This window comes from Lytechinus variegatus, chromosome 19 (assembly GCF_018143015.1).
Source record: "Lytechinus variegatus isolate NC3 chromosome 19, Lvar_3.0, whole genome shotgun sequence".
Lineage (NCBI taxonomy): Eukaryota > Metazoa > Echinodermata > Echinoidea > Temnopleuroida > Toxopneustidae > Lytechinus > Lytechinus variegatus.
The window spans coordinates 1,889,330-1,954,665 of record NC_054758.1 but is presented as its reverse complement, the minus strand read 5'-3'; the positions used below and the strand labels follow the sequence as shown (position 1 = coordinate 1,954,665).

The window sequence follows — 65,336 nt, the reverse complement described above, 5'->3', positions numbered from 1 at the left end:
TCAACTGCTATTTTTCACAAATTGTGAATATAGGGCAATAAGCCAGTTCGTAGTTCCTTTCTGCGCATGATCAAAAGATTCTACGCATGATCAGAAGAAGGTCATTTGTACTAAAGTGACATGGTGCTTTAAAATCTAATGAGATAAGCACCAACTTTGATGTCTTGATTATTCATATATTCTTTTGAATTGTCGTTTTCACTTACATCCACAAAAACAACAATGCTTCCACGAACGACTGGTATTTCACAGTTTGTCAAGTACATTGTGCAACATGCTAACATGGCTAAAATATGCATTCAAAGTAGGAATGCAACAAATACCTTCATTAAGTGTTCATTGGTGCGCTATTCTAGTCACCTGGTCTATTCAATTTCTTCATCCTGCTATGTAAGGCAAGCTTACATAATATCTTGCTTTGAATTCTGCGTATCATGATGAAAGAAATGAAAGGTCATTTGACCAAAATTGCCCATGAAGTAATTACGAACTGGTCTATTAAAAAATAAAAAATAAAAACTCGTAAATCTAAAAAAAAAGATTACGAATGGAAGTAAAAAGATGCAAGTGGATCTGGGGGACAAAGCGGCAGTCCCCGCCCCCCATGTGGATTATAAGTAGGGTTGATTTTAGACACCATAGAGACGGTCTCTCTTTTTTTCTTTTCTTTCCTTTTTTTTTACAAACAATACCCTGAAAATTAATGATATTTATCGATTACGTCAGGATATAAACCATTAATTATCCTCCGTTTTTAGCAATGTTATATTTCTAGCAAACTCACTGTCCATTTCCAAATCAAACAAACTATCCGAGCCAGCAGTGCCAATGACTCGTACACCTGCAGCGGCACTTTTACAGAACAGGGGCCGCAGAACGTTCTTCAAAGAGGGGGGGGGGGGGGGCTGACCATGCAAAAAAAATCACAATCCTATGGTCATTTTCACGTTTTTGTACATGGCTTTGGAAAAAAGTGGGGGGAGGGCTGAAGCCCCCCTCCCCGCTTCCGCGGCCCTGCGGAACACCGACTTTCATATTCACTGCCCAAATGAATTTTTGAATTCCTTAGATTATAAGAGAGAGCTTAAGTACATTTAAACTTAAAATAAAACAAGATTTTTTTGCCTATATACTACTCCCAACAAACCTCGAATATTTTAAAAATCACACAGATCCCACCCAGGGGCCACAGAACCGAGGGGGCTGCGGGGCTTCATTCTCCGCACATTTTCCCCCCACCCTTTTTGAATTCCTTAGATTATAAGAGAGAGCTTTTAAACTTTTAATACATTTAAAACAAGAAACAATGTACAAAAACGTGAAAATTGACCATCTGATTGTGATTTTTTGCATGGTCTGCCACGTACCCCCCCCCCCTCACTTTAAAAAACCGTTTTACATTCCTTTAATATATGCATTCTGCTCAAGAGCTCAGCCTGAGCGTCATCAGTCTCCCAATATCAGAGTATCTTTTTTTTCTCGATCATATACAGCCTATTGTCCTTCCGTCAACAAAGGAAAAGGGGCCCTGGCCTTATTTATCAATAGGCCTATTTTTGAGGTTTTTTTTATACATCTGACTTGTGAAAATTTCGAGTTGATCATGATATTTTTGTTTGCGTGTATTATAGAGAGCCTAGCGATGAAACAAACAGCCTGAAATCAATGAAACAAATCTCAACTATGATAAGTCTGTAAGATTAAATGAAACAAAAATCATGAGAGTCAAGATGAAAAGTGTCGGATGGCGCGTGTGGAACTACCAAGGATCGAACCCCGGCATTGATGAGTCCAACCATCTGCATCCAGACGGAATGTGATTTATGTCATTTAAACGAAGTATCCACAATACATAGCCGACGCTATTTGCGTGCTCAATACACTCATGAAGGGAAGGCACGTATTGCGCAAGGTCAGATCTCATCTAGTCTTTGCCTAAAGACCCTATACACTAAAAATGTAGGTAGGTCATATTGTGTGCTTATTATTTACGTCGAGACCGACAAAGTTCGCATGCGGACCCTTGCTTGACCGGGGATCATGGGACAAATGAGGAGAAATTTAAAATATTTCATATTTCATCAATTCCCTCATTTGCATATGCATATATAACTGTTTTGTGAAATTATAAAGAGAAACTTTAAAATGTCCTATAACTTTCTTATTTCACATCCGATTTTGATGAAATTTTCAGTGAACTGTGTTTCTTTGATTTGTCTATTTTCATTAAAATCAAATTATTGTTGGGATGGGCTTATCATTTTAAGTAAAGTTGTTTAACGCATGCTCAGAGGCGATCTTGGGTTTTTGGTCTTGATTTTGTTCACTGGTAGTAGGCATGGTAGGTGTGTATAATCTTATAAAAAAGCAACTAATTCCGTTCATTCATTTTACTTCACTAAATAGCGTTCTCTGAGAAAAGTATAGTTTTTATCAATTTCTCTCTCTATATGTCATGTCATACCGAGGTTTTACCTGACTGATAAGAAAGCACGAATGCCTGTGAGCAAGCAACCAGGGGACCGACGGCTTAAGGTCCTCTTCGAGGGACCTGGTAATGAGGATAAATGCCTTACCAAAGGGCACCAGCTCACCACTTGGGAATCGAACCCGGGTCACCGGAATCCGAAACCCCGCTCTACATGTATACGACTGAGCTATCGCGCCTCTATATATAAATTGAATATGTCTTCTGAATACGAGTCCTCAGTCTTCTGTCTTCGTTTTGTGAACACCCTTATAATGTATTTACATGGACCCTACTCACCTGCCCACATAGCGAAATTGTGATTTCATTTACACCTTTTATCTATGCGATATATATTATACTGAAATATTAATCTCGACTTCTTGCAAACTGGACGCACATAATATGACACATCTCTAAGAATACAATGCAACACAGGAATATGTCAAAAGTTAGAAGTGGATTTATTATGCGCTTTGATCCTCGGTGAAACAATTTCCGACAGAACATATTCATAATGTATCAACGATAATTGTTGAGCGATATTTTTGATTGATTTAAATAGTAGTAGAAATTAATTGGTGATATAATTAGACAAAGTACATATTAATCTATTCAATAGTATATTCAGCTGCGATGTATTGGGATATACTTCATTTCGCATATTTTCAACATAAGCATACATACACAATTTTCAAAATATAGAAGGCAATAAAGGAGTTTTACATAGATATCGTTAAATATTTTGACCTTTATAGCAGTCATGTGCTGGAGTGATTGTGTATTTTTTGCTTAAGTTAAAATAATGCAAACATAATCGATAATCTATATTCTATATGTTTATCTTTTCATTGCCTCAATTTCTTCCAAAGATTATACATAATTGTTAGTGCTGCACCAAAACTCTGGAATAGTCTCCATTCCTCAACAAGAAATGCATCATGTGTTACCTTGGTCAAGACTAAAGTAAAAACATAATTCTTTAAAGAAAGTATCAATAGAGTCCTAAATAAGTCACTTTTTGTCATATAATTTGACGAGACAGTAGGCTTCCCTCTTCCTCGTATAACTTAATCGTACATTTGGGTTACTTATCTTATTTCAATTTCACCTTTTAAGAATTGTAATGCGCATTTATACATATATAAATCGCGCAATGTGTATAATTATTTTTGTTTTTATTATCATTATTACTATTATTTCAAATGAAAAAAGACAATGAAACAGTAGCATTGTGATCTAGCCATAAAGGCAATGTCTGGATATTAATATTCTTGATGTTTGGCTAAAACTTTACGTCATGAATATTAATTTCCTGTGTTCATAGTCACGCATGATGTATTCTACGTCAAATAACATACTTGAAAGAATGGGAAAATGTCATAATTTTGACTACTGGTACTAGTCTACGCTTTACATGCTATATACATTAACCATTTCATATACTTCACTGACATTTGAAATGATATCAATATAATGACTAACCACCATCAGTTACATCACAGAAGACACAGCAAAAACCGTGGTGTTAACCGGTGTACATAGAGGACCACACCAGTTATTTTACACCGGTGTTAAATTGGTGGTGTTAGTTTTACACCTATAGGTGTTATCACAACACCTTTTGTTGTTACATTTACACTCGTTGGTGTTATGTTTAATCTCTATGGTGTAATTTCAAACGTCAGGGTGTGGTCCTCTATTAACACCAATTGGTGTCATTTCTAACACCGCAGTTTGTACAGTGTAGGCATATCATGCATTGAACTATACAAATTTCGATATCTACATATTTATATTTCCACAGTACCATATACTCATACCTGTATATACATACACCTTTCAATCTGGATGAATTTCAATCCCTGAAATTTCTTGGATATAACTGCAATATTCACAATTTAGAAAGCTAGTGGGCTTGAAAGAGTTTTTGCTTTCGTTGCAATCTCCGCACTGTCGCACACAATCTCATACAAAATGAAAAACAAATATGATACTCGTCAATATATGATTTTTTTTATAAAGGCCTACATAAGCCCAAACCATATATGCTAGGGTTCCGTAGTTTGGTTCTTTATATCTTAACAACCAATGAAAAGACAGAGAACTATACTCTATATGCAATAAGGTAAATGCCACTGTTTGGACATCAATATTCAGTTCAAATCTATCTCTGTTCTGGCATGTATTCGTTCTCATTAGAGTTTCACATGGTATATATACAATGTAACTTCCTGAAACTTTTGTTAATAAATTTCAACTACTTACAACCTAAGCATGAACGTCATACATTTCTGAGTATTATTGCAATCGTCCTTATTGGTGACACGTAACATCTTACTTGGTCACGCATAAGGTACTAAAATACATGCATGTATTTTAAAATTGAATCCATAACCTTATCAATGTACAGTAATCATGATGAAAAATGAATTATGTATAACTGCCTCAGCTTTGATACATCAATCATTAATTACTGATACAAACTTGACATCATTTTTAACTAAAGGCACTTCATATGGTTAACTTACACACATAATACCTTCGCTAAAATCGCGATTTGGTCAAGCATTGAGGTAATAAAATACATGCATGTATTTTATTAAATTTAATTCGTAATTTTACCATTACATTGAAATTTAATGGTATTTACAATGTACAGTAATCATGATGAAAAATGAATTATGTATAACTGCCTCATCAGCTTTGATACATCAATCATTAATTACTGAGACAAACTTGACATTATATTTAACTAAAGGCACTTCATATGCTTAACTTACACACATTTACACACATAATATCTTCGTTAAAATCGCGATATGGTCATGCATGAGGTACTAAAATACATGCATGTATTTTTATATTGAATTCGTAATTTTACCATTACATTGAAATTCAATGGTATTTACAATGTACAGTAATCATGATGAAAAAATGAATGATTTATAACTGCCTCAGCTTTGATACATCAATCATTAATTACTGAGACAAACTCGACATTATCATGGAGAGTTGTGGCCCAGTGGAGTAGTCTCCGGATCTGAAACAGAGGGTCGTGGGTTCAAATCTCAACCATGGCGTAATTTCCTTCAGCAAGAAATTGATCCATAATGTGCTGCACTCAACCCAGGTGAGGTAAATGGGTACCTGGCAGGAATTTATTCCTTGAAACGCAGCGCGCGTAACAGCTGCACTGCTTAAGCCAGGGTAATTATGCTGCATATACTGTAGAACGCTTAGAGACTTCTGACAAAGTAACAAGCGCTCTATAAGCATGATAAGCAAGTATAATAATAATTATTATATTATTATTAACTAAAGGCACTTCATATGGTTAACTTACACACATTAACACACATAACATCTTTGTTAAAATTGCGATATGGTTATGTATGAGGTACTAAAATACATGCATTTTTTTAAAAATTTAACTGTATCATTACATTGAAATTTAATGGTATTTACAATGTACAGTAATCATGATGAAAAAATGAATTATGTATAACTGCCTCAGCTTTGATACATCAATCATTAATTACTGAGACAAACTTGACATCATTTTTAACTAAAGGCACTTCATATGGTTAACTTACACACATAATATCTTCGTTAAAATCGCGATATGGTCATGCATTGAGGTACTAAAATACATGCATGTATTTTTACATTGAATTCGCAATTTTACCATTACATTGAAATTCAATGGTATTTACAATGTACAGTAATCATGATGAAAAAATGAATTATGTATAACTGCCTCAGCTTTATACACTGACACAAACCTGACATTATTTTTACCTAAAGGCACTTCATATGGTTTACTTACACGCATAATATCTTCGTTAAAATCGCGATATGGTCATGCATTGAGGTACTAAAATACATGCATGTATTTTTAAATTGAATTCGCAATTTTACCATTACATTGAAATTTAATGGTATTTACAATGTACAGTAATCATGATGAAAAAATGAATTATGTATAACTGCCTCAGCTTTGATACACTGACACAAACCTGACATTATTTTTACCTAAAGGCACTTCATATGGTTTACTTACACGCATATTATCTTCGTTAAAATCGCGATATGGCCATGCATTGAGGTACTAAAATACATGCATGTTTTTTAAAATTGAATTCGCAATTTTACCATTACATTGAAATTTAATGGTATTTACAATGTACAGTAATCATGATGAAAAATGAATTATGTATAACTGCCTCATCAGCTTTGATACATCAATCATTAATTACTGAGACAAACTTGACATTTTAACTAAAGGCACTTCATATGCTTAACTTACACACATTTACACACATAATATCTTCGTTAAAATCGCGATATGGTCATGCATTGAGGTACTAAAATACATGCATGTATTTTTAAATTGAATTCGTAATTTTACCATTACATTGAAATTCAATGGTATTTACAATGTACAGTAATCATGATGAAAAATGAATTATGTATAACTGCCTCATCAGCTTTGATACATCAATAATTAATTACTGAGACAAACTTGACATATTTAACTATAGGCACTTTATTATGGTTAACTTTCATTTACACAAATGATATCTTCGTAAAAATCGTGATATGAAAAAATGCATAAAAGCTGATTGTAGGATAATAGCATTGAAAAAGTGCAGACACATATATTAAGATTACATATCACGTTTTAATGATTTGAATGTAGAATAAGAGCATAATGATGTGCCATGGCTAGGGATTGAACCTCGGACTTCTATGTGTCTAGTCAGGGTCCTTAGACCACTCGGCCACAGCACCTCCATAAGAACCTCCCTCTCAATATACTGTGAGATATATATGATCTTACACCATATGATGTACATTATATATCAATAAGTAACATTCACAATGGAGAAAGTCATTCTGTTGGATTCTTGGCATAGAAACAAACGTAGTAACATTGCAAAATAAAAAAAAACATAAAGTAAATATTGTAGATACTCCCAAATTTGCACTTACAGCTGAGTGCAGAAGTTAGTAATCCCGGGCCCACTATGAGATGCACTCCTTCGTGCTGAATGTAGACAACAACATTACAATGTATGGCGAGCCACGAGAAACAAACTTTATTGAATGTAATACTCATCATCTGACTTAACAATACATATAAATCATGGCAGAACTTGAACACTTTGAATACGTTGATTTTATTGGAGAGTTTCACTAACTTTTGAGCACCACTGTATATCTATACGATATCTATACGATATATACAATATACATAGTGAAATTTCATTTCATTTACAACTGTATCTGTACGATATCATATTTATACAGAAATTTCGACATCTTGCAACCTAAGCAAATAAAACACACTTCTCCGAGTATAAAATGCAACTCAGGAATATATGTCCATGGTTGGACGGTGGACCTATTGTGCTCTAAAACCTTTAAAAATTAAAGACAGAAAATATTCAGGATCTTGTATAATTGAGCGATATATAATGTACATATATCTAATAGTCCATTTGAATATTAGATTCAGGCTAACTACATTATTAATGGTGACATACATTTACGTACATTATATCAAATACAATAGCAGGTTGAGTTGCGATGTATTGGAAAATACTTTTATTTCGTACACACTTATTTGCATCATAAACACACGCAATTTTCTGAATATGAAATACGAGAAAGCAGTTTCACATAGATTGTTGTAAGTATTTGACATTAATAGCAATCATGTAGTTGAATGATTGTGTACGTGATCTTTGAATAAATGTAAACAGGATATATTAACACTGTCGTGTTATCGATAATCTATATTTTATAACCATATTATGCTTTCTCTTGATCATTGCCTCAATTTCTTCAAAATGAAAGAGACATGAAATGTTTGCATTTTGATCTAGCCACGAAGTAAATGTTTGGACATAAACATTCTTGATATTTGGTTAAAATGTTATATCATGAATAACATAATAGACATTAGGGAAACAAAATGTTTGGACATCAACATCTGGTTTAAATATATCTCTGTTATTAGTATACTCATTCGTTCTCATTCACGTCAGGTAATCTCACATGGTATAATACATCGCGAAAAAAAAAATGTTGATAAATATTAACCACTTGCTTAATTAGCAGAAAGTTCTTTTCTTACATTTCTGATGTGTGTGTGTTTGAATTTTGTCAGACGTGTGTCAATCAGAAATGATTATTTACGTCTGGGACCGACTTTAACGTCACCATCCGAAAGAGTGACCAGGGCTCGAACCTCGAACCTCTACATCAATTTGTAACTTTCCCACAGCTTGGATTACAGGCGCACGCCACAGCGCCCAGTTACATTTCTGAAAATAAATTGCAGTTGTTCTTATTGACAAGTAATATATTTCTTGCATGAGTTACAAAATATATGTATTTTTATAATAAATTATAATCATGATGAAAATAGAATTATGTATATCTTCTTCATCTATGATACATTAAGCGTTTAAAAAAGAATAAAAACATGGCATAATATTTCAACATTATCTCGTTTGTTATTTACACAAAAAAATTCCGTTATAAAATACTATATAAATTGCAGTTGTTCTTATTGACAAGTAATATATTTCTTGCATGAGTTACAAAATATATATATTTTTTCCATAATACATTATAATCATGATGAAAATAGAATTATGTATATCTCCCTCATCTGATTGATTGATTTTATTTGTCAGGCAAGAGCTTGTTAGCCAAACGAATGTACTTGATGCTAACAAGAGCTTGTCTCATCAGTGTTTGTTCTTCTGCTTCTATTGTTCTTTTCCTCCAATCCCGAAGCATCTGTAGCGTGCCCATATAAGATGCATTCCTGTTATTCTCAAAGTATGATTCTATTTCTGACGGAAGAAATCCCAGTTTACAGCCAAGATCATCAATATCCTGTCTTTTGCTAACCTGCTTAGCAATTTTCCTCAGAATGTCGTCGAAATCCTCAGACTCTTCCACTAGTGATCTACAGAAAACATAAAATGAACCTTTGAAAAATATGAAGATGATAATTGATGGCGATGATGTTCAACGATGGTAATTATGACTACAATGACCATTATCCTCTGATTATTTGTCTTATTAAAAAAAATTGTACAAAAATACAAATATGTATATATACAGATATAATAGCACGGCCACATATTGATATGTAAATAAAGATAATTAAGAATTAAAATGATATAAATTGGTAGTCATTTTACCTAGATATTTTGCTGGCTGGTGTATATATTCTGTTCCGTGTGTTTATTAAGCTTTGATAAAGGATCAAAAATACATTCCAGTATCATCTTATGTGGGAAATCTTATCTAGCCGTTTTTTCTAAACAATTCAAATATGCAAATGCTAGAAATCTAGCACTCCATCTCTAGACAATGCTCCCCCCCCCCCCAACCCCCGTAACGTGCCGGTCCCACTATAGCTGTCCTACGGACGCAAACGTATGCATTTGCGAAAACAGAACGGATGAAAGGGGCGGAGGTGGGTTAGCGGGGATCTTCTGAAAAAAATAATGGCTAAATTCATGCAAAGAGAAGAAAAAGTCCGTCAAATCTGTCTTGGCTGCATCTGCACATGTAAATATTTTATTCCAGTATAATTTATCAGAATGTCAGCATACCCGTAAAGTAAGGTACTTTTTTTGCTGGAAATGATAATTTGGTTTAGTTTTATTTTGTCAATACAATATACTGCCCGATTTTCACCTTGTTTCAGAAGTAGAACCAGAATCACCGTAATCTGCAGGATGAATATCAGCCGATAGTGTTGCAATCGGTATCGTTGATGGTAAGCTAGCTCCTCCCTCTGATATCCCGGTTGCTGTGTCTGATTCAAAGAATGACGTATCAATTCCTTTAATCATGTTAATTAGTGCACTTGCGTATATATCTTATTGGTCACATATTAGCATAAATGTTTCTCGTACTTAGCCTGCACAAATAAACTTTTTTTTATTTCCAAGAAAAACTAAATTGATTTGATTCGATTGATTTTCCTTTCACAGTTGTACAAAATAGACATGAATAACGTAGGTAAAAAAGGAAACAATACCATGCATGATATTATAACTATAGTTAACAATTAAGGTACACAATTCAAAAATAGGATTTACCTCGGATGATTTTGGTATTCAAGAGTGAAGCTTGCCGATAAAACATGATATAAAAGGCAAGCCCCTAAACTTATAGTTTTAATATATGATTTAGACGAAAGGTCAATGTCATAATATGTCAGTAACTGAAGAGATATGAATGGTAAATATTATATGCAATGCATAATATCATAACTAACACAGAAAGAGTGGATATAGACAGGCCTTGGTGTGGAGAAGAATGAGAGAAAGATTGCGCGCTAAATAGTTGAAAAACAAGTTTTATCGCCAATGTTTATCACCTCTAAGAAGCATTTTAACAAGAATTTCCTTTGTTGTACGTTGCTTCAAGATGAATTGTAATATGACACTACTTCCTGTGATGTTCCGTGTATCCACTTTGAACATAACTTTCTGCTTTGTCAAATAACGTAACTCTCTCTCCTCTAGAATCTGATAGAATAATAAAGGAAAATACAATTAATTGCATTAATTAATCGAGACAATCAGTCAGATTTGGAATTCAGGGAGAAATCTCCCCACAGCGCTTTGCTAATCGTGTTAAAAATGACTCTTTTATAAGAAATATGATATACACACCAAGAAAAAGAAATGTAATAAAAAGTACACAATCATAATATGAATCCTTAACTGGTGAGGAATCCCAAAATTTTAGTGCTTGAAATTGATATATATATAACCCCAAGTTTGGATTTGAACCTAAATAAATCGTTTATGACGGAAAGGATATTCTTATTTGAAAGAAACGTATTTTTAAAATTATTTATCAATTCGTGCAATGTCGACTAATAAGGATAGGAATCGCCTGGTCGCTAAATTTCTTTATTTTGTTTTAGCGTTGTTTTCTTGAATTTAATAATATCAAAAGTGAATATTACCTTGGCATGATCTTTCTCAGTGCTTTCTAGACAAGCAATCTTCAATCCACCTGAACGCCATCTTAATAAGAATTGTTCTCCTTTCATTGGGGAAATGTAACCTTCCAGGCTCTTGAAACATTCAATTTGAGAACAGAAAATGATTGTTCACATTATATGATTAATACAGAATCGGCTTTATTTATAGTACTCGTGCCCAAAAATGTACTAAATACGATTAAAGTAATGTCTTCCGGGAAAGCATTACGTGAAGAACATGAAAACATTGCAAGATAAAATGAAAATAATCAATTGGTGGGGGAAAAGTATTGAGAACACGGGTAAAAAAAAATAAATAAACAAATAAAAGGAGAAATAAACGAAAAGGGTACACACCTCTCCTTCAATGTTTTCATGTCGTACTTCGACAAGAACCACGTGTTCTTCATTCTTCAGAGTTAACGCAGGTATATGTGGTGTACAAATAACACGTTTTCCAATGAATACCCATTTAATGGCAGCCACAATCCAAAATTCTGAGAAGTGGTCTAAGTAGATATCGAGATCACGTTCCCTCATGACACACCTTGGGTTACTAGTACTGGTCGATGGTATAGCAGTAAAGCTTGAAGAATCTATTGGTGGAAGTAATAACAGTTGCATAGAGTAATAGGCGTCCTACCAAAGTATTTTATAGCACGCAATGTGTTGTCCCTTTTTATAGGATACGAACACGCAAAATTAATTTTACCTTTTTAAAATTTCATTTGTGAACATATTTTATCATATTAGCATAATTATGGCATTCATCTTAATACTGGTCTGGATAATCTCACAAAGCACTTATCTATTTCCCACCCTTTTTTTTACTTCTTTGCTGAAATTTGTATTTTCCCTCTAAAAAGTTATATTTTGTTTCAAAGTTGAAAACAATGTGGTTGGGATGAGGGTTATGTCATGGGTCATCAATACATTACACCCCCACAATGTCTGACTCATTCATTATTGGCATGGGGGTGGTGGCACTACTTGCCCTTATGCTCAACTTACCCCGCCTTCCTCTATTATTATTATTATTATATCATACCCTAATATTAGTTATGGTATTTTGGCATGGGGTTGTGCAATCCAAACACAATTATATTGTTCCTGCAGAAGAAGGCCCTTAGAATAAATTTCAAATTCAGATCACACACAGATATCTTATTTTTAAAAAATAATATTCTGAAAGTGAATGATTTATATCTTTTCCAACTCGCGCAATTTATGTATAAACTAAGTAAATATGATCTCCCCACAATGTTTTGTCCCTTTTGTTCTGTAAAAACTCCTCCATACATGATTGCCCAACGAGACAAAGTAATTGTTATCCCCTACCCCCATCCCGTACTAGAGTGCGTATATAAAAAAAGTTTACACATTGAAAAAGTCCTGGGAATGAAGAATATTTGTCACGTATTTTCTTCGTTTTGGGGTATGATCTATCAAATAAAGTTAAAACAATTACAGAATTTTACACTTGAGTGAGCACAGTACAAATTTGTAAAGCAGAAATAGGTTTGCACAGAAATGCTCATTTTCACGATTTGTGGAGGTAAAAACGCAAAAACAAGCTGACCGTTTTGAATATTTCTCATAGATTTCTTCTATATGTTTAGCCAATCGAAATAAAACATACATTAAAACATTTTGTAACAACTTTGCCACAGAATTTAACATTTTAACCCAGGTAAGCACAAGCTTTTCCTTTTTTTACCAGCTGGATCTGAGGACATAACTGAGTGTAAACAATTTTTTCCCGACATCTCAAGCATTCTTTCACTCAGGTTTTATCATTTAAAATATGTTCACATTTTATATTTCATGTAATACTTGTTTGTCTACACTTTTCCGAAACTTCACAATGATTAACAAAACGAAAATCAAGCCGAAGCCATTTCATTTGAATCATAGCTCCGTGTAAAGCAGATACCATCACGATGGCCTCAGTGTGTGGAGGGGGTGGAAAAATGGTACTTTATGAGGCTTATGCCGAAATGGTGGGTGATGTCGCGTTAGGGTGTGTTGACATTAAGGCGAAGATTCGTCCAAAGCCCCCTCCCCCTCCGGCCTGGCCGAAAGGGTGCTCTTGGAGCGTTACGTCACGTCGCGTTCACTGGAACGCATCCATTCGTCCAAAGCCCCCCCCCCCGGAAGTGCCGAAAGGGTGCGTTTTATTTTGTTTTAAATAATAATAATAATACTAACAATGATAATAATGATTATTACAATAATAATGATAATAATAATAATAATAATGGTAATATTAATAATAATTATAATAATAATTACATTAACAATATTAAAGAAGAAAAGAAGAAGAAGAAGAAGGAGGAGGAGAAGGAGAATAAGATAATAATGATGAAGAACAACAAAAATAACAAGAAAAATAATATCACCAACAACAATGATTAATAATGATAGTAAAAAAAATTATAATATGAAGGAGACGAAGAGGGAAGAAGAAAAAGAAGAAGAAGTAGTAGTTGTAGTAGTAGTAGAAGAAGAAAATGCTGTAGAAGAAAAAGAAGGAGTAAACGATAATGATGAAGAACAACAATAACAAAAAAAAAATATCACAGACAACGATAATTATAAAAAAATACAAATTTAGTAATAATTATGATAGTAATTATAATAATATGAAGGAGAGGAAGAGGGATGCAGAGGAAGAAGAAAAATAAAAAGAAGAAGAAGAAAAACCGAAGGAATTATTTTAATTACAATAATAATAATTAATCCAAATAATGGCATGCTACTACTCCTATGGATCATAATTATAATAATAAAAAAATAATAATGATAATGATAATTATGATAAAAATGATGAAAATAATACTTAATGATAATAATAATAATGAGGATAATTATAATAATGATAATGATAATAACAATAATAATAATAATAAAAATGATACTAATAATAATATGAAGGAGAGGAAGAGGGATGCAGAGGAAGAAGCAGAAGAAGAAGAGGAGGAGGAGGAGGAGGAAAAATTAGAAGCGGAAGAATATGAAAAATAATAAGAGGAAGAAGAAGAAGAATAAGAAGAAAAAGATGAAAAAGTTCGAGAAAGAAGAAAGAGGAGGAGGAGGAAGAAGAAGAAGAAAATAAAAAACGAAGGAATTATTTTAATTACAATAATAATAATAATCTAAGCAATAGCATGCTCCTTCTCCTATGGATCATAACAATAAAAATAAAAATGATAATAATTATAATGATAATTATAATAATAATGATAAAAATGTTTAATGATAATAATGATGATAATAATAATAATAATAATAATGATAATAATAATAATAATAAGAAGAGGAGGAATAAGAAGAGGAAGAAGAAGAAGAAGAAAAGAATACAACGAAGGAATTATTTTAATTTCAATAATTATAACTAGCAGCAATTACCCGTGGCATCACAGGGGGTAGGAGTCATTTTTCTTTATCAAAGTGTATGGGGGAGAGGGGGTGACATTCTTGTATGTACAGCTAGACTGCCTATTCACACTGAAAGCCAAGCAGTTTATTGATGAAATATATTTAGACAACCATTTCATAGCAGACTTCTCTTTCAATATAGATAGGAGGTTCAATTAAGTTAAGCATCTTGAGTTGAACTGGAGGAAGAACTTCAATAATCATTACAAAGTGAAATCCAAACCTAACTATAAAATGGAAAAATGTATTAGAACACGGTGTATTCAGTAAGCAGTCAAGTGGCAATTATTGTGATATAGAAATGTTATGATTACATGTATTGGGTCAAAAATAAATATATAAGTACATTGCACAATGCTTACAATGTACATTAGACTGCGGTTGTTTGTACTTTTTAAATTAAAGGTTGCTCAATCATATATAAGTATGGCAGGATGTCGAAAAGAAGTGAGAGTGAGAGAAAGGGGGGGGGGGTGATAAAATGAGTGAGACAGAAACAGTGGTGGAAAAATGAGTCAGACAGACAGTGAGGAAAATGAGACAGAGAATGGGAAAATGAGATACAGAGGGGAAAATAAATGACAGAGAGACAGAGGGAAAATGAAAGAGACCCACACGGGGAAATGAATGAGAGAGAGATAGACAGACAGTGGGAAAAATGAATGAGAGAGACAGAGAGTGGGGAAAATGAGAGAGACAGTTGGGAAAATGAATGTGAGAGACAGTGGGAAAATCAGAGAGAGATGAAGAGAGAGAGAAATTAAAGAATACAAAAGAGCGAGATAGAGAGAGAGAGAAAAGGTTTTAGATGTGAAGGAGCTAAAATATCTGCACACAATATAAGCTCATTTGTGTAGTGTTACCACTTGTATTTCGCTGACCCGAGAGAGGTAAAAGGGACTGGGAACTTCGAAGCTATACTCAGGGCTGCGAAAAGGAATGCCAAAAAGTTACGAATTGTAAAAAAAACTTTAAATAATGCGACCAAAATACCACAAACAACCCCCCTTATGACAATCTGTGAACAATTTAACCATGTTTAGAAAAAATTCCAGCTCTATTGAGTGGAAAACCACGGAGAAAAGCTGCTTCAAACAAACGGAAGGACACACAAGATTAGCCAAATTATAATCCAAATACTAATATACTATATAATGATAATGATAAAAATGATACTAAATGATGATGATGATAATAATAATAACAATAATGATAAGAATGATAATGATAATAATAATATTAATAGTAATAATAATAATAGTAATAATACTGATAGTGATAATAACAACAATAATAATAATAAAGATAAGAACGATGATAATAATGATCATTATAATAATAAAATATCACAGATGATTATCATCATCATAATCTTCATCATCAACATAATATCAAAAAATTACAATAATAATAATAATAATGAATTATAATAATAAATACAAATAAAAAAAACAAAATCATCGATCGAAGTGAGAGGGTTCGAACCTGCAATCACCGGTTTCGAGGCGCCGCTCTCAACCAATTGAGCTATTCGTGCAGCCATATCGCTGTCTTTTCTTCTCTAAGTATATATCCCCTGGTATTGCGCAATGCCCGAACGCACGCCGCGCTACATTGTCTCTGGTGACGATAATGTCGAAACGGTGATACGACGAAATTGAGTTCCTTTTCCGCAGAATCATGCATTTTTCAAGAAAGAGTGATGCAAGTACTTGCTTGAAAATATTCTTAAGACATTTCAACGATTCATTTTGATTCTAGGTAAGTTAAGCTTCTTTAAACTCGGATCATTTCTGTCGCCACTGTTCAGATATGCTTCTGCAGCGATGAGCGGATCGTGCCATCGCCCTGCCGCCCTGGCTAGCCGTCCGGCCGTACGCCTTCACAATTAGCCGCTGAGTGTACTGAACGCGAAGGTTCGGGAAAAGCCCCCCCCCCCGGTTGTGCCATTTGGGGGCGTTGTCGACACTGACGCGCCCTAACGCTCCCAACATACCCTTTCGGCCAAACCGGGGGCTTTGGACGAATCTTCGCGTTAGTGTCAACACCCCCTAACGCGACAGCACCCACCATTTCGGCAAAAGCCCTTTATGAAGTGTTTTGGGGGCAAGGAAACAAGTTAAAAATATAAAAGATATCTTCAAATCTATCTCCCGAGCAAAAGTACATGTGTTCTTCAATGATAAACCTTTACTTTCAACCAAATAACTATTTACAAGTTCTACGCAAATCAATTTTTACACTTAAGTAAGCGGTGCTAACTCAAGCGATTTTTTTTCGACAGTTACATCAGCATTTGCCTAAAAAGATCTGCACCATTGTTTTTTTATTGTAATCAAGGGTTGCGTGACATAACACTAAATACTATAATTATTCATCCCTGTTTTCAAGGAAGCGTAACCAAGAGAGAGAAAGTTTAATGCTGCTCTAATAGCCAATAATGTTAGAAAGAAACCCCCTCTCTATATATATTTTTCTTTTTATATGTATTGGTTTTCTTTTTCAAATTTAAAATCTTATTTTTACATTTTAATTTTGATATCATTTTTAGAGATGGCTGCATTTCGAACATTGCATGCACATCTAACTCTGCTTCGGTAATGCAGTGCATGCAGTGGGTCCGTGCAAGAGAGCAACGTGCGACCGACCGAGAAAAAAATAGGTTTTATGTACAATAGAATTTGCATTTTACAGGTATTGACGGCATGATAAGATAGATTTTGTAACATCAAAATGGCCATTTTGGTAATATTGGATAGATTCTTGTAAAAATCTTCTTTGAAAAAGCGGTAGTTCTAGGAAATTACAAGTAAAATCGGTAAGCGGTCAAAATGTGTAAAACGCGTTAGACTATACTGCCAAAAGCGGTAGAGTTGGCAACTATGCCGTGTGGTATCCATCACAATGTCTAGAATAGTCTTAAAATATCCACCAATCCCAAAAGATTAGGAATGATTTCAATGTAGAATGAGTTTTGACCTTTTAGACATGTAAATGTAATTTTCCAGCTCTTCCCCAAAATAGGTTTCTATTTTTGTCCATGTTAACTCAATAGACATATATTAATTATTATTGCAGCATTTCAATTATTTCATTTAGTCAACCACCACATGAGACTTAAATCAACAATTAAAAACTTAGATGGGAGACTGAGTGACTTAGAAAACCGGAAACCTTACCACTTTGTCGATAATAGATGTAGACTTCTGCTTCCTTTGGTTTTGTGAACACACCACAATGGGGCATTGTTACTCTCACAGGCCTGTCAAAGATTGCATCAGAAGGCGACATCTTCAATCCAACCGATATGATGGCTTCTGTCTCCTTCAGCTCCAGCTCAGGTGGGACGTCTTCAATCACTTCCACAGTGATGTCCTTTGCGCTGTAAATTTCATATTTGGAAATCCTGACCGTAATACCATGCTTCTCAAGTTGAATCAAGTCTTCCTCTCCATCATCTGCATAGTCCTCTCTATCAGTAGTTTTGGTTTGAGATTCATGCTGCCCTGCACTCTGCTCCTGTTCAAGTTTTGGATCATCTTGGGGCGTAGTGAAGTCCTCTGACATTGCTTCAGTAGACTCTGTTTTTCTGGTTTCCTCGTGACGTTCTGTCTTTGCGCTTCCTGTGCATGTGTGTTGATGAAGAGGAAATAAAACGATCATGCACAATGAACCTTCAGCGAGTGACACACTACAATTACCTTTAGCTCGAGTTAAAGCCGGGTAATCATAACAAACGCTTTGTATCCTGAAGAAAAAAGCGCTATATAAATCCAGCTATTACTAGGTGATCTGTCAATCGACAGATCAACTTTTAATTTCGTACGAATTTTCTTCTTTATTTCTTTATTTCTTTATATATTTATTATTTATTTTTATTTTCCCCCTTTCTTGTTAGCACACAATCTCCAAATCTACATCATTAATTATCTTCAAAATATCATCAGATATGGGACTTATCATGTAATGTGTATAAAACAAGTTCAAGGTCAAAAAGTCATCATGACGTCATCTAGACGCCATTTTGTAAAATCACATTATCAATCATATCTTCATTATAAATTATCAAAAATTAACAATATTTACATTACGTCAACTTCACGTCAAGGGTCAATTGTCCATGTCATCAAAGGTCATGTAAAGGTCACAACGTGCGCGTATGCGCGCGTCAAAATTTGTAAATGCTCAAAATCACTTTTTGACCAAAGTAGAGTACGAATCAGGTCATTTTAAGAATTTCAAAAATTTGCGCGCATGCACGGTAACGCGTGCGTTCTTGCGCATAACGGCACTATCCAACATAGGATCGTCATGTTTCACAAATCAATGCATCCGTAATATAATTCTGAACAATTTGATACCTTGATTAACCTTATACAACAAGTGATAACGGAATTAACCTCCATCAAACTTTACAGCACGCGCGCACTAACCATATGCAATATATGTGCAAAAACATGCCTTTACAAAATTCATTATAACTCTTCAGGTAGTCGGTTGACCCCCATTTTTTCTTCATATTCGAATAGAGTATGGATGGGAGATATGATTTCATGTCACATTTGACCCGAAATTTTATCATGACGTCATCAAAATGGCGTCGGAACTCATTTTGCTACTTATGACGTCATAATAATTATGCAAATTTGACACTAACCTTGTAAATATTGGTCAATTTTCGCTCAGTTTTGCAATATGTTGTAGCTGAGGACATACTCTTTCTATTTTGATTGCTTTATTCACTTTTAAAGAATGGATCATCGTGAAAAAGGGTAAGTTATAGAGGCATGTCATATTTGCTCATTTTGTGTGCAATCTCTATGGGAAACGACTTTTTCTCAAAACTAGATTTTACATTCCTCTATTTCGCGAGCCAGATCTCCATTTCTATTTGTTGGTTTTCTCTGAGCTTGGAGTATGTTGTAGCTGAGATTGTACGCTATTGCAAATTAGTCTGTATTTTCCGATCAGATGCCGGAATCATGCCCGTATTCTACTTGCAAAATTGGATTTGAGATCCTCTTTTTGCTAACGTGTAAAGTCTATGGAATGTGTGTAGCTCAATTGGTAAGGCATCAGACTTGCGTCCTTATATCATTTCTTAAAGTCTTGGATCGACCCCAAGGCTTCCCTACTAATGAGGTGGGAGCCCTTTACTACTAAGTCACCATTTCCATGCATCTTACCTTGATAATAATGGACCTCTTCAGGAGATTTCATTCTGAAAATGAATAAAAAGTTAATTTGATAATAGCCAATAATTTTACATGGTATGGAGACATAACATTGACAATGATGGTTTATGATCAATTGACATTTTATTCTGTTTCGGAAATTGTTTATTAAAAATGGAGGAAAAGCAAAAAAAAAACAATGGAAAAATCAACGAACTGATAATCTTGTAATATCAGCAATCACAAACTATTTAATCTGTTAAGAAGAATATTTTCTTCTTGTTGTTTGATCGTTACTCTGAGCATTTATCAAAACAAAACATATTACTGAGTGTTTAACATTATAAAAATAATTTTTCATTCACTTTAAATTCTTTTAAAAATAAATTACACAATGGATGGATTAGCGTGCATATTTGGTCAATTTAGGCTGATATGCTTACTCGTGAAACGTAAAAAAAAAAATCACCTCGATAAGATAGTCTGCTCGACCACCTCATCCTTGGCATCGTACATTGGTAGTTTGCCTGACCTATCTTCCACGTGTATCTTAGATCCAATTACAATGGGACTCTTCTTGCGTGATTCCCATGAAATCTAAAAAAAATGAAAAAAGAGTTTACCAGTAAATACGGGGTCTGACCACTTGACCGAAGGCCCACGAGGCGATTTTTTTTTTGCCGAGTGGTTTAAGGCGACTCGTTGCAGCGGCGAAGTCTAGAATTAGTGACATAGCTGGGATTTCAGTTTAGGGGCGGGAGTGAGCACGGGAAGCGCGCTTCCGGGGTGAAAGGGTGCAGGGATCGGAGTGGAAGTGAATCATTCCTTGTCTGCTCCTGCTCATCTTATTAAAGTACACACCCGAAGAATCAAAAATATTTTACAATGACTTTTTGTGGTCATCATTGTTAAGGGGATGTATTATTAATCAGATATATAACTTTACTTTTTTTAAATAATGATTAGAGTTTGCAGAAATCAGCTCTCAAAAATGACTTATTTCAATGCGTATTTCTGCCTTCGTCCGTCCTCTGGCGAGCTTCAGCTGAGTGACGTCACACTAAGAGCAGTGAGCAGCTGAGCTGACAGCAGCCCATTGAAGACGATCTTCCTAATCAGCGTTTTTTTGTTCTTAGTATTGTTTATTCCTCTCAAGATTGGTCTTATTACATATATAAAAGTTTGAATTTTCTTAACAGTAAAATGAAATGCACATTTCACATATTTTGGTAACCGATATTTAGCTTAGAAAAATTGTCTTCAAGAAATATACGTGAATAGACAAAGCATATTTTCACTTAGAAATCACGCTTGCACCACATTGATATTATTATTAATATAAAACATAGACATTCTTCACGACTGAACAAATATTATTAAGATTAATAACGTAGCAAGTTCAGGAACCACAAAAAGCAGGGCGATATCCATCGTGAAATGATTGGAATTAATTGCAGTTGGATTGCTGAAGCATTGCGAGGCAATAGCAGCGAACGCACTTTGTTTGATATTATACAATGAACCCGGAAGGAGAAGACACATTGTCTGTGGACAAATCTGCAAGCACGTTCTTTTTTATGAGTGCAGGGATCCTGGTTCGAACTTCTGATTTTTTTTTTTTTGGGGGGGGGTTCCGTTCGGGATTTTGTTTTTATTGTATTCCTTCCCCGTTCCTACCAGCTCTTTTTTCTCTTGGTCTTTACATTTCACAATTCAATAAAACGGGGAAAGGTACACAGTTCTGATTCACTTTTGGTCTGAAGTTGTCGAAAACAGAAATGTAATATTACATTACATGAAGAAAACGGCAAATTCGGAAAATATTGAACGGGTCAGTATTTAAGGTGATTCAGTGCATGATGCACATATAGATGATGAGCTCGTCAATTGTGTGACGTCATTATTCTCGACTGTTTTCGGCTGCGTGATTGGTCTGGGGGGCTGAGAAGGGCATTGGCGGCGGAAGCAAACAATTTTAGGAGGGGACAACCCAAGAAAAAAAATTGACAAGCAAAAAAAAAAGGGTTCTCAACCTAAAAATTTTAGGGGAGACGCGTAGAAAAATAAATTGACAAGCAAAAAAAAATCAAAAAAATAAAAAAAGGTCATCAACAACAAATTTAAGGGGGGGACCGTCCCCCCCTCCTCAAATTTAGGGGGGACACGTCCCCCCCCCACTTCCGCCGCCTATGGAGAAGGGTGTCTAATAATTTCATTTCTTGCATTTCCTCGACATCTATAAGACTTTTTAGTGATATATATTTGTGTATAAAAAGAAAATATCATTTGATCCATATATAATTTGTCTATAATTATCACTTTCGTGAATTTTCTTCGTGTGTACGTGCACTTTAAAGGGATCATTTAACTTTGTGAGCAGCTGATTTAAAAAATTCTCAAACTGAGACGAAACATGTGTATGAGTGCCTGTATTTGTCCTCAAAAACCCTGAAACAGACCACAATATAGGATGAAAAACTTTAATTTAGATACAAGTAGCAATTTATTTACTTGATTTTGAAACCGTCTAGTAGATGGGTTCCAGCTTATGACCAGTTTTCTCCAATTCAAAAAGTCCGTTGGCTATGTTGACTGCCTTCTGCTGTGTGTATCTCCTATATACACGATATTATTAGCTGCACTGTACATTCAGTGTATACCTTGTCCACACTGTATATAGGTCATGCTGTGTTCTAGAGTTAATGTGTTGTGTTGCACAGATTCGCTCTATACTGTACACATAGTCATTGAAACCAACTCCAAACTTTGGTTTACATCTCCAAGGTTTTAAAATTGATCCTGTAGATATAATACTTTGAAACTTCTGGGATGATATATTTTTACACTATAAGCCTAATGTTTTTTTTGAAAATTTTTCAAATCAAAACAAAGTGAAATGATCACTTTAAGGTTTGGTCACACCACCCGAGCGTTGTTGGAGCGGTCGTGGAGCGGTAGGGAGAGAGGGTCGAATTTCAACAATGCCTGCCACCGCTCACAAAATTGAGGAAAAAATCGAAAACATGGGCGCTGCCTTAGCGGCGCACCGTTGAAGCTAGCGTAGCTTTAGCGTTGGTTTAACGGTGGCGAGCGGTCGCAAGCGTTGGTTTAGCGGTGACTCGAGCGTTGATAGAGCTGAGTTCTGTGCATGCGGGCGTCGCACAGTCACAGTGGGCCAGGAGAGAGCAAAAGTGCGCCAAAACTGTTTTTTGGTCATGAAACAAATTTTATTTTTTTCATATTCTAAGCAAAGATAAGAACCTCTTGGATGTCTCCATACAATATTTCTCCATGAAATTGATTATTAGTTGCCTATTTTATTCAATATTACCGGAAAATGACCCTTTACGGCTACCGCATGTAAAAATGACACGTTTTAGATATTCCACTGTTTTAGCAAAAATTATTGCTGAATTTATTTCTAATTCACGGTACTCTTTGATGAATGATTGTTTTAAGTGATCAAAAACTTTCAAGATAAAATAATAATCCCTTCAGAGGTAATTCTGGACGAAACCATTTGACAATGGGGGGTTTTAGGATTTTTTTTCATGAGCATTTCTTTTACAAATTTCTGCAGACTGCTGCGCTGTAAATACCATGACGGTCTTTGTTATATTTCATGCTTTACAATGATACCAAATCTAGCTGCGTATACGTGCATTTTTTTGAGATATAATCAATTTTTCAACCACATGTTCGCCGTATTTATCACAAAATCGTTCCAAGTTAGTGTCCGATTAAGCGCATGCTGAACGTTGCCGCTCCCTTCGGTACCGTATAAGTTTTTTATTTTATTTTATTTATCTATTTAAAAATCTTTATACAGGATAAGCATGTTCAGATAATATATACACTGTTTTTCAACATGGTCCTGTAGACATAGTAAATATCTAACAATGTACAGAAAAGGTGCATTAAACAATTCAAATTCAGGCAGAGTAAATTATAGTAAAACAAAATTGAGTAACATAGGTATTAACAAACATAGATATATAAAAATAACAAAAGATATCATACATGTGCACTGGGTAATGAATACCAAACTGAAAGTTGAAAACACAAACCGACAGAATTACATAAACGTATCGGAGCATATCCATAGACACAGTTATACATAATACATGCAAGGAAATAATTTCGTCTTTTTTCTAAAACCTGCCATTTCAATCTCTTAATAATGTCAATACCATTATGAGTATAATCAAAATTCTTTTCAACTATTCTTGCTGCTCTTTTTTGTAATCTAAACAAAATTTTCCTATTACTGACAGAACAGTTCCCCCATACCGAACAAGAGTAATCCAGTATGGGTTGAATTGTACAATTATAAATACTATTTAGAACATTCGTATTAGTGAAAATACTGACCTTTTTCAAAGAAAATAACTTAAAAGCTAAGGATTTACTTGGGTTCTTTACATGAAAATTCCACGAAAGATTCTCATCAATGTCGATTACTAGATACCTAATATGTTTTCCTTGTTTTATAATATTATCCAGATTCCGTCCCTGTCGCTCACCGTGGTGTGGAGAGAGAGAGAGGGGGGGGGGTGTCTGGCTCAAGTGTCTGGTTCTTTTGACTGGTATCTTCCTAAAATATTTTCGTTAAACATACGTAAAGACAAGCTTTCATTTCCACTTCCACTAACTATATAATAATACATGTAAAACAACTTCATTTTGATGTCAAACTGTTCCATCCCGTGTTGCATATCTGATATGCTGTCATTCTGAGAAGATTAATTCTTAAGGTAAGATTCCCGGGTAAGATTATTAATTTGTTTTGTTGTTCATAAACCAAGTAGGGGCTACTGTATATCGCTATAACACACATGACTAGGGATGTGATTGGTCTCACTCAGTTTTCTGCCAAAATATGAAAATGTGTAAAGGACAGATACGTGGGATCTACAGTATACATGTATAAGTTGCATTATCATTATTAGTATTTATCCCACCCCCCCCAAAAAAAAATGAAGGGTTTGTAACTTCACATACACGTATGAATTCGTTTATCTCTTGGCTCATTCTAAATTTGCTATAAATTATTGTTAAAATCAATCAAGAAGGAAGTGCATATTATCATTTCAAGGATTGTTTGGTTTATGACTCTTATTGACTTTATATGTATTCCACAGACTAATGGTAACAAGTGACATTGTGATTAGTAGCAAATTTTTAAGAGTACAACAAGCACAGCCTCTTTCCCCTAATGTTTAAAGTATGCTAAAAAGATCCTCTCACCAAAGACATAATGGTTGGTGAGATAGCAGAGAGACTCTCTTTTGGAATAACTTTGTATACGCCGTTCTTTGTGAATAAGAAGGCCTTATAGGGCCTTGTACCGATTAACCTGCAGAGGACCCGGCCTCTATTATTTATCATTGGAATAATTATTTTAAAGATTTCACTGTCCACTTCTGGTATCAATCCATTTTAATTCATGTAGGTGTGGTTAATCATTGTACCCAGGGAATGAAAATACTCCTTTGCATTTTTTTAGAATTTCACTTTGAATTTTACAATTCCGGATTCATGGTAGGGCGCACAGACCTTTTTTTTGTTTGCCTGGGGCCCGTTTCTCAACACCCGGACAAGTTAGTCATATCTTTATCCACAAACCACGGAGTTAGTTCCAATCTTACTAAACCTGTTTCACGAAAGGCTTCCTAACTAAAATACCTTGATATCGATACTATCGGTAAAGAGAGCAGACGAGACGTAGCCTTAGTCACAAAATAGCATAATTTTCAAAAAGAAAAATTATGACAAAATTGCAAATATTGTGATGAATTGGGGATTACATCTTTTAAAAATAATAGCACAGGTAAATTATGCATCATACATACTTAGACCATGAAGACTGGGGCATTCAATTGCTGAAAAATTGAATTATGAATAATTTATTTCACGACTAAAAAAATCACATGTGGACGTTGAAATGGGTACCCCCGGATATCCAATTTTAATAGTTTAAGAATTTCGTTATGGTTTACTTTCAAAGTAAACCATAACGGTTTTATTTGTAAAATTATGATAATTATACAATGTTTTACGATTCCAAACATCATCGAAATATAGTTTAACATTTTTTTTATAAATCTTTGATACCGATCTTACGATTTGACAAATTCTATGCATAAATTAGAGATTAGAATTTATCCAAATGTCAATAGGGTCTGAAAACGACAAATACAAGTCCAGTTATGGATGGCATGACGTGGTAGAATTTGTATCGATTAAATTATTTTACTATTTCAAAATGAATGGTTTTGTGGCGTTGTACCAACAGTTTTCATAGTTACTTTGTATTACAATGATCATTGAATGCATTATCCCACTTGTTTTGGGATTTAATTTCAACCTCTATGGTTGATTACGTAAGATTATAATTTTAAAATTTCTCGGCACTTTTGCATGTCATAGTCTACCCATGTGATGCCATACGTCATTAAGAAAGAAGTTATGACACGTTCGGAGGTGTCATAAATATTTAGTAAGGTTGTTGTACCCGATCTTGGTGAAGAGGGCTTCGTGAAACGGTTAGCGGACAAGTAGCTCACCATCTCCGATTTAGTCAAGAAGTTAGACTTATGACTGTGTTGAGAAACGGGCCCTGTTTGCTAATATGCTTCCTTATATTGCTGAAATTTCTCTAAAACTAGTTTCTGAAAATTTGAAATTTATTGTAGAATTAGAAACATGTAATTTATTCTCAAATGTTAACAGCCAATCGGAAAACAGTATTTTAACGACGTCATCAATATTTGAAAATACTTTTATTGAATTCTACGGGTGAAATTACCCCTGACAACCAAATTTAATCGTACAAATATGTGAATAAAGGGTTTTGGCGCACTTTGGGTTCATTTTGGCCCACTGTGCGTCGGCTCGGCGGGTTTAACACTATGATCATGATGACAAAGAGAGTGTACTATTTATGCAGCTATATACTCTTCGTACTCGCCACGATTACTCTGGTAGACAAAAGTACATCCCTTCATTGCTATTATGAATGGATGGATGAATGCATCGTTCCAGCAATCCCGTGTCCGCTCGGAAAACGCTTACAACGCTTACAACGCTCCACCAAAGTTTGTGAACCATTTAATCACCTGCCCGACAATGCTGGCGGAGCAGTGGTTGTCCAGCGTTCAGGATTTCTGCCTTGGCCTAGCGGACCCAAGCGTTCACGATCTTTCGTCTTGCGGAGCCAAACTTTGACTGGGCGTTGTTAGAGCGGTAGTCAACTTTGCTGGAGCGGAAAAATTGCCCGCTCCTCACCGCTCGCAATATTTTGAGCAGTTCAAAACTTTTGGAACGGTAGGAGGAACCATCAGCGGTGGCCGAGCGTATTCGGCGTTGCATTAACGGAGGCCAACTAAACGATGATGAACGGTAGCGAGCGGTGATGTTTTTCTCTCTCCGCTCCACGACCGCTCCAACAACGCTCAGACGGTGTGACCAGGCCTTTACGTCCTCCGCCTGTTATTGGGGGGGGGGGGGGGGGGATAATTCCAGGTAACTAAATTTAGAATCAGTTTCGTTGCAAGGATTTCATTTAACCCTATCGAGGCAGTGGCGTAGCTACGGAGGAAGGGGGGGGGGACTGGGGGCACGTGCCCCTCTGAGATTTGTTGTGCCTCCCCCCAGGTGCCCCCCCCTGAGAAATATCAATTGGCAGGGCAACAAAACAAAAACGGGAAAAAGAAGAAAAGAAAAAAAAAGAAATGAAAAAGAAAGACAGAAGAAAAAAAAGAGGAAAATAAGAGGAGGAAAACGAGTGAATGAAATAATATGAGGGGAAGACTTGCACAAAAAAAAATCTTTCATGTTACTATATAAAATTTTTGCTTGCGCTTCGCGCCAGAATTGCCTGTTCGATTAAATTCATATTTTGCTCAATAGGCTGATATGGAGCAAGTTGCGAATTCAATATACAAAACATATTTTAGCCCGGACATCGAGCTTTTTTTTCATTTACAAATTTAATTGCTCTGTAAAATGTCAGTTTCACGGTCTACATATCAGAATCGCTCACGCTGCGTGGTCACATTGCTAGATTTGCCAAGTTCCTATTGTCTATGTGTATTCCATAATGCACAAATGTATTCAGAGTGCACAGATTCTAGGACCAAATTTACACTCTAAAAAATGAAGTGCTAATTCAGCTCTTCAAGTGCGTGTATAGTGACTGCACTTCGGAGTGCTGATTTTTCTCGTTCAAATTTGAACTAGACAAATCAGCACTCCGAAGTGCAGTCACTATACACGCTCTTTAAGAGCGGAATTAGCACTTCATTTTTTGAGTGTAAAATTAACCGCATACATTCGTAATTCCGAAGCTTCGTAATTCCGAAGGTTCGGTTATTCCGAAGGTTCGTATTTCTGAAGGTTCGTAATTCCGAAGGTTCGTATTTCTGAAGGTTCGTAATTCCGAAGGTTCGTCAATCCGAAGGTTCGTAATTCCGAAGGTTCGTCAATCCGAAAACGAAATAAGGTTCGTAATTCCGAAGGCTTGTTAATCCGAAAACGAAATAAGGTTCGTAATTCCGAAGGTTCGTTAATCCGAAAACGAAATAAGGTTCGTAATTCCGAAGGTTCGTTAATCCGAAAACAAAATGAGGTTCGTAATTCCGAAGGTTCGTCAATCCGAAAACGAAATAAGGTTCGTTAATCCGAAAACGAAATAAGGTTCGTTAATCCGAAAACGAAATAAGGTTCGTTAATCCGAAAATTAAATAAGGTTCGTATTTCCGAAAATGAAAAATTATTCATTTTGGTAACAAAAACGGTGTTGTCATTACAAGATTACACGATATTATGCAATGACGATCGATGATACATGCATGTGTTGTGGCCAAAAGCATGTATTTCATTAAGAATAGGCGCCCTGATCAAGCATAGGCTAATTTCGATTTTATCTGAGCAATTGCTGCCTAAGTAAATGGTTTAAAGATGCAGGGAATCAAGTGTTGGTCGCGTGCGAGTAACCTCTAGATAATAGGATTTGTATTGGAGGGGATGTCATTTTTAATAACAGCTTCTGCTGGTAATAAAAATAAAAAATAATACTATAATAATGATCCTTGTGAGATGTTGAAAGCGCGAATCGCAAGCTCAAACTAGTAGACATTTCATGTAACAAGACGTGAACTTAAACATTCTGAGCAGTTTTTTTAATCGTGAGAAAGATGTGTATCTTTCTAAAAAATTAACTCGAGGGCGAGCTGTAATTTGTTTATATACTGACCTGTAATCTTTTAAGGACTGCATTTAGTGACTCATGAATAGAATATATATCTCACGAACTAAATAATGAGAGCGCGAACCGCAAGCTTAAAATTTGTGATATTCCACCTGAAAACTGGACATTGTATATTTTTTTGTAACCAGGAATAGAATGAGTTCCTCAATAAACAATACTTGATGCGAGCGAGAAACGTGAGCCAAAATTTTCCGATTTTCCAACCTGAAAACTGGACATTCTTGTAAAAATAATAATAGCTGGGAGAACAGTTTTCAAAACTGAAGTGGCTTCCCTGGGTAAATAATATCTATATTCTAGGCCTACATCAAATTTCCAAAAATTTGAGCACGTGATTCGCTCGCAACATCTCACAAGGATGCCCTTTTAACAGTAATTGACCAAAAAGGCAAATTTTACATCTTCAGATTTGATTTCTTTCCCCCAAAACCGCTTGCTTGCTACGCTCGCAGAAATGAAACGTAAATATATAATTTATCAATCAGTGATCACTTATTTTTTGCTCAATTCAATTACTACAAAACACAAACCTCTTTACACAGATGATAATCTCATGGTGAAAATTTACGTTCGCACCAAAGTGCCCCTATTGGCCCCTTTTTGGCTTTGCCCCCCCCCAGGAAAATATATTCCGCCGCCACTGGTTGAAACACGTATCGTCTTCATGGCTAACTGCAAAAAGTTCTTTAAATGTCCCCTTTAGATCAGGTCAGAGCTTATATATTTAAAATTTCTGTTTGCGATCTTGCTCGCAGTTATTATCTATCTATCTATCTATCTATATATATATATATATATATATATATATATATATATATATATATAAACCTCGCGCTCGCATTATTTAAAAAGGGTTTATCATGTTATTACATATTTACTTTATTTTATAAGTATAAAGCTAATTATTGACTGTTAGGACTACCCTTTCAAAGAAACAAACAAAAATCAACTTTAAGCTGCCGATCGAGGAAAATGTGGCTGAAAAAAATATTGACGAAAGTTGGATCCGCCGGGAGGGAGGCAGGGGGCACTTGCACCCAAAAAATGAAATAAAAAATAGGGAAATTAATATTTTCCAAAATGGGAAAGTTCCTTTTTCAAAAATAAATATGCCGTTTTTCGTGTTTTTTCGAAATAAAATACACTTTTTAAAGTATACAAGTTAAGTTTTCAGGCTGGAATATTGCAAATTTTCAGCTTGCGCTTCGCACTCTCATTCGATTGGACATGCATCCTAAAGAGGTCACTAAATGCTTTCTTTAACAGGTTCCTTTTCTGGTCAGTATGTTTAAGCTGCGTTTTGCGCTCGTGTTAATTTTTTAGTTAGATGCACATCTTTTTAATGACAGCAGAAATCTGCTCGGATTTTTAAAAACTTGTTTTCTTTTTTCATTGAAATACCCTGAAGTTTTGGCTTGTGATTCTAGCTCGCAACAACTCGCAATTATGCCATTTTAAGAATAATTGACCCCCCAAAACGTTTTACAACTTCACCTTTGAATTTGTTTTACCAAGCCGCTCGCTCATTACACTCTCTCCCGAAAAATAAAGCCTAAACATACGTTTTGCCATAATAAGAAATCACTTCAAAAAAGGTTTTTCTCTACTTAATCACTATCAAACACATAATGACTTCAAGCAAATGATAATCTTAAGGGGAAAATATCACCAAAGTTACCATTTTGATGTATGAGTTTCATTTTTTGGCTTAACCCCTCAAACGAAAATTCGTTCGGCCGCCCTTGCCTTCCCATTCTCATAACAATTGAACGGCAACAGTGTCCCCCGCCCCCCCCCCCCTCCCCTTGCCTCTGCTTTCCCGGTTTTCATTTTTCGGATTAACGAACCTTATTTTGTTTTCGGATTAACGAACCTTATTTCGTTTTCGGATTAACGAACCTTCGGAAAAACGAACCTTATTTCGTTTTCGGATTAACGAACCTTATTACGTTTTCGGATTAACGAACCTTCGGACAAACGAACCTTATTTCGTTTTCGGATTAACGAACCTTATTACGTTTTCGGATAAACGAACCTTCGGAAAAACGAACCTTATTTCGTTTTCGGATTAACGAACCTTATTACGTTTTTGGATTAACGAACCTTCGGACAAACAAACCTTATTTCGTTTTCGGATTAACGAACCTTATTACGTTTTCGGATAAACGAACCTTCGGAAAAACGAACCTTATTTCGTTTTCGGATTAACGAACCTTCGGAATAACGAACCTTATTTCGTTTTCGGATTAACGAACCTTCGGAACAACGAACCTTATTTCGTTTTCGGATTAACGAACCTTCGGACAAACGAACCTTATTTCGTTTTCGGATTAACGAACCTTATTACGTTTTCGGATAAACGAACCTTCGGAAAAACGAACCTTATTTCGTTTTCGGATTAACGAACCTTATTACGTTTTTGGATTAACGAACCTTCGGACAAACAAACCTTATTTCGTTTTCGGATTAACGAACCTTATTACGTTTTCGGATTAACGAACCTTCGGAAAAACGAACCTTATTTCGTTTTCGGATTAACGAACCTTCGGAACAACGAACCTTATTTCGTTTTCGGATTAACGAACCTTCGGAACAACGAACCTTATTTCGTTTTCGGATTAACGAACCTTCGGAACAACGAACCTTATTTCGTTTTCGGATTATCGAACCTTCGGAACAGCGAACCTTATTTCGTTTTCGGATTATCGAACCTTCGGAATAACGAACCGTCGGAATAACGCCACAAATGTTCGGATTAACGAACCCTTTTTCGTTTTCGGATTAACGAACATCGAGGTATAGGCAATTTACGTGTTTCGGAATTACGAACCTTCGGAATAAAGAACCTTCGGAATTACGAAGCTTCGGAATTACGAAGTGTAACCAAATTAACTATATCCTATTTATGAATTAGAAAATATGAATAGAGTGTCCCGCTTATAGGTCTAAAATCTCAATTTTCTTCCTCTCACGCTTCGCACTCGCATCAATTGTTTAGTTACATACGTATCCGATTTATCCATACAAAAAGTGCTTAGGATTATCATTTTTCAGGTCGGAATGTCAAAATGTCTTCATGGGTAACTGTAAGCAGTCCTTAACAGGTGCCTTTTTTGATAATGCTAGAACAGTTAATAAAAAAAATTCTGCTCGCGCTTGGCGTTCGCAGTAGCCATCTAGTTACATACGAATCTTGTTAAGGATCACACATAACATTGCCCAGAATATTAAATTTTCAGGACAAACTCCATGAAAGTAAAAAATAAATAAAATAAAAAATCGCTCGCGCTTCGCGCTCTCAATTTTTATAAGGCTTATGAGATTATTTCATGTTTATGATTTTTTTATAAGAATGAAACTAAAAAGTGACTGATCGGAAATAAACATAGGTGAAGATAATTTCGGGCCCCGTCCCCTTTTAGCGAAAGTCGGATTCGCCCTTGTGACACATACATACATACCTGAAAAACTTGTGCCCCCAGGAAAAAATCCTAGCTACGCCAATATATCGAGTCCGGGGTATTTTGGGAGTTCATAATGACCGGGGGGCCTCCCAGCCCCCCCCCCCCTTGAGATCTCGGCCGTCGACCGCGTGATCGCGTCGCAAATTGGCACGCGGGTTGTCTAGGACATATACAAAATTGTATTGTAATTTATTTCATGCGAATTGCTGTTAAGTGATTGATTATGCTAATTTATGCGTAATTGGTATGCGAAATTATAATTTTGTCCCCTAACTCCCTAAATGAAGGTCCAAATGTTCTAAATATTGGTATAGAAACTCTTTGTGATGTTCTTAGCAAGTGTACATGAACAAAATTGCGATATCAATTCATTTTCTTATGTATTATATTGTTTTTTGCAATTTCTTATGTACTATTTTGTGTTTTTTACCTTCTCATTTTCTTTTTCAATGAAATTTGTTGGGGACTCTTCGGAGATCATAAAAAGCATAAAATTAATACATTTAGACCAGCAAAACTAAAAATATTCATACATTTATGATTTTGGGTTGAAAACAAAACTTGTATTGACTTTGTATACACAAAATCACGTTTTAGAGCAATTTTTGGTCTGACATGCACTTATAATGTTGCGTAATTTTGGAACCACGTACCCGCTGCGAATTTTTTCCGTACTTTAATGCGGAATAAACCCATGTGCGCATGCGTTTGGAAAATGCCAAATTTGTACTTCACCTCGTTCTCAAATTCAGCGCACACGGCGTAGTCTTTGCACACAGACTCTATTTGCTAGTATGACGAGCCCACGTGGAATTATATGGTGCTACACGAGTCTGCATAGTTGTATCATATGATTCAGACCCTAATGTCTACAGGCAGACTTTATTACTCAGACCCTGCAAGCTCCGTGTATTGGACATGTATTTCCACCAGAGGTGTCGGAACCAGGGTTGGGTATTGGTATAGCAGAGAGTAGATTGGTGGACTGATAAGAAGATATGCTTTGAAGTTTCCGATATAGTGCTTTGAGTCCACCACATTAGTTTGTGTCTTGGTTCTTGCTCAATTGTGACACAATAATTTTGAGATGAATGGGCATTGAAATGACTGAAATTTCCTGAGAATGATTATTGGGCCAAAGGTATAGACAGTTGAATTGCATTAGTGAAGTTCCATCCTGATATTGCTAGAAAGTGAAAGGTCATAATATATCTCTTGTGGAGATAAGTTTAATATAATCAAATGCCAATGAGAAATCTGTTGTTTTGTCTTGTTCGTAGATGGTGTCATTTTTTATGTTGTGTAAGAAAACTGAATTAGCACTTTACATGACACGTGTACAGTTCGTCAATTGCCCTGCAGAGAGGCTTTAACTTTATAGGTAAATGTTCCCGGCAGAAAGGTGTTAGCATAAAAGTGAGTGTAGCGTAAAAAAATATGAAAGCTTATTAATTCAAATTCTGAAGATCAGTGTACACCAATAATGAGTAAATGGAGATAAATTTGTAACCCACAAAATTAAGAACTCCATTTTACAGAGACATTCGAACATCAAAAATGTGATTATATTAAACTTATCTCCACAAGAGATATATTATGACCTTTCACTTTCTAGCAATATCAGGGGATGACTATGTTCCTGGTTGTTTGGAGGTGAGAGGATGCATTACCTAAGGGGAATGCACCCTCTCACCTATTGACTTCAATGTGCAAATTCAAGAACAAAAAAATTATTTGCTTGCCCTGGAATGCCATTTTTCAAAAAATAGCATCGGTGTTTGCCGATGGAGGTGGTCTATCGATGGCACAGACACTAAGCACTACAGACAAGGAGATCCGAATATTCATGTGCATGATTTGAAATGATGGAGATTTCGGAGTGTCATTCATGCCAATAGTTACATTACATCAATGAATATTATCTTTATAAAGCTTTTTAAAGCGTAAAGGACATATAAAATTTCTTCAATAAATTCTGAATATATTATTGACATAACTTCGCAACTGTTTGGGGTATGTCTATTTAAAGTGATAAGTTTTTACATTATTCTTATTTTATTCAATTTTATTTGTAATATTAAAAAAAAATAAATCTGCATGCCAATTTTTCCTCTAACGGCATACAGCTGTACTTCCCTGCCGGATCACCGGGCATGGTTGAAGTCAGTGTCCCGATGCCATGGTTGCTTTTTCCGCGAATATTTATTTGCTAGTAGCATAGAGATGTACAGGTGCCAGCGAGTGGGGACCTAAACCACGAAATCGCCGTTGATTTTGTAATGTTTGTGCGACAGCGTGACCATGATTATATTTAAAAATTTGTAATAATAAAAAAGAAATCATTTTACTTACAAACACACGAGATTACTTTCATTTCTCACTTCTCTTTGATTAAAACCCAAAACTAGTTTGCATGCATGCATGCGTGAGGGACTGCACAGTTATTTGCCCAGTACCGTAAGGGCACTAGTATTCAACCCGTTTGGAGAGTTTCCTCAAATATATAGAAATGTAGAATTTACCTGAATTTCAGACCCGTCTTATTTCCAAGAGCAAATGCTGGTTATTCTTTTTCCATTATTTTTTTCTTCAATCAGTCGACTGTGTGCGCGGGCGATCGAATTATACGGCAACGGTTTTTGGCACTAGTCCCCGTCGGCACTAGTATTCAACCTAGCAATGAAAGATGGCCCTATCTCTCGTGAAGCCACCTGCCCTTGTCCCATCCGACTATGGACTAGACCAAATCGCACAAAGAATAATGGTTTATAAAAAGTCAAAGGCTTATAAGTCGCTTTATACAAACCACTGACGTCATCAAATCACGCCCATTTTTTGAGGCTTTGAAGAAATATTATTTAGGCTAGAACTCGCCAAAAAATCGCACTCGGGAAAGTGGCTTACGTCATCAAGCCAAATCAAGCCAAACCAAGCCAAATCGCAACCTGATATTTCCTTATGAAAGCTTTTCTGAGTGTTCCGATAGAGTTTTCGACGAGTGTGGGCGCTTTCGGCTTTCCGGGAACTTTGCGTCCAGACACTTGAGTGGTTTACATGATTATTAATGGGCCTATGTGATAGAACATATAAAACATTTTTTTTATTGTTTTATATTATTTAATTAGACCCCGTATTGTTGTAATATGCCATACACTGATCTTGTAATCAACTTGACCATGGTTAACACTGAAAAATATTAACAGTAATAATAACAATCTTAAAGGGGTAGTCTGGGCTGAAAATAATGGGAATTAAAGATATAAAATCAGACAAACAAAACAGTAAAAATTTCATCAAAATCAGGCAAGGAAGAAGAAAGTTATGATCTATTTTAAAGTTTTTAATTATTTCGGTGAAACAGTTCTTTGCATTTCTTCATGAATATGCAATGAGCAAGCTAATGACGTCATATCCTCACATATTATTTTTTATTTTATGATATGAATGTATATTTATTCAAATTTTGTTCACCAAGAATGGAAAAGATTTGATTGACATCTGATTTAATGTATTAAGTAATCATTGCTGCAAATTATTCTGTGAAAAGAGAGATATATCATACACACATGTAAGAAAAAAGAAAGAAATAATCTTAGAAAAGAGAAAATGGGGACATGATGCCATTAGCTTACCTGATGAATAATCATGATGGCGCTCATATATACAGGGTATCCAGTCCATCAGGGAAATTAGGGAATTTTGATTGGTAAAAATATCGAACGAGTCAGATTAGTATTATATACTACAAAATTTCTTGGCAAAAACACAGAAAAAATCAAGGAATTTCGTTTTCTTGAAACGAATCCTGATATAACTGTTTTCACAAAATATTTTGCTAAACTTTGAAACTTAATAACTTAATTATTTGTTATCCGATTTTGATGAAAACGTCATGATTTTGCTCTCTGAATTTTCTCTTTTACGGAGTAACCCTTTAAGTATCTAAAATCAAACGTGGACATGGGCGTCTCATTCATATTATTTCTATGTTCAGGGCGAGATATGAAAAAAAAACAAGCAGAGATATTTGGACCATGAAGAGATCGAAAGAGAGAAAGTGACTATGTGTGTGTGCACAGTCGTCATTTAAATCACTAAAATTAAAGAGAGATTCCAGCAGTTGCAGTAAACACTGATTTCATGAGAAAGTCTGCAAAACAAGGCTTAATTGTCAGTATATCATCGAGGATCTAGATCTGGAACAGTTACATTAACTAAACTTTGTCAAATCTTGAAATCTACACTGAAAAATGTTTACACTGAAGATCCCCAACACAGTATTTGATTAGTGAGATGCGTATAATGATGATTACAATTACTACAAGTGCTCAATGCATTTAGATGCAATTCTAACAAAATAAGCAAGAGCTTAGCATTCGTATTATATGACTATGGTCATATTTGTATACTCTTAATGGATTCCTAAAATATAGTCCTTAAAATATCCCTGTTTGAAGTCAATAAATACAAAATTGTCTTGAACACAAAATCATGTAATTTCTTGAACTGACAATTTTTCATGAACTATTTCCAAATTTTCAAAGCATAGCATGCAGATCTTGTCACAAAAGTGAACTATACAATAGATGTAAATTTCAAATTTTCCAGGCATATTGAAATTAGGATACTGAATTCACCTTTACTACAAAACTTCCACATAAAATTCATGGAATTTGTTTTCAAATTTATGGGGAAACCCTGAATTATATGAGATGAAACACTTCACACATGTCACACATGAGCAAATTATTACAAAAGAGTGACATTTAAGTTTTACAATAGGTGACATAAAAAAATGCTAACAAAGACATCCTCATCCAAAAATTCTTAGCATAGTGCTGAATTTCACTCTACATTACAAAAAAATGAGGCCATTTGTGATACAACTTGAGGACACCACCAAAATTAACAAGTGTTTTTCTCTATATGCTCCAAAAAATAATGATATCTTGAAAATTTGACATTTGATGATTATTTTGGTATTTCATTAAACTTCATTTTCAAGTAACTTTTCCAGAGAGGACACATTATTTCACGCTAAAATAGAAATTGAAACATTTCGCGTAACTAAGAGATTCAGAACCTTTTGAATGTATTGTGTTCTGACAGCCATGCTGGTAGTGCTTGATCAGTTGTGACTTTATATGTCAACTAATTGCCATGAACGTTGAGTAAAATTGTACAAAACTTGAAATTTAAATTCTATAAAACCAACTAAGAACACAAAACTGGATACAAATGTGACATATTAAAAATACATTGACTGATTGGCACTTTCCACTGGAAACTATTTCCCAGGACTTTTGTAGAATTTGGGATGTCAAAAATAAACTAGGGGAAAAATGGAAATTATGAACACCAATTATAATGGCAGAGTATGATAATTAAGTATGAGAGAACTTTGCGAGACACGACAAAACGGAAAGCTGCCATAGCCATGAGGTAAATGCAATTCCATGACTTTTCACAAATTTTCCGAATTCCATGACTTTCCAGGACCACAAATTTTTCCAGGATTTTCCATAACCGTGGGAACCCTGATCCACGGTCTGACCTTCCGCGCTTCTCGCGGGGGGGGGGGGGGGTACACTCCCCTCCCTGCACCCCCCGGAACGCGCATCCCGTGCTCACTACTGCCCCCTATTAAAACTGAAATCCTAGTTATGCCACTAATTATAGACGGAATTACTGGGAAATAATTGGCTGTGCCCCTCCCCCTCTGCAGGCACCTGTTACGCTGCTGCAACGAGGCGCTTAAACCACTTTACAGCGGTACCCGATGATGGGGGAAAGTCGGTCTCGCGGGCTGCCTCCGTAGATACATGTACGACAAACATAAAAAGACACATTTCCTGTTTTCAATCATCAATTTTGCATTGGAAAGATGATGAAGATTCCGATTATTAATAATATAAGTGTGACCCACCCTATTCAGCGTATCAGTTTATCTTACAAGTCTCGTGTCTTCATGGATGTCGATCCCTGGGAGAATGCAGGTGCGCAGGTCGGGTGCGGAGGAGGCGTTGAGCGGTCCCCCCCCAAAAAAAAGAAATAATGAGAAAAAGCCAACGGAAAAGGGGAAAAATGGTATAGCTTTATTGATTTTTGTCAAAATAATAAAAACCTAAACGAGAAGTTCTCTCTCTTTTCATACAAAATTTTGCTTCTGCGCCTCGCACGAAAAAATATCGAAATTGTCTTTCCCGTTGTTTCCCAGATCTTTTTCTCTACTCCGTTTTTCATGTTCCCGGCTGTAGGAATCGTATATTCTTGCCAGAAATTATAAGGTATAATGAGTGTAAAAACTATGAAAAGTATTTTTTTTTTCTTAATTGCATTGACACAAATTTGTGGCCCTTTTGTTCGGAGCGGGTAAACACTACCGTCACCCCCGAGCCTAAAAATGCAATATCTTTTTTTCAGCAAGCAATTTTCGCAAAGTATCTGGTCAAAGGGGAGGCCGTAAATTCGTGATGTGCTATATGCAAAATTATGTGCGATATTAAACTTGATTCTATATCGCTGACACAGTACATTCATCTTCTCTCTTGTTCTGTGCCATTGATTTAAGAATTTCTAATAACACTGAATTTTCTTAATCATACAAAAGGACGCGCTGAATAATGAGCGAAAATTTCCCCTTTTTTATTCTTCTAAAATAAATCACAGAGGTTAAGTTCCGTGCTTCGCGTGCAGGGAAAAAGAAAAGTCCCTCTTCTAGCTTGCATTATCCCTTTCATATTTTGAGCTCTTGAGCTCGAGTTATATAATCTAAGAAATAACAAAATTAGGGCAGGCTAAAGTTTCAGTGAAATTTCTATAATTCATTCCTACATATACCCGTCTTCTACTTTGTTCTGCGAATCAAAGAAATTTAATGTGGCTAAAGCATTTGTCATCAACTAAATCTAATGTGACCAACCTAGGCGTTTTAATACAATTTCTGTTCTCAATCTTTATAAAAAGAAAACAAATCGTTTCTCATTTTGGGGCGCAACTGTTATTTTTTTTTATCTCAGCAAGTAAAAAATTCGAGTTGATAAGGGTACTAAAGACCCAAAATACCCCCTGCCAAATGATTTTTTTTGCATCCTTTATTCAAATTGTTTTTGCTCACTCATGCGTGAATGAAGAATAATCTACGTAAATTCAGATGAAAGAGGAGATTTCAAGCTTTACATTGGTAGGTCATTGGTGTATTTTATTTATGATTAAGTTGTGATAAATTATGGGTTTTTTGTGGGACGCACTGCATATACCCCCAATACCTCAGATGGGGGATGGCCTGCACTCTAAAAAATGAAGTGTTAATTCAGCTCTTAAAGAGCATGTATAGTGACTGCACTTCGGAGTGCTGATTTGTCTAGTTCAATTTGAAGGAGAAAAATCAGCACTCCGAAGTGCAGTCACTATACACGCTCTTTAAGAGCTGAATTATCACTTCATTTTTTAGAGTGTGTACTGTCATCCCCAAGGAAAATAATGCAAGGTTCAACATCATATTTTAATAAAGGAATCATATGACGAGTATGATCATAATACTAATATAATACTCTCATTGTTGTCATCATCATAAAAAACAGAGATATGATTGTCATCATGATGGTAGAGAGTCCCATCGATCACGGGGGTGGGGAATGGCGTGTGTCCTCAATCTGGTAACATTGATTCTCGTACTGTATGCACGGTGACCATTTTTGCTCTCTGAATTTACATTTGAATGAAACCATTTCTTTCAGATATCATCAGAAACAGACATACAGAAAAAAAATCAGGAAGTAATGGAAAAACATGTTACTGCTTTTATACATGCGAGTCAAAGAAAGTTTAATATTTTAGGTACCAGCTACATATAGGGATTGAATAAGGATAAATATTGCGTCTGTTTTCAACTAGCAGTACGGCTGCCGGAGAGCAAATGTGACTGAGGTGTACAGACTACCGCATACATTCGTAATTCCGAAGCTTCGTAATTGCGAAGGTTCGGTTATTCCGAAGGTTCGTATTTCCGAAGTTCGTTTTTTTTCCGAAGGTTCGTAATTCCGAAGGTTCGTCAATCCGAAAACGAAATAAGGTTCGTAATTCCGAAGGCTCCTTAATCCGAAAACGAAATAAGGTTCGTAATTCCGAAGGTTCGTTAATCCGAAAACTAAATAAGGTTCTTAATTCCGAAGGTTCGTTAATCCGAAAACGAAATAAAGTTCGTTAAACCGAAAACGAAATAAGGTTCGTTAATCCGAAAATTGAATAAGGTTCGTATTTCCGAAAATGAAAATTATTCATTTTGGTAAGAAACACGGATAGTAATAATAATAATAGCTGGGAGAACAGTTTTCAGAACTGAAGTGGCTTCCCTGGGTAAATAATATCATTTTTAAATTTTTGGCCTACATGAAACAGTAATTGACCAAATATGCGAATTTTACATTTCCCCCAAACCGCTTGCTCGCTACGCTCGCAGAAATGAAACCTTAAATATATAACTTACCAATCAGAGATCACTTAAATTTTTGCTCAACTTGATTACTACAAAACACACAACCTCTTTACACAGATCATAATCTTATGGTGAAAATATCCGTTTGCACCAAAATGCCCCTATTGGCCCTTTTTTGGCTCCCCCCTCAAAGGAAAATGCGTCCCGCCGCCATTGGTTGAAACACGCGTCGTCTTCATGGCTAACTGCAAAAAGTTCTTAAAATGTCCCCTTTAGATCAGGTCAGAGCTTATATTTAAAATTTCTGTTCGCGCTTCTTGCTCGCAGTTATTATCTAGTTACATAGGCATCTCGTTTTGAAGATCACAAACATATTGCCCATCATTTAAAAAAAAATATATACCTCGCGCTCGCATTATTTAAAAAGGGTTTATCATGTTATTACATATTTACTTTATTTTATAAGTATAAAGCTAATTATTGACTGTTAGGACTACCCTTTCAAAAAACAAACAAAAATCAACTTTAAGCTGCCGATCGAGGAAAATATGGCTGAAAAAAATTGCCCCCCCCCCTTTGACAAAAGTTGGATCCGCCGGGAGGGAGGCAGGGCGCACTTGCACCCCAAAAATGAAATAAAAAACAGGGAAATGCATATTTTTCCAAAAATGGGAAAGATCCTTTTTCAAAAATAAATATGCTGTTTTTCATGCTTTCGAAATAAAATACTTTTTTAAAGTAAAGTTTTCAGGCTGGAATATTGCAAATTTTCAGCTTGCGCTTCGCACTCTCAGTTATTCGATTGGTGAAATATGTATCCTAAAGAGGTCACTAAATTCTTTCTTTAAGATTCCTTTTCTGGTCAGTATATTTAAGCTCGCGTTTTGCGCTCGTGTTAATTCTTTAGTTAGATGTACATCTTTTTAGTGACAGCAGAAATCTGCTCGGATTTTTAAAAACTTATTTCCATTTTGATTGAAATTCCCTAAAGTTTTAGCTTGTGATTCACACTCGCAACACCTCGCAATAATGCCATTTAAAGAATAATTGACCCCCAAAACGAGTTTTATAACTTCACCTTTGATTTTTTTCACCAAGCCGCTCGCTCATTATACTCTCTCCTGAAAAATAAAGGCTAAATATACATTTTGCCATAATAAGAAGTCATTTCAAAAAAGTTTTTTTTGATAATCTTAAGGTGAAAATATCACCAAAGTGCCCATTTTGACGTATGAGTTTCATTTTTTGGCTTTACCCCCAAACGAAAATTCGTTTGGCCGCCCTTGCCTTCCCATCCTCATAACAATTGAACGGCAAGTGTCCACCCCCCTTGCCTCTGCCTCTGCTTTCCCGGTTTTCATTTTTCGGATTAACGAACCTTATTTTGTTTTCGGATTAACGAACCTTATTTCGTTTTCGGATTAACGAACCTTCGGAAAAACGAACCTTATTTCGTTTTCGGATTATCGAACCTTCGGAAAAACGAACCTTATTTCGTTTTCGGATTAACGAACCTTCGGAACAACGAACCCTATTTCGTTTTCGGATTATCGAACCTTCGGAACAACGAACCTTATTTCGTTTTCGGATTATCGAACCTTCGGAATAACGAACCGTCGGAATAACGCCACAAATGTTCGGATTAACGAACCCTTTTTCGTTTTCGGATTAACGAACATCGAGGTATAGGCAATTTACGTGTTTCGGAATTACGAAGTTTAACCCGGATATACCCACTGGCGTGCAGATGTGGGGCATACATGTACAGAGCATGCTAGAAAAATGTACATGTGCATATTTTAAAAATGTTATGCCTAAATCCGTTACAAAATAAGATCTTGAATAAAAAGCTTTTTTAAATGAGTTTTGCCTACTACATCATGGCTGGCGCTCTAAAACTTTTAAAATCGTTACACAATTTTCCACATCTCCCTCAAGCTAAAATCTTAACAAAGAACAAAATTTCTGTCATTCCATGGACGTACGCAGAGAGGGGGAGGGTGGGCAAAAATTATAAATCACATTTCTTACCTTGAATCATCTAAAAAAAAATAGCCATAGTTGTGCACAAAAACCTTCAATTTCACTTGAGAGAAAACAAGAGCGCCCCAATGACAAGCTCGATAGTTTTGCTATTAAAGTCGCGTCTTACCTCCATCAAAAATATTGTTCTTACGAACATGGTCATCCCGCAACCGATCGACACCAATGCATGTCTGACCGTCAGTAGATCGTGCATTGAGATCAATGAGGGAGAATGGGTGATGTAAAAGAACAATATTCTTATTGAGTAAGACAGCTAACGACACTTAATCGAATTACATCTAAATTTCATCTGAATGTTTACGAGTCCCATGACATCAAGTTCATTCGAAAATGTGAAAATTAATAAATATATGAAACGTAAAAATAGACATTCTATCAAGATCAGTCGGATAGAAATATTACTACATGTATAATATTTTCTCTCGAAAACAATTAAATTTCTCAGCCATGACACGTCGCAACAAACAGTTTATAGGAGAAAGGGGGCATGCGAGATCTAAATTAACTAATTTGCTTTTTACGAGATTGCAATTAAACCACTATTTCGTTTTTTTATTTACCTCAACTCTAATGAGTGATATATTTCGTAGCATCCTCAATCCTAAATCCTCATCATGATATGCTCTGTATTCCATAGCCCCTTGGTTGATCAGGTATTTGGTGACATCAAGATGACCTTTCTTAGCAGCAATTTCTAATGCATTCCAAACTCCTATCTCCTTTATTCACCTCAGCTCCTTGACTGATCAGATAATTGGCGACATCCATCAAGATGGCCATTCTTAGCAGCGTAGTGTAATGCAGTCCAGCCATCATTATTTCGTCTATCCACTTCAGCTCCTTGACTGCTCAGATATTTCACAGCTTTAAGATGACCATTCTTAGCAGCGTAGTGTAATGCAGTGTCATCACAGTTTATTCTTTTTTTCACTTCAGCTCCTTGACTGATCAGATATTTGACGACATCAAGATGACAATTCCTAGCAGCGTAGTGTAATGCAGTGTCATTTTAGTTATTTCCTTTATTCACCTCAACACCCTGACTAATAAGATATTTGACGACATTAAAATGACCATCCTCAGCAGCAATGTGTAATGCAGTTAGACCTTTTATTTCCAATTTATTGACCACAGCGCCTTCAATTATCAAATATTTGATGACATCAAGATGACCGTTCTGAGCAGCAATATGCAATGCAGTCCATCTATTGTTAGTCCCTTTCTTCACCTCAGCCCCTTTACTTATCAGATATTCGACGACATCAAGATGACCATTTTGAGCAGCAATGTGTAACGCAGTCCACCCATTGTTTTCTCCTTGATTCACCTCAGCCCCTTTACTGATCAGATATTTGACTACATCAAGGTGACCATCCTCAGTAGCAATGTATAATGCAGTCCGACCATAGTTATTTTCTGTATTCACCTCAGCACCTTGACTGATCACATATTTGACGACATCAAGATGACCATTCCGAGCAGCGATGTGTAATGCAGTCCCATCAATGTTATTTTCCTTCTTAACCTCAACCCCTTGACTAATCAAATTTTTGACGACATCAAGATGACTGTTCTGAGCAGCGTAGTGTAATGCAGTCAAACCATTGTTATCTCCTTTATTCACCTCAGCTCCTTCATTGATCAGATATTTGACGACATCAACATGACCATCCTCAGCAGCAATGTGTAATGCGGTTAGACCTTTGTTTTCCACTTTATTGACCACAGCGCCTTCACTAATCAAATATTTGGCGATATCAAGATGACCATTCTGAGCAACAATATGCAATGCAGTCCAACTATTGTTAGTCCCTTTATTCACTTCAGCTTCTTGACTGATCAGGCTTTTGATGACATCAAGGTGACCATTCAGAGCAGCAATGTATAATGCAGTCTCACCAATTTCATTTCCCTTCTTCACATCAGCTCCTTGACTAATGACATACTCGATGACATTAAGATGACCATTCTGAGCAGCAATATGTAAGGCAGTCATATCTTTGTAATCTCCTTTATTCACCTCAGCCCCCTGACTAATCAGATACCCGATGACATCAAGATGACCATTCTGAGCAGCAATGTGCAGTGCAGTCACATTTTTGTTATCTCCTTTATTTACCTCAGCCCCTTGACTAATCAGATACTCGATGACATCAAGATGACCATTCTGAGCAGCAAGGTGTAATTCAAGCACTCCATTATATTTTGTCTTATTCACGTCAGCTCCATGACTGATCAGATATTTTATAGCATCAAGATGACCAGACTGAGCAGCAAAGGCTAAAGCAGTGTTTCCTTTAACATGCTTTCTCACATCAGCCCCTTGATCGATAAGAAACATAAGTACCTCGACTCTGCCGGTCGCGTATTTTTTTACACCACTGCTCCGCCAAAATATTGAAAAAAAAAACATACCACACACGTTTCGTCGTGCACATCTTGATTTCGTTCATACAAAACAAACCTTATGATTTCAATATAGATATATAGCTTTTTCCGGAGCTTTTTAAAAGCGTTTAATTTTGTAGGGACATAATCTGCTTGCATTTCATATTAATTCTACACCGTATGAGCATTTTGTTCGCAGATATGGCACCTCCAGACATTCAGATGCATGAAACAAAGAACTAGAGAGGGTTCTTATAATTAGCTGCAGATAGACTAGATTTCTTTTCTTCGTCGACTAAAACTTTCACCTCTCTGATCTTCAGCACTCACCCTCTCTCTCTCCAGCATTCTCCGTTCTGTATTTGCCCTCTTGCTTTTTGCAATACAAAAGACCTTTATTAGGCACAATCATTTTGTCGATGAATTTTGTCTGTAATTATTGATATGCAAACTTTGATACCTTTGCTTTTCTCTATTTATGTACAAGCATAGGGACTACTTTTGCACTGATATGCGCTCTAGAAATATGATTTTATATTATTATTGTGATCATTATCATTATTATTATTATTGTTATCATTATTATCATTATTATTATTATTATTTTGGCAGATAAGATCTTCTCTCTACCTCATTAATTTTTTCTTTCTTTCTCAATTTTTTTAAAGGAACGGTCTACCCTGAAATAACTTTTTTTCAACAGGACAAGAAAAATCAGATTGACAGAAAAGGCTTTGAGGGACATCGGACAACTAATGATGTTATGAATTTTTAATGAAATGAATATCACTATATAGGCGATTGCCAACTTGCTGATATCATAGATGCATGCACGACTAACCATAGTTCATTACTACAAAAATTTGATTACCTCAAAACTTTTCATATCTAGATGATTTTTTCCATCATTACAGACTTTATAGTTCTATTTCCTTAAAAATATGAATTTGATTCAATATTTATAATAATTAAGTGATTAAAGGTATAAAAATATATTCAAGCTCAATATTTTTAATTTAATTATATTCTAAAAAGGCCTATACATAACAATGAAATGTAAACTTGATTCGAGTTCTGAAAAAAAAATCATGTGATTGGTCAAATAATGATTTTTTGCAGTATAAATACATTTGTAAACAAAATGAATGGTTAGTGGTGCATTCATGATTTCACGAAATCGGCAATTTGTCTTGTGATTTCCCCATATTTTCATGTGATTGAAATTTCATAAATTATTTAGTTGTCCAATGTGAACGTTTTAGTTTTGGTCATCTGATTTTTCTGCCTGGGTATATAGACCGTCTTTTTTTATCCCCCCTTGCTTAAGGCCCATTTCTTTTCATTTTTTTCTTCACAATATAATTTTTTTCCAAATCAATCTCCTTGTATCTCCTCTCACCCTTTATCTCTATTCCCCCCCCCCCCCAGGAACGCTAGTGAGGCCTATATAATGTAGGAAAAATACTAAAAATTGCCCTCACACTTTCTTTCAGCAAATTTAATTCGCCACTAGACTTTAAATAGAATATCTTTTACATATTCATTTTCAATACAAAATCAGCTCAGTTACAAACTAAAATGGTTTTTAGTTTTAGAACCCTTTTCCGTAATATCAACAATAACTCTAAGAAAATAATGTGGTAACGGGATGATTTCAGGTGGCCGTTTTGGATAATTCATTCAACTTCATGTTCATACACCGGGTTTACATCTCACGCGGGAATTCCGAGAGCCTTGCTTTCAAGAGCGCACAGATTAGACTTGCCCGCGAGCCGTTTCTTTCGTTTTTTCTGGGAATTTTGGCGGAGCAGCGGTGTAAAAAAAAATACGCCTGCCGGTATTTGCTCATTTTGCTGTAATCGTTAATGGTGCCTTCAGCATTACCCTGATTCACGTCCGCCCCTTGTCTGACTAAGCTTTGTATTTCATCAAGGTGACCATTCCTTACAGCCTTTAGTAATGGAGAGTAGTCCTCTGTATCTTCTTCATCCATACTTGCTCTAAGATTATCGATATATTTGGCTGATTTAGGAACTCCTCGTGAAACAGCTTAAGCATGCGGTTTGATCACAAAGGTTTCTTTCCAAACTTTCGGACTATGATGTAGATTTTCGAATACTTTTGAACTAATGGCTCAACACGCTTGGTTGTGTTCTTTCTACTCGGTTTATAGATATTATTGATGTCTCATGCTTCTATGATACACTATCAGTTTACAAATACCCTTCATTCTAAATGCATACTTCAGAAATCCCCGGAAAGTTCAAAATGTATTCGATGATCGTAAAACTTTGTGCGATGTACTTTCCTGTTTTTTTTGTGCAGCAATGTGTGTGAACCAGTGTTGTTTCCCGGGCCCATGTGGTTGTAGAGAAAACTCACGTGAAACGCTTTTCCCAAACAGATTGAATATCAACAATCTACTTGACATTGTTGAGCGCTCCGTCTTCCGATGAAAATCATGTTTAATACAATATGTACACTTTAGCTTTGTTTTAGATAAATATCTACTCCTTCCCAAAGAAATCTCGGAATATAATCCCTAAACATCTAAATGTATTTTCGTGCAGCGAGTGACATTAGGTCTACGTAGTACATCAACGTTATTAAAATTCCATAATCTCATACGTCCACATGGCTCGACGCAGAAAACGAAAGGTCAATGCACAAGTACGTAAAGTTTGTGAGCTCGTGAGGATTTGCCGATGATTTGTTGAAATACAGCGCCCATAGGGTGTATTGCACGTAAAGTATCCAGATTAATTTGGATTCGCTATCGAATAAATAAAGCTGGATGCGAACGAAGTGATTTATATGATCGCATGTTTTACCACGGGGAAACCTAGGATGGATTTCTAGTCCTAGCCGACGACTGTGGAAAGATTTCCTTGTATGTTGGGTTTGTTTTGCAAGCCAGCAAGAGACTATATATTTACCAGGGTTCACTCTTTGTAGTCTGGTTGGTCTGGGGCGGACGGTTCGGAGTCTGGAGCAGACGGGATGGTCTGAAGCAGATGGTTGCGGGTCTGAAGCAGACAACGGTTGCAACTACAAGTATAGCAGAGCCAATGTGTATGGTCGTGATATAGGCAGAGTGCAGAAGAACCCATACATATGGTCGAAGAACCAGACGTAGTTTCCGGTACTGAACAGATGCCAGTGGTTCCAGTACAGAGTTCAAACGTGGTTTCAGTACGGTATCAGACATGTTTGCGGTACTGAAAAGACCTGTTTGCAGTACGGAATCAGACGTGCATGGTTGCTGTACTGAATTCAGACTTGGTTGCAGTACGTGGTTCCTGGTCTGAAGCATGACAGACAGAAGTCTGGAGCAGACGACGGAAAAAATCGCATACATTCGTAATTCCGAAGCTTCCTTATTCTGAAGGTTCGGTTATTTCGAAGGTTCGTAATTCCGAAGGTTCGTTAGTCCGAAAAAGAAATGAGGCTCGTAATTCCGAAGGTTCTTAAGTCCGAAAAACGAATTAACGTTCGTTAGTCCGAAAACGAAATAAGATTCGTTAATCCGAAGGTTCGTTAATCCGAAAACGAAATAAGGTTCGTAATTCCGAAAATGAAATTATTTAATTATGGTAACAAGAACGGTGCTGTTCTTGCAAGATAACATAATATTATGCAATGATAAACTATTGAACGATGATATTGTGTGTGTTGTGGCCAAAGTATGTATTGATTTAAGAATAGGCGCCCCGATCAAACATACGCTTAGTCGTTTGCGAGTAACCTCCAGATAATAGGATTTGTATTGGAGGGGATGTCATTTTTAATAAGAGCTTCTGCTGGTAATAAAAATAAAAATAATACTAATGATGATCATAATAATCGCAAACGATGATCATAATAAAATGGTGATAAAGAATATAATGTTAGTAAAATTTTATTGATCGTTTTCCTCGTGTTAACAATGTTCATCCGTTTGTTATGATTACAAGAAAAGCTCGGAATGTTAAATAAAACCTAAATATACATTTTATCAATCAGAAATCAAATAAAAAAACTTTGCTCAACTTAATAACTACAAAACATACAACTTCTTTACACAGATGATAATATCATGGTGAAAATATTCGTTTGCACCAAAATGCCCTTTATGGCATGAAGTGCACTTGCTTCCCCCCCCCCTAAAAAAAGGAAAATACGTTCCGCCGCCCTTTGTTGAAACATGTATTGTCTTCATGGCTAACTGCCAAAATCATCTTAACATGTCCCTTTTAGATCAGGTGAGAGCTTATAATTAAAATTTCTGCTCGCGCTTCTTGCTCGCAGCTGTTATCTAGTTACATAGCCATCTTGTTTTGAAGATCACAAGCATATTGCCCATCATATTTTCAACGAAAACTATAGCTCGCGCTTCGCGCTCGCATTATTTAACAAGGGCTTAGCCTGCTAGCCTGTTTGCTTTTGACACAACTTTTTGTATATGGGTATCAAAAGAATGTCCACCATCTAGATCTATGCCCAGGTCCTTCATCGTGTCAACATGCTCTAGATTATATACAACATTACCCTTCTTTAGATGATACGACCTTGGAGGGCAATTTGACACCTTGTTAACAGGACCGAAAGTTAAAACTTTGCACTTCTCAGGATGGAAGTTTAAGAGCCACTTATCAGACCAATACTGTAATACATGAAGATCGTCTTGTAACTGAGAAGAATCACGATCGCAAGTAATCTCACTAAGAATCTTAGTGTCATCTGCAAAAAGTACACAACACTCGTAACACAGTCAGGTAAATTGTTAACATATAAGACAAAGAGAATGGGACCCAAAACACTTCCATGAGGAATCCCACTGGTTACTGGTGCCCAAGACGAAACACTACCATTAACAATTACCTGCTATGAACGTCCTGCCAAAAAAACTTTGGAACCAGCTAAGGACACAACGACAGATGCCATGACTCTCAACCTTGTTTATCAACCGCATGTGTGGAACCTGGTCAAAATCTTTCATAAAGTCCATATAAATTACATCTACCTGACCATTTAAGTCAGACACCTCTGTAATCTTGTCCAAAAAGTAAGCAATTGAAGAGAAGTGGACCTCCAGGAACGAAGCCATACTGTTTAGGACAAAACAAATCATTGCACTTCAAGTGCTCAATAATTTCATCTCGGAGTACTCAAGCACTTTACAAAGAATACAAGTTGATCTAATAGGCCGGTACTATTTGGCAAAGCTTTGTCACCTCTCTTAAAAACAGCTGAAATATGGGCCATCTTCCATACGGGGGGGGGGGAAGAACATCTGTTCTAATTGATGTGTTGTAAATAATACTCAAAGGTTAAGCTAAGGAAGAAGCTAGAGATTTAAGAACATATGCATGGAAATCATCTTGGTCTAACTTTTAGTCTTATTAAGTTAAGTTATTAAGTCTAGATCTAGGCCTACGTTAGAGATTCTAGATCAAACAGTGGACTAGATCAGCCAGTCCTAACATTAGGGCCACCAGCTAGGCTAGAAATAGAATCTTAAAAAATATATATATAGCACAGCCACAGACTTGGCCTAGGCCGCCGAGATCCAAATTATTACATAAGTATAGGGCTAGTCCCTAGTCTAGATTGAGCTGATGGTCTAGATTTATTCAGTTCTCTAGTCCTGGAAACCTAAAAAAGTCCCAAAATTGTGTAAATAAAATAAAAACTCCTCCAAACAAACTGTACCTAAAACATGAGTAGATCTAGATGATACCTGATAGATCTAATCATCTAGATCTAGATGTCTAGGTCTGATTCTAACATTACAGTTATGCCCAGATAGATCTAGACTTTGGCAAGCAATGAATAGCGATAGTCAGATCTAGTAGCACTGTCTGTAGACAGGAATAACCGCCATTTCTGGGATTTATTTAAATATTTCTGAAATTTTACTGTCTTAACACATTGCCTTGGTGAGAGAGGCCAACGTAGACTGTCTTAGTCTTAGATCAGCAGAATTTTGACAAACAATAAATGAAAAACAATTATTGGGACTGACACAAAAAAACATTGCAAGTCACTCGGTTTGGGATTAAATTTTTGGTAATTAACAAAAATATACATGATATGAATAAAAAATTCTTACCATATATGGGTGATGAATGCTTTCCTTTTACTAAAATAGTTGTAATTAGTTTCCATAAAATAAAATAAAAAAAATTAGTAACATTTTTTCAACTTTGTTGCAATCACCCCTGCAGCAGTAATTTACCATAAAGGTGCTAGTCTTGGTCAAAAGAGGTATTTTTTCCAAAAATAAATAATGGCTATCAAAATACCAAAATAACTACACTACACTTAGACCAGAGGTGAAGTTTAGAGGAGGTTTAGTTAAACCAGTGTTAACTTTAGACTAGGGTCAAATTAAACCTGCTATCAGATTACGGGCCTCAGTGTCTTTTAAGTGTTGCGAGTTGGCTTGAAAATCGCCTAAAATGCGCAGAAAACGCGCAAAGTCTAATAATACCGTCTAAAATGCGAAAGGTTCAGTAGTTGTGTCCCCAAATATTCAATACCAATGTCACTTTCACCATACTCTCTAGATTTGTAGAGGAATATATTCTAAAGACGTTAAATTATTAAAAATATGGGGTTCATGTGCTCGTTCTCAAATTATTAGTGTCCAAGATATTGCGAGTTGGCTTGAAACAGCCAAAAATGTGCCGAGAACAAGCAAGTCTGCTTACCGTCTAAAGTGCGCGAAAAAAAAAAAATAACCTCAAAGAAAGTGAAACTTCAATAACAAACTTGAGAAGTACAAGAAATGATGCACTTTATTCAAAACCAATGTGATTTTCACCAAACTTTGCAAAATTGTAAAGGAAGGTATACCTAAGACGTGCAAACATAAAAAATGGGTTCATGTGCTCGTTTTCAAATTATCCGCACATCTATTATAGCAATTATTATGTGCTTTTTAAAACACCCCCGAAAGCACAAAAACCTTTATATGTATGTAGGGAAAGATTCTGAATCACTCTACTGTGTACAATTCATTCAAACTCGGGGTCATATTCGTCACACTTTGCAGCACTACACAGTAAAGTTTTTTGAAATTGTAGAGGAATTTGAAAAAGGGTCCCTATGGAATAATTCAAGTTTATTAGCTTCATAAAATACCACATCGGATCTGCAATTAGTGCAGATAAGGAGAAAAATCAGCTCATACGTATAGCTCATTAATCACCTGTTCACCCATCGTGACATCTCAGCTCGCTGAGTGTTTGGTTGAGGAAGATTTCCCATAATGAATTTTTATTGAAAGAAATATATGTTATATTAAAGTATCTTATTCTTGTTTAAAATAAGCAGGAATTAAAATCATAGAAGAGTCCCCCTCCCGACTCAAAGGCAGATAAAATATTGTAAAAGAAAGAAAAAAGAACAGCTACAAATTGATTAAAATATGTAAATGTGAAAATCAGAAGGCGTTCGAAATAGAAAAATAAAAATAAAAGCAGCAAAGATACAAGAAAAATAAGAGAAAGGGACAAGACAACAATGCACTTTAACAACATAACGAACCTCTAATCTCTGATGCAAAAACATTTAGCTTTTTTTTTTTCAGCAAAAGTAATTTCTATCAAGCTCGACGTGGCGCAGTGCATGCACCTGCAGCAGCTGGGCGCTGCGCTGCATGCCAGCAATTTTTACGTTGTAAGAGCGCAATTGGCCAATTCGGCTAAGAAAGAGAGTGGCCTATAAAGGGAGTTAATTGAGCGCTAATACAGTTTTCAGAATACGAATGTAGAGGTCCACTAGCGCTCCATTAAATGGTTAACTTATGAGGAAACTTATAAATCTTTTCAGAATACGACCCCTCCCCTGTAGGGTAAAAAAGTATCCATCCCAAGCAAAATCCAAAGCGCGCTGAAAAAAAAAGATTAAAGGTATTTTGATATAATTACATGTACTATTACAAATAATGTTTCCTTTCTTTTAGCTTTTCCGCCCTTCTCTTGCGATTATAGAAAATGCGAACCTGCCCTCGGCCCCCTCTCTTTGGATAAGGGGGTCGACTGCCATCCTGCCCCTACTTGTGACGCACCTGTTCGCCATCACTTAGTAACTCGTCGGCCAGACGAATAAACCTGATGTTAATAAGAGCATTCCTCAACAATCCTCGTTCTTCTGCTTTACGTGTTCTTTTCCTCCAATCACGGAGCATCTGTAGCGTGCCCATGTATGATGCATTCCTGTTATTCGCAGAGTATGATTCTATTTCTGACGGAAGAAATCCCAGATTACAGCCAAGATTATCGACATCCTGTCTTTTGTTGACCTGCTTAGCAATTTCCCTCAGAATGTCATCGAAATCCATTACAGACTCTTCCATAGGTGCTCTACATAAAACGTAGAATAAAAAAAAAAAAAAATACTTCACTGAAATTTGCAGGGAAAACTTTTATGAAACCAAAACCTAACAACAAAGTGGATATCGTGAATGCACGTTCAAACCCAGTACTTTGAAAAGTAGATTGTGTACCCTTCGCCTTTAAAAGACCATAGCTCTGTAAGCTGTGACAATATGACGAAAGCAAGATGTCAGATGAAAGATTTAATTCAATTCATTTATTTCCTCTTTCTATATTTTTATATTGATAATGATAGTTCATTATTCATATTTACAAAATATAGCATTTAAATCAATTGTTATAATACAATAACTGACCATGAAATCTAAAGGGAAGGACCCCAACTAAAAAGCAGGGCTTGTAGTATGAAGGCCCCATTTTATAAGCACATTTTATGAAATAGACATAAGATAAAATAAAATAAATAAATAAGGAAAGCAACAAATATGCTGAATAGAAAATTAAATGAAAAAAATAGTAATAGAAATAAATGATGAGTTGCTCAGACATATATATATATATATATATATATATATATACATATATATAATATATATATATATATAATATATAATATATATATACACACACACACACACACACACAAACATACACACACATATATATATATATATAAAGAAATGGATGAAGAGAACAATGGTAGACGTAGCTTAAATCAAGGTTCCCCAGAGCTATCTACCCTTTGGAAAAATTGGTTATGCCGAAAAAATGTCTCTGCCGGGAATCGAACCCGGGCCCCCAGCTTTGAACGCCGGTGCCTTAACCACTAGACCACAGAGACGGGCTAGTGGCTAGGCCGACCGAGATCCGATTGACCGTCAGAAAGACAGATTTTCGACACTATACCAATTACCTTTGTCGGGTGAAGGTGGGTTTTGAACAATGACAAGCCGTCATGCCTCAGCTGGATCAAAGCTATTGCTTCGATACAGTACACGTATGTGAGAAAGTATACAAATGTGTGAAGCTATACATGAACAACAGCTTTGGCAACTCTTTTATTTAAATATTGTAAAGAAATGGATGAAGAGAACAATGGTAGACGTAGCTTAAATCAAGGTTCCCCAGAGCTATCTACCCTTTGGAAAAATTGGTTATGCCGAAAAAATGTCTCTGCCGGGAATCGAACCCGGGCCCCCAGCTTTGAACGCCGGTGCCTTAACCACTAGACCACAGAGACGGGCTAGTGGCTAGGCCGACCGAGATCCGATTGACCGTCAGAAAGACAGATTTTCGACACTATACCAATCACCTTTGTCGGGTGAAGGTGGGTTTTGAACAATGACAAGCCGTCATGCGCTTAGTGGTTAAGGCACCGGGCGTTCAAAGCTGGGGGCCGGGTTCGATTCCCGGCAGAGACATTTGTTCGGCAAAACCAATTTTTCCAAAGGGTAGATAGCTCTGGGGAACCTTGATTTAAGCTACGTCTACCATTGTTCTCTTCATCCATTTCTTTACAATATTTAAATAAAAGAGTTGCCAAAGCTGTTGTTATATATATATATATATAATATATATATATATATATATATATATAAAATCACAAGAATAAATCATGTACCGATTAGTCTTCGGACTTTGAAACAGAGGGTCGTTGGTTCGAATCCCAGCCATGGCGTAATTTCCTTCAGCAAGAAACTGATCCACAATGTGCTGCACTCAACCCAGGTGAGGTAAATGGGTATCGGTAGGAAGTAATTCCTTAAAAAGCTGTGTGTGCTATGAACGCCTAGCTTAGCCGGTAATATAGGATCGCCTTGAGCACCTAACAGAGTGGATATGTGCGCAACATATATACCCTATATTAATACAGTTGACCTTTGACTTCTGTTATCTTTTTTATAAACACCCTTTATACTTGCGATACAGCTCCTCACGGAAGGCCAGGCCATCATTTATAATCAAAAGGGAAAACGAAGATGACATTCATGCCAGCATTTCTGCTAGATGTGGGACAGACTGTTCAGCATGTTGCGTTATTGTTCTTAAATAATTACCAAAGAAAGCAGACATCTGAAAACTAATATTCTCAACTTTTCAGAAATATGCAGGTATACGGAAATTTGTGTACGTATTCCAATTTGCACATTACTTCTAAAGAGAATGTCTTTTTCAGAGATAACTGCCACTGTTTGATATCCCCATTTTGGTAATTTGGAAATGATTTTCAGAAATCAACTACAAATGCAATCCGAATGTAGGTATCTTGAGGTATGATATCTGATGATAACTTTTTTCAATTCGATGTATTCTATTAGACTAAGATCGTAAATATAATTATAAACGCTCTGGTCGCACCCCAATGTGTAGCTTCTACACTACACTGTAAAAATGAAGTGCTAATTTAGCACTTACAGTGCTTGTATAGTGACTGCGCTACATGTGCTGATTTTCTAGTTCAAATATAAACTAGAAAATAAGCACTCGTAATGCAGTCACTATACAAGACCTGTACGTGCTAAATAAGCAGTGTAGCTATTGGTCTAAAGTATTGATTTGTTTACATACTTTGGTGGTGCTGACATGTTTGCTGCTCCTGTTGAAATTGTTGCAGTTGCTTGTGAGACATCTTGAGCATTTGAAAGAAAGAAATATATACATTTGACTTAAAGGGATGCTCCGGGCTAAACATTATATGATTTAAACAGATAAAGAAAAATCAGACAAACATAACACAGGAAATTTGATGAAATTGGTAAAGGAATAACAAAGTTATGGCATTTAAAAGATTGCATTGTTCCGGCGAAACATTTCTGGACATGTCTTCATGAATATTCAGTGAGCAACTTGATAATGTCATATCCCCACTGATTCTTTTGTAGGCTATATTATTATAAGAAATCAGGTTTATTAAAAATATTGTTCTACCAAGAACTGAAAAAATGGATTGACAACTGATTTAGTACATGAGATATTCATTGCTGCAACCTGTTTCATTATAAAGGAGCCACATTTATCACACATGTACATGTATGAACAAAAAAAATATGATTTCATATGATAATTTAAGACAAATCAAAGAGGTGATGTGACATTATAAGCCCATCTATTGAATATATATGATGACGTGCATTTGACTATTTAAAAAAAATAGGGCTAAACTTTACAATTCAATAACTTCGTTATCTTAGTATCGGACTTTGATGACATTTTAAGCATTCTGCTCTGTAAATTTTATTCTAATTATTTATATAAAACTTTCTAATAGTCTTTTAGTTCCATAAGCAAACTGAAAGAAAAATCTATCCAAACAAAAACTAATTTGGAATAAAAAAAAGGGAAAATGAGCCAAGCTGAAAATTTGATCAAATTGTATGTAATATGAGAAGTTTTGACATTTTGAAATCGCTTGCTTTTAAAAAACTATTACTTTTGGATTTTATTATACGAAATATAACACAACTCAATGTTATCCTCATTATAATGCGATACAAAGTTTTATTCCTCCCTGAACATGTAAAATCCTTATTTGGTTCAATAGAAAGCCGGCACTCTATTGCAAAATCTGTAAGACGGGAAACATTGTATAATAATAACAAAAGCTGTATGGATAAAGAGTGAGGGGCATCAACTCTCTCATTTGCATGTCACTGAGTTGTGCATAACATTTTGGTGAAAAAGTGGCAATTTTTTGAACGTCATAACTTTCTTGTCGCTTCCGATTTTGATTAAATTTCAGCACTGTTATTATTCTTTGTATTGATCCCAATCAACTTTTATCTGGAGTGGACTTGTCCATTATAACTTCCGTTGAAAATCCCTAGAAATGTACCGTATTCAGGAAGTCATGTTCAATCAATTGTGCAAGCAATTCAATTACCATAGTAATTCCTGACAGGTATTATTTTAACGACACAAATAATTCTAATAGCAAGACAACATCTATCTTAAGTTCAATTGACGGTAATTTGTTGCGTATTAATTTGGATAGTATCATTCTTCTAACTGGCCTTTCTTGGATTAGATTTCCCGCTTTTTCCACAGTAACTCTTTCTGCAAGAAGAGCCCTGGGCTAATGTCATCATCTGGACGATGTTCATTTCTCCATCTTGTGAACATTCCCAACAATGCATCCTTGAAATCCGATGACTGCTCTGCAATGATTCCCAACTGTATGTTTAAATCTTTATAATACCTCGGTGTCGATTTTGTTGAGCTTTGGTCCACAACACGAAAAACAGAAAAAAACGAAGAATTACCACAAAATTCTCGGCTGCTAACTGCAACCTTCGTCAGCAATGTGACCTTAGTGACGTTAGTGACGATTTGACCTTAGCGACCTTAGAGACGTAATTTGACGGTTATTCAACCAGTCGGCAACTTACGCCCACCGACCAATACCTGAACTTTTAGTCCTCTAATCACCCACTTGAACATAAGCTTGGCTTTTCCATCGAGTGGAAGCGGTTATCACGGATCCAGTAACCGTTTCTGGGGAAAAAGCTCACGTAGGCTCTTTCCAAGTGCGGCTATCCTAGCTGGGTATTCAACAAGATCGATAACTCAGCTAAAGAACAGCCCGCCTAAAAAGGATAACCCCAAGCCACCCAAAGGACAGATTGTACTTCCGTACGTTATAGGATTCTCGAAGCCCTTCGTAGGAATTTCAGTCAATTTTGCATTAGGGTGTGCTACAAACCATCAAGGACCCTGTTGTGTATACCTATTAAGAAGTCTGAATGAAGACTAGTGCAAGGTTACCCGAATTAGGGTGCACGAAGAAATCGTGTAGAAAATGGATGCCGATTAAAGTAACGTTTGTGTTGGAATTTGCAGAGTGAATTCTTGTTTCATTTAGACCTCTACTGGAGTTATGGACTGGTATTGAACATTGGCGACGAGCGATATGGCGAATTTGCAACCCCCGCCATACTTTCTACCTGCTCCAGGCACTCCGGCTATGCCATGGAGGCAGTGGAAGGGGCTGTTTGACGTGTACCTCGTCGCATCGGCTGCCAACAAATTTAATGAGGACCGTCGTCGTGCCTTGCTTCTTCACTGTCTCGGACCGGAGGGCAGCGAGTATTCTATACCTTACCTTCTACATCTACCTCATCCTCATCGGGGACCTCTTCTGCAGGATCTTCTACGACTACGGAAACCGGTGCTGGTGAATCTTGTTCGTACGCTGAAGCAATATCTAGGCTGGACAATCACTTTCTACCGACGGTTAATGTTGTGGCAGAACGTTACCGTTTCCGACAGAGAGGCCAGATGCCAGACGAGCCTGTGGAAACATACATTTCTGCACTCCGGTCTCTGTCACTTACCTGTGCATTTGGTGATCTTCGAGATGAGTTCATTCGGGATCAACTGGTTGAGAAGACCAACTCAGAGCGAATTCGGAAAGGCTTCTGATCGAGCCGTCTCTTACTCTTCAGTCTGCTATGACAATTGCACGTCAGATGGAATCTGCGTCACGAGAGACTCGAGCACTAAATACACCTGCAGATAGTGTGAACGCAGTCAAGTTTAAGCCCAAGCGTAGACAGAAACAGCCTGGTGCGAGGAAACAATCAACTGCCAGTGTTAAGAATCCACCTGAACAGAAAACTTTGACTTGTTACCGTTGTGGTGATAAGAGGCACAAAGCTAATGATGTCTCTTGTAAAGCTAGAGAAGCAACTTGCAATTCATGCGGGAAAAAGGGACATTTTGCTAAAGTGTGTAGGTCCCGACAGCAAGCTGTTCATCAAGTTTCTTCAGAACAGTCTCAATTACATGTAGAGAACGTTGAGGTTTTGACTATTCACCCATCCAATGATGCAATCTTGTTTCCAGTTACGGTGAATGGATCAGTGAAGCTTGACTTGTTATTTGATACAGGATCTCGCGTGTCAATCATTCCTCTTGACATTTTTGACAAACATTTTACAAGGAAAGCTCTTCTGCCACCACGAGCTAACTGTGTTCTCACTACTTACCTCACAGATGAACAAATTCCAGTGGTTGGGATGTTCAAGGCCAATATTTCTCATGGTGACCATACAGTCATGTGTGAATTCTTCGTTGCTACAAAAGGAAGCTGTCTCATGGGACGTGATCTTATGAAGTTGTTCCATGTGCTACCACAGCTGCCAGACGAGGTTAATGCAGTGAACTCAGAGATTTGTGGTGAATTCAACGAGCTCTTCAGTGACCATGTTGGACTTGCAAAGGGTTACGTGCATCGTGTGAAGACGAAAACGGACGTGCCGCCAGTACAACACAAGCTCCGACGCCTACCTTTTGCAGTTAGAGACAAAGTGTCGACAGAGTTACAGCGTTTGGTTAAAGCTGATATCATTGAACCAGTAGAATCAAGTGAATGGATCTCCTCATTAGTCGTCGTGAATAAGAAGAATGGGGACATCCGCCTGTGTGTCGATTTGCGAGATGTGAACAGAGCGATAGTCGAGGATAAATATCCACTGCCTCACATAGAAGAACTGTTGAGTGAGATGCGAGGAGCAAGTGTATTCAGCACTTTAGATCTCAAAAGTGCATACCATCAGCTTCTTCTTCATGAGGATTCGCGTCATCTCACAACTTTCATTACGCATGAAGGACTCTTTCAGTTCAAGCGTGTCTGCTTTGGACTTTCTTCAGCTCCTTCAGCATTCCAGAAACTTATGTCGTCTATTCTAGTTGGACTTTCTGGTGTCCAGTGCTACCTTGACGACATCATCATCTACGGTGATACTCCATCAAGCCATGACACAAATCTTCGGGCAGTTCTACAACGTCTACAGAGTGTAGGACTAACACTGAACTTACAGAAGTGCCAGTTCAACCTGAAGGAGATCAGCTATCTAGGGCATGTTATTTCTGCCAAAGGCCTTCAGCCTAATGAAGATAACGTTGCTGCAATACGAGATGCTCCAGTTCCCGAGGACGCTGCAACACTCCGATCATTCTTGGGACTAGCTTCATATTACGCAAAGTTCATTCCGAATTTCTCCAGCGTAACTGCACCTCTACGAGAGTTGACCAAGAAGGACGTTCCGTTCGTGTGGTCTACTGCTGCTGCCGAATCATTCGCTACAGTCAAAGATCAGATCCTACATTGTTCAACGTTGCATCTTTTCGATCCAGATCTACCAGTAGTTATTTCAACTGACGCATCAGAATACGGGTTAGGAGCTGTCCTTATGCAGATGAAGGATGGAAAGGAGGTTCCTATCTCTTACGCTTCCCGTACGCTCACTAAATCTGAGAAAAATTATTCAGTGGGCGAGAAAGAAGCTCTCGCATGTGTATGGGCTTGTGAGAAGTGGTTCCAGTACGTGTGGGGCCGCCATTTTGTTCTCCGCACAGATCATCAAGCTCTTACTACATTGTTGTCAACGAAGGGGACAGGACGACAGTCTATGAGGATCGCTCGATGGGCTACGCGTCTGCTACGATTCAACTACACCGTCGAGTACATTCCAGGTCTACAAAATCATGCTGCTGATGCATTATCGCGATTACCACAGCCAACGCCTTCAGTCTTTGAAGATGATGATCATGAAGTTGTGATCCAGAGCATATTCGCGGAAGTTACAATATCAAAAGCCGAGTTACAACGTGCAACGGCTTCTGATTCCGTTCTACAACGTGTGATTGAGAAAATTTCACATGGTTGGTCAAAAGAATCAAGCAAGGATAGTTCACTGAAAGCATATTACATGATTCGCGATGAGCTTACAATCATTGATGATTGCGTGTTTCGTGGTAATAGAGTTGTCATTCCCAAATCACTTCAAGCAGTCTTGATTACAAATGCGCACTCCGCACACCAAGGAATAGTGCGTACCAAGCAACGCTTACGTGATATTTATTGGTGGTCATGTATGGATAGGATGGTAGAGGATGCTATTCATAATTGTAGTTTGTGTCAATCAAGTGATAAGGTTTCACACACTCGTAATACTCCCTTACAGAGTGTCCCTCTTCCTGATGGACCTTGGAAGAAAATAGGTATTGACATAACTGGTCCATTCAATACTACACAACCTTCATACAAATATGCCATTGTAGCCATAGATTATTATTCCAAATGGCCAGAGTTGCTTTTGTTTCTGAAGTGACTACACATTCGTCATTACATTCCTTACACAAGTGTTCGCTAGGGAAGGTATTCCTTGTGAAGTTGTTACTGACAATGGTGTTCAATTTGTATCTAGTGAATTTGAAGATTTCCTGAAGAAGCTAGGTATTTCACATTCCAAAGCATCATTGTACTACCCGCGTTCAAATGGTGAGGTTGAACGTTGGAATAGGGTGTTAAAGCAAACACTTCAAATTGCAACAATGCAAGGTAAACCATGGAAGGAAGCAGTCCTTGAATTGCTTATGGCATACCGCGCTACCCCTCATCAGACCACTGGTACAACTCCAGCAGAGTTGTTACATGGTCGACCCATGGTCACGCCATTACATATTCATGATGCTAATGATGGCAATAGCGTGTCGGGGAAGATACTGAAATGCGAAGGCGTGTTGGTGCGAAGCAAAAGAAAGCAAGCGAGTACGCTGACAAAACTAGGTGCTTCCATTCCAAAGTTTAGCATTGGTGATAAGGTTAGAGTGAAAAGAGTCAAGAAAAGAAACAATTCATGGTTTGAGGCACCACAGAAAATTGTAGCCAAAAAGGGTTTGTACACATTTGTCTTGGAAGACGGACGTATTTGGAATGCCTCAAAACTGACTTTGTTCAGGGATAGTGGTCATGTTGATCAGAGAAAATCAAACACAGCTACATGTAGTGAACAGACTGGAAGTCCTAATGAAAGACCTAAACGTGACAAAAGAGTACCAGTCTGGACACATGATTATGTTTCTCATTGAATCTTTGTATTAAATTAGGCATGAAAAAGAAATTATTTTCATGACGGAAAGGCATAATTGTTTTTAGGGTTCATTGATTAAAGAACATGTATATGTTATGTTTGTTGAAATTATGCCACAAGGGTTTAATAAAAAAAAAAAAAAAAAAGAAAGATATTGAACGTAATGGTAATTGTTATACATGTGAAAAAAAAAATGAAAATCAACCATGTGTGTTATTTTTACTGCAAGTTGAGAAATGATTATTACATGTATGTGGTGTACTGTTTATGCATTCTATACAAGTAAAGAAACTTGCAACAGTTGTTTTGAAATTCCTTGATACAGTTTATACAGGTTAAACACTTGCATTTGCATATAAAAATAATATTAATAAAGTTACCAGGTAAAGAAAAGAAACTCATATTTATTTAATTGAAATAATTGCACTGTACACATTGGTTTTTAAGACACACACAAAGAAAAATATTTATTATGCAACCAGGATACATATGGAAATGATACAGAGTTATGTTTTGAAATACAATGTAGATTACAGTCTGATTTCAGGATACATGTAAGGGTTATTTTTTCAAAACACATGTATATGCTAGAAGGTATTTATACTTCTATTTGCCATTGATGTTATTTGATTATTTGGTGTTTGAAAATTTTAATTACCAGATTAATGCTGATACCCCATTTTTAGTAGAGGGGAGATGTTGTGTATACCTATTAAGAAGTCTGAATGAAGACTAGTGCAAGGTTACCCCCGAATTAGGGTGCACGAAGAAATCGTGTAGAAAATGGATGCCGATTAAAGTAACGTTTGTGTTGGAATTTGCTGAGTGAATTCTTGTTTCATTTAGACCTCTACTGGAGTTATGGACTGGTATTGAACAACAAGGACCATTAAGCTTAGACAGTACTTGGTTGCGCCGAAAGATAAGAACGAGAAGAAGGTATTTGATTCCTTGTCAAGGACAAACGACCAAGGGTTTATGTCAGGAATCATGTATAGGAGAAACAGAACGTTCCCTTAGGACAAGATTGCTTGAAGATCGACGCCCTAGCTCCACTTTCTCCGAGGTATCTCAGCACATCCACATCGAATCCCCAGGCTATCGTGTTGACATCAACAAGGTACAAGTGCTGGACGAGAGCCGCGGTACTTCGAGAGAGGTGTGAAAGAAACCATCTACATCCGGGCGTTCAGACCTTCTCTCAACAGAGACGGGGGCGATACCAGCTTCCGAATGTCTAAGACCCGATCATCGACCATTACGTCACTAAGGGCAAATCTGGTCACATCGCTGACGAAGGGTGCAGTTTATATATATATATATATATATATATAAATATATATATATATATATATATATATATATATATATATATATATATATATACACATGTATATATATATATACATGTGTATACATAAACTCCTCAAATAAAGTTTGGAAATCTTTATCTTTAAGATGATACCCTACATGATATGATTATGTTCACATGGGGGTGCATCCGCTCGAATTTTTACGTTTTCCGCCTGAAATGGGGAGGGGCACAGCCAAAAATTTCTTGTTAACTAAGTCTAAAAGTAGTGGGGAAACTCGGATTTAATTCAAGGGGGCAGCTGTAGTGAGCACGCGATATATTTGAAACACTTACTGAGCGCGAAAAACGCGTTCCGGGGGGGGGGTGCATGGAGGAGAAGTTCTGATGATCCCTCGAACTATTCCTTGTCTGATATAATCGGTGACGAGATAACGACCCCAGCTGCCCCGGCTGTTCTCCACCGACATGATTCGTCAAAACTCATGTCATCATTGGGGGCTCGATCTCGTCCACTAATTCGTTGAAGGCACATCTCTCTGATCTTGGGGCTACTCATCAAGGGGCAACACTGTCTGCGGAGGCCGAGTGGAAGAGACATTGCAAGCTGCGGAGGCCAGGAACTGGACCGACTACCAGGGCCGGTGGGGCATGTCAGGCCAATAGGGATAATGGGGGCTCGAATCAACAATTATTGTTGATTTAAGTTATATTTAGTTATATATTTATCCATTTTCATGTATATTTTCATGTACAATTGTTGTGGAATAAATCAAAAGATAGATTGAAGAGATTTAATTAAATCTTTTAATACTTGTATTTGTCAGTTTTACGTATTCCTGAATTATTTGGTGTCCAGCAGCAGTAGGTAATTATTTTTTTTTATAAAAGTCACTTCCCACGTGACAAATAATGATAAGAGAAAATATGCAATTTTTCATGAGAAGAAAAAGAATATACCTAATGCAATTGAATCTGTTATTATAGACAATGTTTCTACCGATAGTAAGCAAAATATTTTTTTTCCTAGGTATTTACATCGAGGAGTGTCTTGATTGGAAATGTCATATTGGTTATGTCTGTTCTAAAATTTATCGTAGTACTGGTGTCTTGTATA

General features: G+C 36.4%; 2 protein-coding genes across 2 annotated transcripts; both read right to left on the bottom strand.

Annotated features, from left to right (window-relative positions):
• Positions 1-9,163: 9,163 nt before the first annotated feature.
• On the bottom strand, positions 9,164-44,138 carry LOC121406211. Its single transcript, XM_041597234.1, has 9 exons — positions 44,055-44,138; positions 20,577-20,704; positions 20,120-20,154; positions 18,113-18,556; positions 11,853-12,091; positions 11,478-11,588; positions 10,881-11,031; positions 10,193-10,313; positions 9,164-9,452 (listed from the first exon to the last, which is right to left on the bottom strand). Exons 1-9 carry the CDS (start codon positions 44,136-44,138, stop codon positions 9,164-9,166), a joined length of 1,602 nt encoding a protein of 533 aa, XP_041453168.1.
• Positions 44,139-44,334: 196 nt separating this feature from the next.
• LOC121406210 (putative ankyrin repeat protein RF_0381) lies at positions 44,335-54,039 on the bottom strand. Its single transcript, XM_041597232.1, has 4 exons — positions 53,767-54,039; positions 48,650-48,761; positions 47,543-47,762; positions 44,335-45,706 (listed from the first exon to the last, which is right to left on the bottom strand). Exons 1-4 carry the CDS (start codon positions 54,037-54,039, stop codon positions 44,335-44,337), a joined length of 1,977 nt encoding a protein of 658 aa, XP_041453166.1.
• Between the last annotated feature and the right edge of the window lie 11,297 nt (positions 54,040-65,336).

Coding starts and splice junctions, on each gene's coding strand:
- LOC121406211 (XM_041597234.1), bottom strand. CDS start 44,138: ATGGCTGGACTGCATTACACTACGCTGCTAAGAATGGCCATCTTGATG. Junction 12,092..18,112: donor CATCTATTATCGACAAAGTG/GTAAGGTTTCCG, acceptor TTCCACCAATAG/ATTCTTCAAGCTTTACTGCT. Junction 11,589..11,852: donor ATGAAAACATTGAAGGAGAG/GTGTGTACCCTT, acceptor GAATGTTTCAAG/AGCCTGGAAGGTTACATTTC.
- LOC121406210 (XM_041597232.1), bottom strand. CDS start 54,039: ATGGATTTCGATGACATTCTGAGGGAAATTGCTAAGCAGGTCAACAAA. Junction 48,762..53,766: donor TACTAAGTGATGGCGAACAG/GTGCGTCACAAG, acceptor CTATACTTGTAG/TTGCAACCGTTGTCTGCTTC. Junction 45,707..47,542: donor ATGAGCAAATACCGGCAGGC/GTATTTTTTTTT, acceptor TTGGCGGAGCAG/TGGTGTAAAAAAATACGCGA.